This window comes from Zingiber officinale, chromosome 11B (assembly GCF_018446385.1).
Source record: "Zingiber officinale cultivar Zhangliang chromosome 11B, Zo_v1.1, whole genome shotgun sequence".
NCBI classification, from domain to species: Eukaryota; Viridiplantae; Streptophyta; class Magnoliopsida; order Zingiberales; family Zingiberaceae; genus Zingiber; species Zingiber officinale.
This window is the reverse complement of record NC_056007.1, coordinates 72,192,640-72,258,838: the sequence shown is the minus strand read 5'-3', so window position 1 is coordinate 72,258,838 and position 66,199 is coordinate 72,192,640. Positions and strand designations below refer to the sequence as shown.

The following is a 66,199-nucleotide window of genomic DNA, read 5'->3' as shown; positions in this document are numbered from 1 at the left end:
ATGTCATCAATGAAAGCGATAACAAACTGATCCAGATACTCCAGAAAAATGTGGTTCATCAAGTCCATAAACACCGCTGGAGCATTGGTAAGCCCAAATGGCATTACCAAAAACTCATAATGACCGTATCTCGTACGGAAAGCTGTCTTCTGGATATCTGAGTCTCTGACCCTCAACTGATGATATCCGGATCGCAGATCAATTTTAGAATACACTGATGTACATCTGAGCTGATCAAACTGTTAGGACCAAAAGTAGCTAGAGGGGGGGTGAATAGCTCGTCGTGTGCCCGTTGTTCGGCGTTGCTTGTTTCTTCGAAGATGTGCAGCGGAAAATACAGAAACAAATCACACAACGCTAACATGGTTGATTTACTTGGTATCCACCTCACAAGAGGTGACTAGTCCAAGGATCCACACCAACACACACACCCTCCACTAAATAAACTCTCCTTTATGGTAACTACCAAGGGCGGAGAAGCCCTACAAGACTCAATACAAGAAGAAGAAAGGGTAGTAAAGAAATACAAGCTTACAAGCTTACAATGAGTGCACAAACCCTAACCCTAGTTTCTTCTTCTTGCTTTGATCCGCCTCTTGACTTGGAAGAGCCTCCAAGAACCTTCAAGAACTGGCGATCTCGAGCTTGAGAAGAGCTGTGGAGGAGCTGGTGAAGATCTGAAATGAATCGGTGAAGAAGTGCCGAAGACAACGCTCGCCTGCGGCTCAAATCTGACGCGTCGGATCCCGATCGATTCGATTATTCCCATCGATCGGGGAGGCTTTGGATCGATCACGGATCGATCCAGGCGCCTCTGCTCGGAAAGCGTGGATCGATCCACGGATCGATCCAGAGCGCTTCTGTGCAGGACCGTCCCAATCGATCCAGCGATCGATTGGGACCTCGATCGATCGCGATCGATCCGGTTTCTGTTCGCTGGGAAAGGTCTGGATCGATCCACTGATCGATCCAGAGCCTGGATCGATCCACGGATCGATCCAGCACTTGGTTTTTGCCCAAAACCAAGTCCCAAACCTCCCAATCCAACATCTGGTCAACCTTAACCTGTTGGTCCGTCATGCCTAGCATCTAGTCACTCCCTTGACCTGCTAGGACTCCCTCACCAAGTATCCGGTCAATCCCTTTGACCCACTTGGACTTTTCTTTCATGCCAAGTATCCGGTCACTCTCTTGACCTACTTGGACTTTCACCTAGCTTTACTCACTAGGGTTTTCAATCTGCTTAGCTTCACTCACTAGAACTTCACATGGCTTCACTCACCAGGATTTCCATCTGCCTAGCTTCACTCACTAGGACTTTCACCTGGCTTCACTCACCAGGGTTTCCATCTGCTTCAATTTGCCTAGCTTCACTCACTAGGACTTTCACCTGGCTTCACTCACCAGGATTTCCATCTGCCTAGCTTCACTCACTAGGACTTTCACCTGGCTTCACTCACCAGGGTTTCCATCTGCCTAGCTTCACTCACTAGGACTTTCACCTGACTTCACTCACCAGGATTTCCTTCCAGTCAAGTATACCCACTTGACTCTTCTTCATTCACACTGATCAGTCCCTGATCAACATCTCCCCATATGAACAACTGCACCTGCATTGTCCATGTGTCTACATGTATTGTCAAACATCGAAACTATGACCAAGACTCAAGCTTGGTCAAACCAGTCAACCTTGACCTAAGGGATATTGCACCAACACAAACAAATCCTCGATCCGTGGTAAAGGATATTTATTTCTGACGGTCACTGCATTCAGCTGTCTGTAGTCAATACATAACCTCATAGTGCCGTCCTTTTTCTTGACAAATAATACCGGTGAACCCCATGGAGAAACACTAGGGCGAATGAATCCCCTGTCTAAAAGCTCCTGGAGTTGAACCTTCAGCTCGTTCAACTCTTTTGGTGCCATACGATAAGGAGCTTTCGATGCCGGTGCGGTTCCCGGAATCAACTCAATAGCGAACTCCACTTGCCTTCTGGGAGGCAAACCTGGCAGCTCCTATGAAAATACATCTAGGTACTCCCGGACTACAGGAACGTCGGAGAGCTGCGAACTACTGTTGTCCTTAGTACTAATCAGAGATAATAGAAAACTGTGATAGCCGTGAGATAGCATCTTCTGAGCCTGAATCGCCGAGATAATCGAGATGCCGTCATCTCTGATGCCAGTGAAACTCCACGAGGGTTGGTTCGGAGGCCGGAAGGTGACCACCCTCGTCTGGCAATCAACGGTAGCATGATATACTGACAGCCAATCCATGCCAAGTATGATATCAAACTCGACCATCTCCAATTCTAGTAGATCTACCGTAAGTATCATGTTGCCAAAGTCTAACGGGCAACCTCTGATCTCCTGGGGTAACGTCTAAAGTATCATCGGACGGTAGGGAGACAGTCAATCGCTGCAGTCTGACAGTAGGTAATCTACCAATCTCCCACATAAAGGTACGGGATATAAAAGAGTGCGAGCTACCAGTATCAATCAATATATCAGCGGAAAATGCATAAATGGAAATCATACCGCGGAAAACGGATCCGTCGGCTCGCTGCGCATCCTCTCTGGTAATCGCATGAACACGTCCAGTCTCTGGCGGAGGAGGAGGTGGTAACGCTGCCAGCGGCTGCTGCGGCTGAGCAGACTGGGACTGAGTCTGGTACTAGCCTAGAGGCTGAGGCTGCATCTGATACTGCCCCTGGGTCGGATAATAAGGTCCTGGAATAGAACTCTGGGGTGCTATGGAAGCACTGGAGTACTCCTGTCCAAGCATGCCAAATGCCGCTGCTGCAGGTGAAACTGTCCCCTGTTGACGATGTGAAGACTGGGTTTTCTGCCCTCCTCGATATGCCCCTGACTGACTAGACTGTCCCCTCTGACCTGACCATCCGGAACCCGTGTGCTGAGCCTTCAGCTGACAATCTCGGCTCTGGTGCCCAGGCAGTTTGCAATAAAAGCAAACTGGCTATCCCAGAGAGCAAGCTGGGGTAAGGTGATCTCTGGACCCACATCTGAAATAGTGACTATCGCTGGAAGATGGTTGCCGGTTCTGCTGAGAAAACCGGGAACGTCCTGAAGAAGACCGCCCTGACTTCTGAGGCCTACGTGATACCCTAGAAGTACTCTGACCTGACCGACTGCGACTACTCTGCTGCTGTCCTGTCGCTGGTGTCTGCTGGATCTGTCCGGATGCCTGACCCGTATGCTTCCTCTTCCTATCCGGATATGCTCTCTGCTGAGCTAACTCTATCATCAAAGCTCGATCCAGTGCATCTGAGTAAGATACGATCCCTAAATCGGCAAGTCATACTTGCAGATAGCCATCTAGTCCCTGTATGAACTGCATCATGCGAGATCTGTCCTCCGCAACTAACTCTGGACAGAACTTAGCCAACCGATTGAATTCAGTATTATATTCTGTCACTGAGCGATTGTTCTGCCGCAGACTCATGAAATCCTGTCGGCGAGCCATCTGATATGATAGTGGAAATAAACGACTCTCAAAAGCCTCTCTGAACCTGGCCTAAGTAACGTTCCGCTCGCCGATGATAGAACACTGAGTAATCCACCAGGCGTTAGCCTCATCCCGTAAGTGGAAAGCAGCCAGCTCTGCTTTCTCCCACTCTGAGCAAGCCATGTAGAAGAAAGTCTGCTCCATAGTCTCTATCCATGATAGGGCCATACCCGGATCGAGGTCTCCTCGGAAAAGAGTGAATCGATTCTTCATCGACTCAGCCAATGCTGGAATCCTAGCTCGTGCTGCGACAATATCAGTGTGCTGTGTCGGGACGGCTGCAGGAACTGGCGGAACCACTGGAACTGGTGCTACAAGTGGTATCGCGGAATAAACCGGAGGAGGTACTCCCGGTGCTGCTGAATAAACTGGAGCATAAGCCGTCGGTGGTACTGCCGGGTGAACAAAAGTGGCCGCAGCTGAAGGTACGGTAGGAAACGGTACTGGATGTGGAGCAGCTGCTGCTACTGTAGGCACTGGAAGCACATGTGCTACTGGTGTCGGGTACACTGTAGGTCCAGGTGGCGGTGGTAATGAATACGCCATAGGCTGCTCTGGAGCAGATGTCAGGTACGCCAATGGTACCCCTGATGGTACCGGAACTACGGTAGGGATAGGTACACTCGGCACAACTGAGGTAGGTACCTCTATAGGAGCCATCGGGGTCTGAGAGCCCGACGCGCCCGCAATATGCTGAGTCTGTCCCTGACTGACAGGCTCATCAACAGTAGGCATCTCTGGCATATCCAGAGATCCCGTGATCCTCGCACGTGGTCGTCCAGCACCACGTCTCTCCGCAATACGCGTAGATCTCCTCATATCTGTTAAGTTATATTACAGATATTACTACCAGTATAACAAACATAAAATAACATCATACCTATTTACTGTCTGGAGATGTTCCGTCGCTGTCCAGTCCCCAATTTGACCTCAAAATTCCGAACGAGAAAATCGCCGGAAATCCATATAAATCCGAAACGGAAATCCGAAACATAACTACAACAGAAATCCGTATAAATCCAAAATAAATGCCCAATTTGACTCGCAAACTTGGCTCTGATACCAAATAAATTGTCACGCCCCGGAGGAGTCCCTGTCCGAAGAAATTTCGGCAGCATCTCCCCTGTACAGCGGACAATCTGAAACTTTCTACATATCCATATACCTTAGCCACATGCGGCTGGAATAATAACAGTAAATAAAACACAACCACACAAACATCCACGCAGTCATATATAATCAAACAAAGCAGTAATACTCTGACTCGAAAACCACCCTACTCAACTACACTCGTAAAACACAAATCCGACAAACTTACCTCTTCTGCCATCCAGGCAGGCATGTAGTAGAACAAATCTAAACCATACGAAAATCCATTGATCATAAGAGTCCATACAATATCCAAATCCTCAAACAGAATAAGTTTAACACAGTCTAAATAACAAACCAAAAGATAAAAACAGCTTGTGGTCTGCAAGGGACTAGCAACTAGAACTCTCTCCCGACAGCATCAACCTGAAAAATAACAACAATGGAGGCGGGGTGAGTCCAAAACTCAGTAGGTACAACTGATATACAAAGTAAGAAAATAACACCTAGCACTAATCATGCGTACAGTCTCCTGATGTAATAAAGGAAAATGCAAACTGAAGTAAACAGGAGAATACTGTACTAACCAGGACCTGGGTATAAGGACAAACAGTCTGAGTGATATGGAAATCTTGTATGCATGTCAAACATAGGTATCCAAACAATATGCAGTATATAAATACAGCAACCACAAACACAAGCAATAAATGCATCATGCATATGATGCTAATGATGCGTCCTGGTCACTCCTGACGCCAGTCGATCATCTCACACAATAGTGAGGCCGAGTGGGTAGAGCTGTGACAACCGTGCACTCTGTCGTCACTACTCCTGATGAGTGACCGAGTGGACGGGATGCTGTCGGAGTACACCTATCCTCCTACCCCAAATCATAAATGGGGGAGCGCAATGTTCTCAACTCCCGGTACACGATGACGGGGAGGAATCCCTGCCGGATAACACGTTGTGTCACACTACCCATGAGCGGACCAACGGTGCCTAACAGAGTCCCTGCTGCAACACACTCTGCCTGAATCGACCACTAACCCATGAGTGGTGGTGTGTGCAGATCCATGTAACTGGCGATGTGCTCAACAATAATGGAGCGCACTATCGCACAACATGCAATCATGCAAATGGTGCATGACACTAACCACAAGATATCCTGACCTAATCCATATATATATATAAGTGCATCATAGGTCAATGAATCAAATCAAATCAAAGGTACACAAGGTATAAAACCTAGGTCCTGAACATGGTGAAACATGGTATATCACTACCACTACAAGCATGTATAAACAGGTAATGTATACATGAGATGCAAACCAATCAATCAATCAAGCATGTATCAAGTTTTGGGTAGTGATTAACCGAAACAGAATTAGAAACATAATTAATGCAATTTGTTATATTCACTACAATGTATATCAAATGACATAAGTTAAAAGTACCCGACTCCAATAGGAAAGGTCGTATCCAAAATAGATCCCTTGTCGAGACACCGTCTCGAGTCAAAGTCCTGTGATATCAAACAGATATTGTATTTAGCTATATAGCTAAATAAAAATCTCCAAACCTATTTAATAACCTTATCCTTCCTTAGAAATGGAATTGATCCCATGTAACAAAACAAGCAATGGATTAAATTCAATACTAATCCAATTCTATACATAAACCTAATTCATCATGTATCAAAATTTACACGATACCTCAATTCATAGCCCCTCTTGATGCTGGAACAAAGGGAACTGCTCACTGGAGTGCTGCTAGAACCAAACAAAGTCCCCACGAAACCAAATCCCCCTGTTGAAATCCTTCCCACTGATGAGATCATGTTGAGTTCAATAAATGGGATCACACATCAAACCACAACCCACCTGACCACCTAATCTTTTACCTTGCTGTTAACAATCGGACCAAGTAGGAAGAACTAAGACTTGACCCTCCTTGCTCCTGGCCGGAAACCACCCGAGCAGAGACGTGCCGGTGAAAGACCTAGGGCACGGGGAGAGATCGGCACTGCAGAGATGCGGCGCCAGCACTGTCAGCACTGCTCCCTTCAGCCTCAAGTGGTGGCGTCGTCCGGTGCGGCTCGGGAAGGAAGAGGAGAGACCGACCGGCAGAGGGGAGAAGGGATCGAGCGGCAGCAGTGGCGTCGCTGTGGTGGCGGGAGAGGATGCTAGGGCGCAGCCTCGGCAGGAGGAAGCTCGGCTAGGGCACAGGCGATTGAGGGCGGCAGAGAGGAAGAAGATGAGAAGAGGAAGACAAAAGGCTCAACTTTTGTTCACGGAAGAAGAAGGAAACCGCTGCAGTCGGCGGTTAGGGCTCGGAGGAGTCGGCCGCGTGGCGAGGGCTCGGCACGCGGGTGAGAGCACAGCACGAGTAAGGAGAGAAAATAAAGAAAAATAAAAAGAAAATAAAAAGAAAAGAAAAAGGAAAAGAAAATAAAACTTTTCCTCATTAAAACAGGATAACCTAAACAGACTTTTCCGGGCCCCGTTTTTATCCCCGCTAACTCGTCCGTACGAGCTCCGGAAAATTTCCGAAAAATATCCAAAAATCATGGAAAATTTCCTTATTAATATTTGCCTATTTCTGATATTTTACATTCCAGATTTCATCAGAATTACTGAACTACGACAGCTTGTCAGAACTTTGAAAGGATACAAATTACACATATGTAAATTCTACCAATTGTTAACAGGAACAAAAAAAAAGAAAATTCTACCAATTGTTAACAGGAACAAAAAAGAAAGATATTTGGTCCAGTAAGTGAAAATATCAGTCCAATATACTGACTAATACTAGAGAAAATGACATTGAATTTTTCAGGTCAGACCAGCATTATACCATGACGGAAACAAATTGGATCGTTGTTACAAATACATCTAACATGAGAAACATAGTAGTCACGTCTACATATGCTATACAATACATTTTCTATACAATACGTTTTCTGACTTGATGCATGCATGAGCTGCTAAATTCCCTGCAAAATATCAGAATCATATACATGATTCTACGCCATCTTTTCAAAATCTATAGCAGCATGTCCAGCAATACCATACCATGTTTTGGAAGCTCCACAATGATGGTAACTAACACTAGAAGAATAAACCAGAGCGCAGGATAAGTCAATGAACTATTTGATTTAACAAGAAACAACAAAACTAGCAAGGATAGCATAATTCTGCTACCTATACAAATAATGAATTCCAAGAATGAACACATATATATTTTTTAAACAAGATCAAATTAAATCAAACTAAATTTAATCATAGGAACAAAACCAAACTAAACTAAATCAAATCAAATTTTAATAAATCGAACAAAATTAACCACCATGTTTGCATTAAAAACAAAGTTTAACCACCAAATTCTCAAGGAAATTACAAGTTTAACTTGTCCAAAGATATGACAACAAAACCTACAAGTCTATGCCTCAAATATCTCCATTCAATAATGCTTTCACAAAAACTTCTTTCTCATCATCTGATATGGTAAAGAAAATATCTGTAGTCTCACGATCACAACCAATTTTTCTTGTCGCTTTGTGTCGCTCCAACATGCTAAGCCCAGGTAACTTTATTAAAACCTCATTGATTTTCATTTTTTTTTCAGTGACTTCATCATATTCCAATGCTTTACTTAATCGGTTACTTGCATTGTTAAGTTCTTCCCCAAGAATAGCTGTCGCCTCTCTAATAACTTGAGACAAATCTTTAGTGCTCTCGGTCTTTCTCCTTTTTGGCTTAGAATTCTCTTCGTTTGATCCAAAATTGAAATCTTGGCCATATGAAGCATAATCCCCATCAATGCCTATACTTTCATCATTATCAACTGCAACTTTGTCTATTTCTTCCACAATATCAGTAGGAACTTGAGCATCTTTCCCAGATGCACGGTCTCCACCAAAGATGACAGAAAGTTCCTCATAGTAAGTCAATGACTTGTATCTAAATTGTTCTGCATCTCCATGAGTCTATAAAATAAAATTTATGTTACTAACTAAACAAAGTAAAATAAAAATAAACCATTTTAATAATAAAATAAATTACCTTAATATATTCATCCCACATGGAATTCTCAGCCGTAACAAGTTTTTTTTCTGAGTCCCAACCAAAACCGCTGCTACCAACTCCATACAACATGTCATGCACAACATTGTGTAGCTTCTGGAAAGTTCTTAACCTTGATTCAATATGTGGTTTTGCCTTAATTCCATGTTCAGGCAAGCTAACCTCAAGCATTTGTTGTAGCTTTAATCCATGTCCTGGCCTAAAACCTTTCTCATTCTTGTTTCTAAGATCTCCAGCATTATTTAATTGCATCAATGCTTCAATAAGTGCAACATCTTCTATAGCAGACCATTGATGTTTGTTTTTTCCTAGTCTTTTTGGGTTGTAAGATTCTCCTGAAGGATTAGAAGCCATGTTCACCTATAGCACAAAAAATTACAGAAAAGACCTAAGAAAAAAAAGAAATGATTGATAAGGAACCCAAAAAGAATATGCTCCTACTAATTACAGAAATCATTTCTGCAAGGATCCTTCTATTGGTTACTATTGTGTTTCTTAATGGGATGATCAGGAAATGCAAGCTTGAAACATTGTAATTCAACATACTCAAAATAAGTTAAACGCATAATTAAAAATTGTAAGACATGTCACATGTAAATTACAAAGAAACAGAATAAGGACTATGGTCTTTGTCCATTTATAAAAATTTAATAATCCATAATAATTACACAAATGATCTCATCTAGATCTTTTCCATTCATTAAACATGTCATTGGCCAAATTATCTCGCCAATCGCTAAATTCACTCGAAGTCTCAATGGTTAACACCATGTTTTCACCAATGTCATCTACTTCATCTGGTTGACTATCCAACCTTCTCTCCAACCTTCTTTGTGCAAGATCCCCAGCCATTTCTCTCCTTATAAAATTGTGAAGAAGGCAACATGTCATAATAATTCGATTGTGAGTTTGGATCGGATAATAAGCTGGACTTCTAAGTATTACCCAACGTATTTTCAGTAGGCCAAAGCATCTCTCTATCACGTTTCTAGCAGCCGAATGCTTCATATTGAAAAACTCTCGCGGGCTTCTAGGTACGCGACCTTCTTTCCACTCATTTAAATGATATCTTTGGCCCCTATATGGTGCTAAAAAACCTTCACAGTTTGTGTAACCGGCATCGACAAGGTAATAATATCCTATAAATTGAATAAATGTATTAAAATATATCACAAACTCAAAACACAGTAAAGTATTTAGGATATTTTGAAAAATTAATTAGCAAACCATGTGGGACTTTTAATCCATTTTTCCTTGTGATTGCATCTCGTAGTACTCTACTATCTGCTGCTGAACCTTCCCATCCAGACAACACATATGTAAATTGCATATATTGGGAACAAGCAGCAAACACATTAGTAGCAATTTCACCCTTTCTTGTCCGATATCTAGGTCTATCCTCTGTTGATACTCTAACTTTAATATGTGTCCCATCTAAAGCTCACAAACAATTCTAAAAGGAACAACAAGAAGAAAATGAGAAAAAAAATCATAAATCATTACTTTAAAAACAAATATAATAATTACCTTAAACCATTTCCATCTCCAATCTATTGAGTCTGCTGCAATTGACTCTGGATTTTCGAAAAGTACATTTTGTAGACTAATAACAACATTCAAAAATAAGGAAAAATGCCTACTTATTGTTTCACCAGACCTTTTAAATTGAAATTGTATAGTTCTATTCTTGACATGATGAGCTAGCAAATGTAATGATATTGCTACTTGCTCATCTACCTCCATAAATCTTGTTCCTTTCAGGCCCCCTTCACTTTCGAGCATACAACACAACTTTGTAAAACTACTCCTATTCATTCTTAGTTGTGCTATACAAGTAGCGTCACTTTCATATGCTAAATTATATATCATCCCTCTCCTAGCAAAAACATCATTCAAATATCGCCTTTTCAAGCAATACGATCTATTACGCCTTTCCACTAAAATACAACACAATTGAAAAAAAAAATCAATTCACTATATTTAAGATCTCCAACCAATGCATTAACACAACAACTAGTTTCCTTTTTTTCATTATATTCCTGGTCTTTAAACTAAGACGAGTCATGGCTGCAAAAGAAAAAGATAAGCCATTTTAGAGGGTAAATAAAAGACCCACTCGATATAGATTATATACAAAGCAGTAACCTAAAAACAGTGGGAGTAATGGTTGTAACTATTATTATATCTCTTGCACTAACAGAGTCCATTTTGGAGTATGATATATATAGAAAATTACGAGAAAAGGATACGACATTTTATTTATACCTTGTAATGTTACATATACCTGGATGGAGGTGGCGTCAGCGTCGATTCTTATGGAGGCGCTGCGATGAGTGCGCAAGGCGTGGGAGAGGAGGTGTTTATGTTGTCGCTGGAGGCGCTAGGATGAGTGCGCGAGATGAGGGATGTGCGAGGCAAGGTAGAGGTTATGTCGACACTGTTGCGAGCCGAGAGAGGGGTTCTACCGAGTCGAGGGAGAGGTCTGTCGGCACCGTTGCGAGGCGAGGGAGAGGTTCTGCCGAGATGAAGGAGAGGTTCTGTCGGCGCCGTTGCGAGGAGAGGGAGAGGTTCTACCGAGCGCGAGGGAGAGTTGTGTCGGCGTCGTTGCGAGGCAAGGGAGAGGAGGGAGGGTCGTGTCGCGAGGCAAGGGAGAGGAGGGAGGGTTGTGTCGGCGTGAGGCGAGGGAGAGGAGGGAGGGTTGTGTCGCGAGGCGAGGGGAGAGGAGTTGTGTCGGCGATTTTGGGGAGGAATTGGTGAGATGAGATTAGGGCTAGATTTGATATTAAAATATTTTGGGTTGTAATGTAATCAGATTACGTGCTTTTTGGTTTGTAATCCATATTACATTACATTACGAGTTTAGAATTATACCAAACAAATTAATCCACCTTGTAATGTAATCTCGATTACATTACAAGGCAGATTATGGCATACCAAACGTAGCCTAGAGTTTTAAGCGTTGACCGCTGATTGGACCCTGTCAATTGTGCAATGTAAGACCATCCACATCAGTATCCTCATCCAAAATCTAAAATTTAGGGTAAAAGAACTACTTTATTAAATTTAGATATCTATTTTCCACTACATGATACATCAGCTTCCCTATAATTTGCCATATGTTTATTTATTTTTATTTTTCTCTTTCCTTCATATTTTTTATTATTAGATGGAGGAAAGAGATAGAGGAGAGAGAAATTTTTTATTATTAGAGGGAGGAGAGAGAAATAGTATTTTAATGTTTAGGGAATGGAATCCATTCCCTAAATTTAAAGAACTACTATTCATAAAATGTATATTTAGGGAATGAGTAGGATACCTGATGCGGATGTTTTTTTAATATAAAATGTAAAATTTAAGGTAAAAGTTTAGTTTAAGGTAATTGATGTGGATGCTCTAAGGGAGGGCGCAGGGGAGCAACCCTTGGATTTGTAATTTGTTGCCTTGCGCGACACCATGCACAATTGAGGGCACAATACAGAGTTGACCACTGACTGGATTGTGGAGCCCCTAGGCGTCGTGCAAGGGTGGCGCACAGGAGAACACCCCCTTGCATATAGGCATTTGTTCCCCTTCGTGTAATTCTTCCCTTATGTATTAGTTATTATTTCAAAGATTAGTAGCCGTCCGTGATTTACTTTCTCCGTGTTAGCCCTGGGACGGATTGACAGGGGCGCTGAGGGCGTATACCTTTTTATCATCTTTGTTCCCCTTCGTGTGCCCAACGTTGATCGCTGACTATATTGTGGTCCCCCTCAGTTGCACACGACGTCACGTGAAGGGGTATAGGAAACCAATCCCTTATATATAGGGATTTGTTCCTTGCTCCTCTTGTGACCGAAAGGGGGGGTCACAATATAACTTTGACTATTTATTATGTTGTGGGCCCCTTCAGTCGTGCATGGCGTTGTGCAAGATGCACGCATAAGGGAATCATTCTTTGCATAAAAGAATTTGCTCTCCTACACCGTTTGCATAATGTTGTACGCAACTGTGGGAGCTCATAATGCAACGTTGTCCGTTGACTGCATTGTGGGGGTCCCTCAGTTACGTAGGGGAACAACCCAATTATATATAGTGATTTATTCTCCATGTCACTAAGTGGGACCCACAATGTAACGTTGACCGCTGATTGCATTGTGGGTCAACGTTGCATTGTGGGCCCTCTAATACGCAGGACATTGTAAGGAGAATAACCCTCTTACATATACACGCCCTCCCTATACTACGCCGCATAAGGGTTCATAATGAAGCATTGATTGTTGGGCCTCCCTCAGTCCAAAGTGGTATATGTAGGGAAACAACCTCTATATATATTATATACACATATTGATCGTCAATGATGGGTGCACCTAGCATATCTTTAATTTTTTTGTAGCTCTTGATTATAACAATCAGATTATGCTTTTAGAATTTAGGAGTTGAGTTATAGTATTAAATATAAAAAAAATTAAAATGATTTTTTTAAATACTCACGGGTATACGATGTAAGGGGTGTGACATATATATAACCCAACCTTAAATCCTTTTTTTTTTTTATTTTTTTTTTATTTTTATTTATTTTTTACCCTTCGTACTATTATTCAACTCTTAAATTCTAAAGATAAAATTTGACTGGCATAACCAAGAGTTAAAAAATAAATAATTTTTTTAAAAAATAAAAGATGTGCATGCTGTCGCACCCGGAGGGGGGCATAGGGAAATAGCCCCTTTATATATAGGGATTTGTTCTTTGCTCCCCTTGCGCGATTGAGGGGAGGGGCCACAATGCAACTTTGACTGCTTATTGTATTGTGGGGCCACAACGCAGCATTGCCTATCGACTGCATTGTGGGGGTCCCTTAGTTATGTAGGGGAACCCCCCCATTACAAATAATGATTTATTTCTCATGCCAGTGAGTGGGACCCATAATGTAGCGTTGACCGCTAATTGCATTGTGGGTTAATGCTGCATTGTGAGCCCCCTAGTTATGCACAGGGAAATAATCCCATTACATATACACACCCCCTACGCGACACCACACATGATTGAGAGGGGGGGGGGGGGTCCACAATGAACCATTGATTGTGGGGCCCCCCTCAATCCAAAGGGGTACACACACTGGTCACCGACATCGGGAATGGCCAACGTATCTTTAATTTTTTTTTTTTTGTTTTTTTAGCTCTTAATTATGACAATTAGATTATGTCTTTAGAGTTTAGAAATTTGATTATAGTATTAAAAATAAAAAAAATCAAAATATTTTTTTAATACTCACAGAGTATAGGGTGTAAGGGGTGTGACATATATATATATACCCGTAAATCCTATTTTTTTCCTTGTTTTGAAATTTTTTATCCTTAATACTATTGTAGTATCCGAAATCGCTTATGTAATTAAGAGGATTTGTTTGATTATTTTAAATTTAATTAAGAATTTATTAATTTAAGTAGATAGGGTTACTTAGATTTAATTAATTAAGTTAGCTTATATTTATTGAATTGATCAACTAAGTAGATGAATATAATTACGTATAAATTATTCATCTAATATATATATATATATATATAATTTAATGGAATGAGTGTATTTAGAAACTATAATATGTAATTATACATTTGTATTATTATGTCTACATAATATATATTGGGAAATATATAATTTGATTAAATATCAAATTAATGATTAATATAAATAATATATTATATATGTAATGCAAATATATAATTTGATTCAATATCAAATTAATGACCTAGTATTAAAAAACTAAAAATTTTTAGTTTTAGTTTTTTTTAACGTTTACACTATAACCTAACCCCCTAAACCCTAAGAATATGTTTGGTTCAAATTATCATGTATAATTTTGATTATGTGATTACTGTTGGGACTGAAAAGTAGCTAGAGGGGGGGGGGGGGGGGGGGGAAAAGCTCGTCGCGTGCTAGATGCTCGTCGTTGCTTGTTTCTTCAAAGATGTGCAGCGGAAATACAAGAAACAAACCACACAACGCTAACAAGGTTGGTTTACTTGGTATCCACCTCACAAGAGGTGACTAGTCCAAGGATCCACACCTACTCACGCACCCTCCACTAATAAAAACCTCCTTTTCGGTAACTACCGAAGGCGGAGAAGCCCTACAAGACTCTCAGTACAAAAGAAAGGGAAGGGATACAAGAATACAAGCACAAGCTTACAATAAGCGTAGAAAATACTAACCCTAACTTTTCTCCTTGCCTTTGATCCGCCTCTTGACTTGGAAAGCTTCCAAGATCCTTCAAGAACTGGCGATCTGAGCTTGTTGAGAGAGTTGTGGAGGAGCTGGTGAAGATCTGAAATTTGTCGTGGAAGCGATGCCGAAGGAAATGAACGCCTGCTGCTTAAATCGATGCCAACGGTCTGATCCCGATCGATTGGATTGCTCCCAATCGATCGGGGAGGCTTTGGATCGATCCACGGATCGATCTAGAGTGCCTCTGTGCTCTGGAAAAATGCCTGGATCGATCCACGGTTCGATCCAGCGCTTATCGCGCGAAGCAGCAGCGTCCCAATCGATCCACTGATCGATTGGGACCCCTGGATCGATCCACTGATCGATCCAGAGGCTCTCTGTTCGTTGGGAAAGGCCTGGATCCAGAGGCTTTCTGTTCGCTAGGAAAAGCCTGGATCGATCCACTGATCGATCCAGCTCTTGGTTTTTGCCCAAAACCAAGTCCCGAGCCTCTCAAACCAACATCCGGTCAACCTTGACCTGTTGGTACATCATGCCTAGCATCTGGTCACTCCCTTGACCTGCCAGGACTCCCCACCAAGTGTTCGGTCAATCCCTTTGACCCACTTGGACTTTTCTTCATCTTGCCAAGTATCCGGTCACTCCTTTGACCTACTTGGACTTTCACCAGATGTCTGGTCAACCTTGACCCATCTGGATTTCCCCGTGCCTGACTTCACTCACCAGGACTTCCAATCTGCTTAGCTTTACTCACTAGGACTTCTTTTCTGCCTGGCTTCACTCACCAGGACTTCTCTTCTGCATGGCTTCACCCACCAGGACTTTCACCTAGCTTCACTCACTAGGATTTCTCTTCTGCCTAGCTTCACCCACCAGGACTTTCACCTAGCTTCACTCACTAGGATTTCTCCGCTGCCTGGCTTCACTCACCAGGACTTTCACTTCGCCTAACATCCCAGTTAGGACTTCCCAGTCAAGTATCCGGTCAATCCTTGACCTACTTGACTCTTCTTCAATCAACCTTGTATTGTCAAACATCGAAACCCAAACCAAGACTCAAGCTTGGTCAACCAGGTCAACCTTGACCTGAGAGATGTTGCACTAACAATCTCCCCCTTTTTGATGTTTGACAATACCACAATAACACTTACAATACCACATGTAAGTTAGGCTAATCCCATAGCCTAAACCTTCTTCATGCCACTAGGTAATGGAAGCATAAGTTAAGCTCTTCATTCTCCCCCTAAGAGGGCAAACTCCCTCTTAGATAATGAGAGCCTAACTTACCCCCTTTCATAAGTCCTTTCATTCTCCCCCTATTGGCACACATCAAACCATGCCCCATTTTTTGGCACACATCAACAAATCCATTGTTGAAAACTCTCCCCCTGAAGAGTTGCTCATCGTTGATCACAACTTCACTCGTTGTGATCAACACGATAATGAAGGTCTCATTCCCTTCATTTTCAACCAAAGCTCGCCCTGGAGCATTAACAAGGTCTAATGACCCAAATGAAGGTCTCATACCCTTCATTTGTCCTTAATGCTACATTCTCCTTCAATGTAGTTAAACACCCATCCTTGAGCATTATCCACTTGAACAACTTGAACAATGAGGATATCCACTCCCCATTAAAGTTCAAACGCTCAACTTTGAGCATGTTCTTAAAGGAAAGTTAACCACCTTCCAAGGTTCATGAAAATAATTTTCATGTCTTTAAGGAGTCCCTCCCCCTAAAGACATGGTGATAACTTCTGTCATTGCACCAACAATGACTTGGAATCCCTAAACCTTTAGGAAACCCAAATTTTGAAGTTGTGAGGTTCAAATATTCAAAACGTTGAAACAAACCTCAACCTAACTTCAATATAGTCTTCCTTAACCAATCCATCCTTGTTTTCAACATGAAAACTCCCTTTTTATGTATACAAATGTATTTTGAGGGGTTTGGAATGGTTACCTAGACTAAACATAGGTTCAAAATGCTGAAATCAGGTCTTCCTAGCCAAAATCAGCAACTTGGATCGATTGGAGTTGGGTTCCAATCGATTGAACCTTGTTGAATCGATCCACTGATCGATTCAGGATGTGTAGATCGATCGGCTGATCGATCCAGCGAGCTTCTGCTCGTGAGAATTGCCTTCTGAATCGATCCACTGATCGATTCAGGCACTCCAATCGATCCATGGATCGATCGGAGCTCTGATAGTTGTTGAATTTCAAATTTAGCCAACTTCAGAAACCCTTAGAAAATTCTACAAAAATCCAAAAATCATGAAATTTTGTGTAGACATTATTTAGGGCATACTTTATCATGGAAAAATAGTTTTCTATGAAAATACATCATATTTTCAAAGATTGACACAAGCTTGAAAACTTGCTAAAACTTTAGCGTTTTCTTCAAGTTTGTGTCTAACTATTCAATGGTGATTACTATCAAAAGATAGCCTTCACCAAGGTTTTCCAAAAACATTTTAAAATAATTTTCAAAACCAATATCCCATCACATTCCTTGGGCTTAATGCACATGACTTGTACATTAGCTTTCCCAATGATGGGAAAACACATAACTATGTGTTTTGATGAACCTAAAACTCAAAAAAATGCACTAAATCAACATCTTGAGTTTTGTTCATCTACCTAACATTTCACTTGTATCTAATGTGCACTAAAACACATACAAGTCACCTTATAGTCCTTGTGAGATGTAAAGTTTGGTTTTGCCCTAATCTAGGGATCATGCATATCTATCTAGGCATTTTGAGTGGAAAACATCCAACAAGGATGTTACTTGTTGAGTCCACTTGTTTAAAAATGCCATTTGTTTATACCACTTGTTGGTAAAAACATTTGTCCTTAATTTTGAGGAAATAAACATAATGCATGATAATGTTATGACATACATCAAAAGGAAATAATTTTCAAAAGAATATATCCTATAACTACATGATGTATGAATGTCATGACATGATATTTTTGTATTTTTTATAATAAGTCATGAATGAAAAAATAATCATGATGTCATGGCATATGATGGGCAAACAATCATGGCAAGGTTTAGCATAAATAAAATATACCTAGATTACTTATTTAAGTATCCTTAACCACATAGCTAACTTAAACCACTTGTTTTAACTTAAAACGTTAAACCTAGATTGCCCTAAATGCTTCAAAGAAATGCCAAAACCTAAATTGATATTTCTATTTCTCTTGATTTGTTTATGGCACTTAGAATTAAGCATATCCTCAAATGTTGGCATATTCCATTTTTCCTCAAGAGTAATCACATAAATCAAGGCCCAGATTGCCTTAAATTTTTAAGAGAATACCAAAATCCCAACTTGGTATTTCTCTAGGTTTTCCCAATTTATGCCATTTTAAGATAAAGTCAATTTTTCCATCATTTGGCACATTTTACTCTTTCAAGGAGTAAATAATAATTCCATTTCATTTTCAAAGGTTACCAAAAATCTTGAAAATGCTCCTTGAGTGTCAATTTCCTCAAAGTTGGGTTAACGACCCTTCTAATAGGAGTTGACACTCTCTAACCCATCTATGGGGTAGAGAAGATGCTCCTAGGAATCCAACACCTATTGGTGCTCCTTGGATGCTCTAGGTACTCACTAGGGATAACTTCCCTAGATACCTTCCTAGTGACCTTGTTGGGCTTCTTTGAAGCCTTGGTCACATTTTCTAGGTCAACTCTAGGGATAGCCTCCCTTGTGACCTTGTTAGTGACTTTCTTAGACTTCTTAGAAGTCTTAGTCACTTTGGTTGCAAAGATACTTCTAGGGATATCTTCCCTTGTATCCTTGACTTGACCTCTAGACTCAGGATTTGTTCCATAACTATATGGAACCCTATGATAACTAGGCACATCCTTTTTAGCTTTGGATTTGTATCCCAAACCTCTATGGCCATTGGATGACTTTTGTACCCCTAACCCTAGGTTATGCTTATTTTGCCCTAATAGGATATTTTCCAATCTTTTTAGGGTCTTTTCTAATTTATCAAGTCTTGACCTCAAGACTTGATTTTCCCTCACTGGATCCTTAGTATTTGATTTTTCATTTGATCCATGAGCATTTTTATTCTTGGGCTTGTATCTATTATCCTTAGTGTTCTTGCCCAAATGTCTATCTACCTTCCTCACCTTAGGTTGGGTAGTCTTGGCATGTAGGGCCACATGCTTTTCCTTAATGCCCTCATGCTTTCTATTCTCATGGTAAATTGCATTAAAATGATAAAAATTAGAACTATCATGCTTTTTACCATAACGTAAAGGGGTAGGCTCAATAAATGTTACCTTCTTCTTTACCTTGGAGGCTCCCTCTTGACTAGTGCCTCCTTGAGCCTTGACCATCTTCTTCCCCTTGGGGCATTGACTTCGGTAATGCCCTTTTTGTTGACACAAGAAGCACACAATGTGCTCCTTGCTCTTCTTTGTCCCGGGGGTGGTCTCCTTGGGCTTCTCCTTGCCATTTTGTGTCACTTGACCCTTCTTCTTGGCCAAGTTGGGACACTTGCTCTTGTAGTGCCCACTTTCCCTACACTCAAAACATATTATATGATTTTTATTTTTAATTGAAACATTTATACCTTCTTGTGTAGGGATGACACTTGCTCCTCCATTTGATATTTCTTGAATTTTGGAGGTGGCACCATCTTCTTCTTCTTCACTTGACCCGGATGTGGAGGCCTCTTCTTGCTCCGGGTTCATTGATCTACACTCCCCCTCAATCCTAGAGGTGGAGGCTTCATCATCTTGTACATGGAACAAGGAGTATGCTCCCTCCTTGTTCTCTTCATTGCACTCCCTTGAAGATGAAGCTTCTTCTTGGACTTCTTCTTCTTCGGAGGTTGAGCATCTCTCAACCTTGGAGTCCTCCTCTTGGTCTTGCTCTAAAGAGTCACCCTCTCTGGATTCTTCTTGCTCTCGTACAGTGGAGGGGATCTCTTCATGAAGCTTGGCGAATTTACTCCATAATTCCTTTGCATCTTCAAATTCTCCAATTTTGCAAAGGATGGTGCTTGGCAATAAATTGACCAAAAGCTTGGTCACTTTGTCATTGGCCTCGCACCTTTGGACTTGCTCTTGGCTACACTTGCTCCTCTTGAGAACTTTGCCCTTTGAGTTTGTTGGAGTCTTGAAGCCTTCCATAAGAGCAAACCATTGCTCTATCTCCATCATAAGAAAATTTTCGATTCTTGATTTCCAAGAATCGAAGCTCGTGGAAGTGTATGGTGGAGCCACCCTCGTGTCGAATCCGAGCCCATCTCGGAATTCCATTGTAGAAGTTGAGCTTTTGAATTTCTTTGACTTTGTCAATTTTGCTTCAACTTCTTCACCCTCTAGCTTTTCTTGTTATGCTTGACCCTTCCGGCGATGATTACGGTGAAGAGCAACCATGCTCTGATACCACTTGTTGGGACCGAAAAGTAGCTAGAGGGGGGGGGGGGGGGTTAATAGCTCGTCGCGTGCTAGATGCTCGTCGTTGCTTGTTTCTTCAAAGATGTGCAGCGGAAATACAAGAAACAAACCACACAACGCTAACAAGGTTGGTTTACTTGGTATCCACCTCACAAGAGGTGACTAGTCCAAGGATCCACACCTACTCACGCACCCTCCACTAATAAAAACCTCCTTTTCGGTAACTACCGAAGGCGGAGAAGCCCTACAAGACTCTCAGTACAAAAGAAAGGGAAGGGATATAAGAATACAAGCACAAGCTTACAATAAGCGTAGAAAATCCTAACCCTAACTTTTCTCCTTGCCTTTGATCCGCCTCTTGACTTGGAAAACTTCCAAGATCCTTCAAGAACTGGCGATCTGAGCTTGTTGAGAGAGTTGTGGAGGAGCTGGTGAAGATCTGAAATTTGTCGTGGAAGCGATGCCGAAGGAAATGAACGCCTGCGGCTTAAATCGACGCCAACGGTCTGATCCCGATCGATTGGATTGCTCCAAATCGATCGGGGAGGCTTTGGATCGATCCACAGATCGATCCAGAGCGCCTCTGTGCTCTGGAAAAATGCCTGGATCGATCCACGGTTCGATCTAGCGCTTATCGCGTGAAGCAGCAACGTCCCAATCGATCCACTGATCGATTGGGACCCCTGGATCGATCCACTGATCGATCCAGAGGCTCTCTGTTCGCTGGGAAAGGCCTGGATCGATCCACTGATCGATCCAGAGTCTGGATCGATCCACTGATCGATCCAGAGTCTGGATCGATCCACTGATCGATCCAGCTCTTGGTTTTTGCCCAAAACCAAGTCCCGAGCCTCTCAAACCAACATCCGGTCAACCTTGACCTGTTGGTACATCATGCCTAGCATCTGGTCACTCCCTTGACCTGCCAGGACTCCCCACCAAGTGTTCGGTCAATCCCTTTGACCCACTTGGACTTTTCTTCATCTTGCCAAGTATCCGGTCACTCCTTTGACCTACTTAGACTTTCACCAGATGTCTGGTCAACCTTGACCCATCTGGATTTCCCCGTGCCTGGCTTCACTCACCAGGACTTCCAATCTGCCTAGTTTCACTCACTAGGACTTCTTTTCTGCCTGGCTTCATTCACCAGAACTTCTCTTCTGCCTGGCTTCACCCACCAGGACTTTCACCTAGCTTCACTCACTAGGATTTCTCTTCTACCTGGCTTCACCCACCAGGACTTTTACCTAGCTTCACTCACTAGGATTTCTCCGCTGCCTGACTTCACTCACCAGGACTTTCACTTCGCCTAACATCCCAGTTAGGACTTCCCAGTCAAGTATCCGGTCAATCCTTGACCTACTTGACTCTTCTTCAATCAACCTTGTATTGTCAAACATCGAAACCCAAACCAAGACTCAAGCTTGGTCAACCAGGTCAACCTTGACCTAAGAGATGTTGCACCAACAATTACTTGATAATCACATAGTCAAGATTATGGGGAATAAAACATAATCAAATGTTATTTGATTCAACGTAGATAATGCAACAAAAACTTATTTGTTAAAGGTTTTAATAAATAACGTAATTTAATATTTTACTATATTACCCTTAATACAAAACCAACCATATTATTATTATTATTTAAACTCTACGTTTTTTTAAATTTTTTTTCATGATTTCCTTTATTTTTATGTATTTTTTTTATTTCTTTTCATTTTGTAAATTTTTTTATTTTTTTTTTACTTTTTAAATTGTTTATGTTTTTTATTTTTTCTATTTTATGGTTTTTATTTTTTTTTATATATATTTTTATATTTTTGTCTATTTTTTATTTTTTTAATTTTTTTTACGTTTTTTAATTATTTTTTATGGTTTTTAAATTTTTTTTCTATTTTTTATGTTTTTTTAATCTTTTTCCTATTTTTTATTTTTTTTAATGTTTTCCTATTTTTTATGTTTTTTTATATTTTTTAAAAGTTTTTTAATTTATTTTTAATATTTTTTTATTTACATTTTTCTTTTTTATCACATTTTTGTCTTATTCGAGGGTATTTTGGGTAAAAAATTTTTGTTAACTCCGGAATTAAGAAAAACTTCAGTTTTTCGATTGTGAGTTGCATGCCCCTTTTGCTGACGTGTTGGGCATGAAACATTACTCGGGAATCATCGATTACCTAAACCAAACAAAGTTTTCGTTGATAACCTTGGATGGATAACCAAGATTATCAAAAATAATCCCAAACCAAATACACCCTAAAAGTAAAATCTAATTGGCTTAACCCGAGAGCTAAAAAAAATAAACATAAAAAACAAAAAATGCTAATAGGCGTCCTAAATATATACCCCGTGTGCATCTACATTTTTTTTTTAGCTTAGACACTATAACCCAACCTCTAAACCCTAAAGACAAAATTTAATTGGCTTAACATATATATATATATATATATAGATCCGGGGATAAGGATAAGGGGGCCCATATCGGTAGTGGTCAACGACACGTGGGCCGGGAAGTCAAAGTCCAAGGGGTCTGCCAATGGTTCCCGCCGATATGAGACAAGACTTGGCCTAGCAGCCGAATCAACACGCAGCCGAACCGAACCACAGGTCAGGTTGCCGACGCTCAGAAGGGGAGCTGGTTGGCCGAGCGGTCTGTCCGCCCGGTTGAACGGCAAGCCAAACAGTGCGGCTCGTCTGAGTGTGTGGCCGAGCGGGCTTCCCACTCGGCTCGGCACGCCCCTTGATCGGATGTTGGGAGGCTTAAGCGGCCGTCTTGCTCGGCCCGGTAACAGACAAACAATATAGAAGAGGACAAAAGGGGCAGTGGGTGACATCGACCTCGAGACAACTGCCGCCGACGGGCAGCATGGTCGGCGGCCGGGCCGTACAGAGAATCGTACGGTGGAAGTTTTCACTGTCCTGTCAGGAATATGCTCGGACAGTTGTGGTATGGCGTCCGACACACTTTTCTGACACGACCACTTCAGGTATGCTTTGAGGAGCGTGCACGCTTTAGGATGCGTGCACGCATCCTCCCGGGAGCCCTATATAAGGACCCCCAGACTCCGATGGAGGTATGCATTCTACATCACTGTAGCTACAGTTCTCATTCTCATCATTCTCTCTTTCCCCCGGAGTTGACTTGAACGTCGGAGGGCCGTTGCCGGGAACCCCTTCCCGGCTCTGTTTTGTGCTTGCAGGTTCTCGCCGGAGGTTCGCAGCAGTCGAAGGTCTACACATCATCACCGAGAGCACCACGTACCCAACGTTCATCGACTCAGCACTCGGACAGGATCAAATTGGCGCCGTCTGTGGGAACAAACCTAAATCCGAGCCGATAAGATGGAAGAAGCTGGACGCCAACTCATGGTGACAACTCTCCCGAAGAGCTCGACACACTCATCCAAGCGCGAGCTGCGAAGATGGTCAAGCAACAGCAGAAAGCCCAAGCCGAGCGGATAGCGTAGCAGGCCACCTTGGTTTCTGGTGGCCGAGCGGCGATGGAGGACCGACTGGAGCAATACTCTACTTGGGCACAGAACAAGGGGCAGACCGACACACCAGAAGACGCGCCGCCCGCCTCTATTCCGTTTCATCGGGCACTGTTCCAGACTCCGTCAGAGCTGGCCCTAGCCAACTAGGGATAGTCCGATGAAGCGCCCGTACGGGACGCCAGGTGTTGGTTAGTCCTAGGAAAACGTACCGGTTCCACTGTTCCAGACTCCGTAGGAGCTGGCCCTAGCCAACCAGGGATAGTCCGATGAAGCGCCCGTACGGTACGCCAGATGTTAGTTAGTCCTAGGAAAACGTATCGGTTCCACTGTACAAAATTTTTTGTACAAGTGTTGAACCTTTCCTTAAATAACCTATTGTGTTCTTTAGAAGTTAAATTAGGAATTGCAGACAGAATTTAACATCATTGATTCCAAATTTAACTTATCTGTTCTTAATGGTTTAGATTTGAATCGCAAGCGGAACTTAACACTATTGATGCAAATCCACCTATGTTATTAATTCCATTAAATATTAATTTCCAAAATTGGCTTCCAGGACTGCATGGCGAGGCACATGGCCATCTTGGATATGGGAGCAACCACCACCGCCTAGACAAAGCCTTTTAAGGAAAGCTAATATTTAATTTACTTAAATAACTCTAGGTTAACCAAAAAGAACAATCGAATCACAAATTCGAAAAACAAAGAAAACACAAACTCAAAAAATAAATTCGAAAAACTAGATCTAATGCCTCTTGTGTTTGGAATTCATACAAAGAAAAATAAACTAGCATGATATTTTTGTATTTTTTTATAATAAGTCATGAATGCAAAAATAATCATGATGTCATGGCATATGATGGGCAAACAATCATGGCAAGGTTTAACATAAATAAAATATACCTAGATTACTTATTTAAGTATCCTTAACCACATAGCTAACTTAAACCACTTGTTTTAACTTAAAACGTTAAACCTAGATTGCCCTAAATGCTTCAAAGAAATGCCAAAACCTAAATTGATATTTCTATTTCTCTTGATTTGTTTATGGCACTTAGAATTAAGCATATCCTCAAATGTTGGCATATTCCATTTTTCCTCAAGAGTAATCACATAAATCAAGGCCCAGATTGCCTTAAATTTTTAAGAGAATACCAAAATCCCAACTTGGTATTTCTCTAGGTTTTCCCAATTTATGCCATTTTAAGATAAAGTCAATTTTTCCATCATTTGGCACATTTTACTCTTTCAAGGAGTAAATAATAATTCCATTTCATTTTCAAAGGTTACCAAAAATCTTGAAAATGCTCCTTGAGTGTCAATTTCCTCAAAGTTGGGTTAACTACCATTCTAATCGGAGTTGACACTCTCTAACCCATCTATGGGGTAGAGAAGATGCTCCTAGGAATCCAACACCTATTGGTGCTCCTTGGATGCTCTAGGTACTCACTAGGGATAACTTCCCTAGATACCTTCCTAGTGACCTTGTTGGGCTTCTTTGAAGCCTTGGTCACATTTTCTAGGTCAACTCTAGGGATAGCCTCCCTTGTGACCTTGTTAGTGACTTTCTTAGACTTCTTAGAAGTCTTAGTCACTTTGGTTGCAAAGATACTTCTAGGGATATCTTCCCTTGTATCCTTGACTTGACCTCTAGACTCAGGGTTTGTTCCATAACTATATGGAACCCTATGATAACTAGGCACATCCTTTTTAGCTTTGGGTTTGTATCCCAAACCTCTATGGCCATTGGATGACTTTTGTACCCCTAACCCTAGGTTATGCTCATTTTGCCCTAATAGGATATTTTCCAATCTTTTTAGGGTCTTTTCTAATTTATCAAGTCTTGACCTCAAGACTTGATTTTCCCTCACTGGATCCTTAGTATTTGATTTTTCATTTGATCCATGAGCATTTTTATTCTTGGGCTTGTATCTATTATCCTTAGTGTTCTTGCCCAAATGTCTATCTACCTTCCTCACCTTAGGTTGGGTAGTCTTGGCATGTAGGGCCACATGCTTTTCCTTAATGCCCTCATGCTTTCTATTCTCATGGTAAATTGCATTAAAATGATAAAAATTAGAACTATCATGCTTTTTACCATAATGCAAAATGGTAGGCTCAATAAATGTTACCTTCTTCTTTACCTTGGAGGCTCCCTCTTGACTAGTGCCTCCTTGAGCCTTGACCATCTTCTTCCCCTTGGGGCATTGACTTCAGTAATGCCCTTTTTGTTGACACAAGAAGCACACAATGTGCTCCTTGCTCTTCTTTGTCCCGGGGGTGGTCTCCTTGGGCTTCTCCTTGCCATTTTGTGTCACTTAACCCTTCTTCTTGGCCAAGTTGGGACACTTGCTCTTGTAGTGCCCACTTTCCCTACACTCAAAACATATTATATGATTTTTATTTTTAATTGAAACATTTATACCTTCTTGTGTAGGGATGACACTTGCTCCTCCATTTGATATTTCTTGAATTTTGGAGGTGGCACCATCTTCTTCTTCTTCACTTGACCCGGATGTGGAGGCCTCTTCTTGCTCCGGGTTCATTGATCTACACTCCCCCTCAATCCTAGAGGTGGAGGCTTCATCATCTTGTACATGGAACAAGGAGTATGCTCCCTCCTTGTTCTCTTCATTGCACTCCCTTGAAGATGAAGCTTCTTCTTCTTCGGAGGTTGAGCATCTCTCAACCTTGGAGACCTCCGCTTGGTCTTGCTCTAAAGAGTCACCCTCTCTGGATTCTTCTTGCTCTTGTACAGTGGAGGGGATCTCTTCATGAAGCTTGGCTAATTCCTTTGCATCTTCAAATTCTCCAATTTTGCAAAGGATGGTGCTTGGCAATAAATTGACCAAAAGCTTGGTCACTTTGTCATTGGCCTCGCACCTTTGGACTTGCTCTTGGCTATACTTGCTCCTCTTGAGAACTTTGCCCTTTGAGTTTGTTGGAGTCTTGAAGCCTTCCATAAGAGCAAACCATTGCTCTATCTCCATCATAAGAAAATTTTCGATTCTTGATTTCCAAGAATCGAAGCTCGTGGAAGTGTATGGTGGAGCCACCCTCGTGTCGAATCCGAGCCCATCTCGGAATTCCATTGTAGAAGTTGAGCTTTTGAATTTCTTTGACTTTGTCAATTTTTCTTCAACTTCTTCACCCTCTAGCTTTTCTTGTTATGCTTGACCCTTTCGGCGATGATTCCGGTGAAGAGCAACCATGCTCTGATACCACTTGTTGGGACCGAAAAGTTGCTAGAGGGGGGGGGGTTAATAGCTCGTCGCGTGCTAGATGCTCGTCGTTGCTTGTTTCTTCAAAGATGTGCAGCGGAAATACAAGAAACAAACCACACAACGCTAACAAGGTTGGTTTACTTGGTATCCACCTCACAAGAGGTGACTAGTCCAAGGATCCACACCTACTCACGCACCCTCCACTAATAAAAACCTCCTTTTCGGTAACTACCGAAGGCGGAGAAGCCCTACAAGACTCTCAGTACAAAAGAAAGGGAAGGGATACAAGAATACAAGCACAAGCTTACAATAAGCGTAGAAAATACTAACCCTAACTTTTCTCCTTGCCTTTGATCCGCCTCTTGACTTGGAAAACTTCCAAGATCCTTCAAGAACTGGCGATCTGAGCTTGTTGAGAGAGTTGTGGAGGAGCTGGTGAAGATCTGAAATTTGTCGTGGAAGCGATGCCGAAGGAAATGAACGCCTGCGGCTTAAATCGACGCCAACGGTCTGATCCCGATCGATTGGATTGCTCCCAATCGATCGGGGAGGTTTTGGATCGATCCACGGATCGATCCAGAGCGCCTCTGTGCTCTGGAAAAATGCCTGGATCGATCCACGGTTCGATCCAGCGCTTATCGCGCGAAGCAGCAGCGTCCCAATCGATCCACTGATCGATTGGGACCCTTGGATCGATCCACTGATCGATCCAGAGGCTCTCTGTTCGCTGGGAAAGGCCTGGATCGATCCACTGATCGATCCAGAGGCTTTCTGTTTACTGGGAAAAGCCTAGATCGATCCACTGATCGATCCAGCTCTTGGTTTTTTCCCAAAACCAAGTCCCGAGCCTCTCAAACCACCATCCGGTCAACCTTGACCTGTTGGTACATCATGCCTAGCATCTGGTCACTCCCTTGACCTGCCAGGACTCCCCACCAAGTGTTCGGTCAATCCCTTTGACCCACTTGGACTTTTCTTCATCTTGCCAAGTATCCGGTCACTCCTTTGACCTACTTGGACTTTCACCAGATGTCTGGTCAACCTTGACCCATCTGGATTTCCCCGTGCCTGGCTTCACTCACCAGGACTTCCAATCTGCCTAGCTTCACTCACTAGGACTTCTTTTCTACCTAGCTTCACTCACCAGAACTTCTCTTCTGCCTGGCTTCACCCACCAGGACTTTCACCTAGCTTCACTCACTAGGATTTCTCTTCTGCCTGGCTTCACCCACCAGGACTTTCACCTAGCTTCACTCACTAGGATTTCTCCGCTGCCTGGCTTCACTCACCAGGACTTTCACTTCGCCTAACATCCCAGTTAGGACTTCCCAGTCAAGTATCCGGTCAATCCTTGACCTACTTGACTCTTCTTCAATCAACCTTGTATTGTCAAACATCGAAACCCAAACCAAGACTCAAGCTTGGTCAACCAGGTCAACCTTGACCTGAGAGATGTTGCACCAACAATTACTTGATAATCACATAGTCAAGATTATGGGGAATAAAACATAATCAAATGTTATTTGATTCAACGTAGATAATGCAACAAAAACTTATTTGTTAAAGGTTTTAATAAATAACGTAGTTTAATATTTTACTATATTACCCTTAATACAAAACCAACCATATTATTATTATTATTATTATTATTATTATTATTTAAACTCTACGTTTTTTAATTTTTTTTTCATGATTTCCTTTATTTTTATGTATTTTTTTTATTTCTTTTCATTTTGTAAATTTTTTTATTTTTTTTTTACTTTTTAAATTGTTTATGTTTTTTATTTTTTCTATTTTTATGGTTTTTATTTTTTTATATATATATTTTTATATTTTTGTCTATTTTTTATTTTTTTATTTTTTTTTACGTTTTTTAATTATTTTTTATGGTTTTTAAATTTTTTTTTCTATTTTTTATGTTTTTTAAATCTTTTTCCTATTTTTTATTTTTTTAATGTTTTCCTATTTTTTATGTTTTTTTATATTTTTTAAAAGTTTTTTAATTTATTTTTAATATTTTTTATTTACATTTTTCTTTTTTATCACATTTTTCTCTTATTCGAGGGTATTTTGGGTAAAATTTTTTTGTTAACTCCGGAATTAAGAAAAACTTCAGTTTTCTGATTGTGAGTTGCATGCCCCTTTTGCTGACGTGTCGGGCATGAAACATTACTCGGGAATCATCGATTACCTAAACCAAACAAAGTTTTCGTTGATAACCTTGGATGGATAACCAAGATTATCAAAAATAATCCCAAACCAAATACACCCTAAAAGTAAAATCTAATTGGCTTAACCCGAGAGCTAAAGAAAATAAACATAAAAAACAAAAAATGCTAATAGGCGTCCTAAATATATACCCCGTGTGCATCTACATTTTTTTTTTAGCTTAGACACTATAACCCAACCTCTAAACCCTAAAGACAAAATTTAATTGGCTTAACATATATATATATATATATATATATATAGATCCGGGGATAAGGATAAGGGGGCCCATATCGGTAGTGGTCAACGACACGTGGGCCGGGAAGTCAAAGTCCAAGGGGTCTGCCAATGGTTCCCGCCGATATGAGACAAGACTTGGCCTAGCAGCCGAATCAACACGCAGCCGAACCGAACCACAGGTCAGGTTGCCGATGCTCAGAAGGGGAGCTGGTTGGCCGAGCGGTCTGTCCGCCCGGTTGAACGGCAAGCCAAACAGTGCGGCTCGTCTGAGTGTGTGGCCGAGCGGGCTTCCCACTCGGCTCGGCACGCCCCTTGATCGGATGCTGGGAGGCTTAAGCGGCCGTCTTGCTCAGCTCGGTAACAGACAAACAATATAGAAGAGGACAAAAGGGGCAGTGGGTGACATCGACCTCGAGACAACTGCCGCCGACGGGCAGCATGGTCGGCGGCTGGGCCGTACAGAGAATCGTACGGTGGAAGTTTTCACTGTCCTGTCAGGAATATGCTCGGACAGTTGTGGTATGGCGTCCGACACACTTTTCTGACACGACCACTTCAGGTATGCTTTGAGGAGCGTGCACGCTTTAGGATGCGTGCACACATCCTCCCGGGAGCCCTATATAAGGACCCCCAGACTCCGACGGAGGTATGCATTCTACATCACTGTAGCTACAGTTCTCATTCTCATCATTCTCTCTTTCCCCCGGAGTTGACTTGAACGTCGGAGGGCCGTTGCCGGGAACCCCTTCCCGGCTCTGTTTTGTGCTTGCAGGTTCTCGCCGGAGGTTCGCAGCAGTCGAAGGTCTACACGTCATCACCGAGAGCACCACGTACCCAACGTTCATCGACTCAGCACTCGGACAGGATCAAATTGGCGTCGTCTGTGGGAACACACCTAAATCCGAGCCGATAAGATGGAAGAAGCTTAACGCCAACTCATGGTGATGCTCTCTCCCGAAGAGCTCGACACACTCATCCAAGCGTGAGCTGTGAAGATGGTCGAGCAACAGCAGAAAGCCCAAGCCGAGCGGATAGCGTAGCAGGCCACCTTGGTTTCTGGTGGCCGAGCGGCGATGGAGGACCGACTGGAGCAATACTCTACTTGGGCACAGAACAAGGGGCAGACCGACACACCAGAAGACGCGCCGCCCGCCTCTATTCCGTTTCATCGGGCACTGTTCCAGACTCCGTCGGAGCTGGCCCTAGCCAACCAGGGATAGTCCGATGAAGCGCCCGTACGGGACGCCAGGTGTTGGTTAGTCCTAGGAAAACGTACCGGTTCCACTGTTCCAGACTCCGTCGGAGCTGGCCCTAGCCAACCAGGGATAGTCCGATGAAGCGCCCGTACGGGACGCCAGATGTTGGTTAGTCCTAGGAAAACGTATTGGTTCCACTGTACAAAATTTTTTGTACAAGTGTTGAACCTTTCCTTAAATAACTTATTGTGTTCTTTAGAAGTTAAATTAGGAATTGCAGACAGAATTTAACATCATTGATTCCAAATTTAACTTATCTGTTCTTAATGGTTTAGATTTGAATCGCAAGCGGAACTTAACACTATTGATGCAAATCCACCTATGTTATTAATTCCATTAAATATTAATTTCCAAAATTGGCTTCCAGGACTGCATGGCGAGGCACATGACCATCTTGGATATGGGAGCAACCACCACCGCCTAGACAAAGCCTTTTAAGGAAAGCTAATATTTAATTTACTTAAATAACTCTAGGTTAACCAAAAAGAACAATCGAATCACAAATTCGAAAAAAAAAGAAAACACAAACTCAAAAAATAAATTCGAAAAACTAGATCTAATGCCTCTTGTGTTTGGAATTCATACAAAGAAAAATAAACTAGCATGATGCGGAAAATAAATACTAGTAATAGCTTTCTTTATGAACTTTAATTGTAACGACCCGCCTTCTACTGACTAGGCTGTGAGGCCGATCGCTACATTATGCTGTGCTAAATTACTATTGCGGAAATCTGGATTGATTAAAATTTTACTAAACTGATTACTGTAAAATCTGAACTTAATATTCTAGGTGTACCTAGGAGTTGTACACATGCTAGGGAAGATAATCTATGCCTCTCGGATGTCTGCTAGCTGTAATCAGGCATTCCAATCGATCCACAACTTCTAGGTACACATAGAATATTAAGTTCAGATTTTACAGTAATCAGTTTAGTAAAATTTTAATCAATCCAGATTTCTGCAATAGTAATTTAGCACAGCATAATGTAGCGATCGACCTCACAACCTAGTCAGTAGAAGGCGGGTCGTTACATTAATGACCTCTTGATCTTCTACCGTATTTCTCTTCTAACCTCGGACGTTGTGTGGCCAACGATCTTCCGAGATGAGAACCACCATGCACCTTCTTCTTCCTTCTAGGTTTCGGCCACCAAGAGTCCTTCTTGATGGATAGGTTCTGTAACGACCACCCTTCTTACTACTACTATTCTCTAAGGATGACCGTTACTTAACTACTAACTCTACTTAACCGGTATGATTAAAAATCATATGGAAACCCTACCGAAAAATTTCGGCAAAGTCTCCCCTGTACCGGTGACCTTAAACTGACATACATAACATAATATACACAGCCACAGGCGGCTGGAACACATATCAAACACACAAAAGGAATAACATCACCACGCAGTTTAATGAAATCAAATCATGCAAGTAATGAATAGCGGAAACAAAATAAAAACATACAATTAACTAACAGCGGAAGACTAAATGACTCATCTAATACATTCTTAATAAATGACAATCTTAATAAATTCTTAAACTAAGTCCCAAGGCTTCCATAGTCCTGGCATCACACACCATCCGCGCCACCTTGTCACCTTCCTTCCTATATCTTTTCCTTTCCTGTATCTGTAGTAAGAGGAAGTGTAGTCTATAAGCAAAATTTGCTTAGTAAGCGCTATCTAACTCACAAAATCACGAATGTGCATGTATGCGAAAAGAACTAAAAACTATATGCTCTAAAAAGAAATAAAACATAAATATAACTGCTCATGTCAAACTAATAGCAAAGAAAAGCTAAGAAATCTACTCATGTAATTCTACTCGCTAATCATGCTACTCATCTAATACGTAAACATGTAACTACTCATCCACTAGATAAACATGGTAGAATAAAGAACTAAACTTACTGAATTCTAAACACCTTCTGAATCTTATTCCACTTGTTTAAAGACTTATTCTTTAATAGTTTATGTAAAATTCGTTTTACTTGTTCAAAAACTTATACTTATAGTACTTCAAAATAATAATCAACTTCTCTTGGGCCCGGCAACTGTGCTTTTACTTTTGTAACGACCCGACCCATTCGGCGGCCCATTTGGCGGCCCATTTGGCGGCCCATTTGGCGACCCTATGGTCGTCGACCGTCGACCGTCGGCCGAGCCGTTACTACTAGGTTATCTAAACCTAGGGACGACTATGGGAGCCCAGCCCAAGGACAGAGAGTCCAACACAGTGCCACTGATAAAAGTAAAATACTTGTTATCTTTTAATACTTCTATATAATGCCTCGGCATTTTCTTTAGCACCTTGTGTGCCAAAACCCCTAAAGTCTTGACTTTGGGATTTACTTAAGGCCTTGGCCTTTTTCTTTCTTTTCTTAATCTTTCTTATACTTTTCTTATAAAAGAATGCTTCTTACAAAACTGAAATGTTTAAACAAATTCTAACATTGCAATGCTTAAACAAAATCTGCATACAAGTTTAAACAGAAATCTGCATATTAAGCTTCACTAAAATCTGCATATTAAGCTTATCAAAAATCTGCATACTAAGCTTAACAAAATCTGCATACTAAGCTTATCTAAGGTCTGCATACTAAGCTTATCAAAAATCTGCATCTTAAGCTTAACTCATAGCAAACAAAACTGGAAAATAAATCTGCATATTCAAGAACAATAACTCAATAAATCTACACATCCTAAATTATTTCCAACTAAGCAAAGCAATAAGAAAGATTACTGCTGCTAATAAAAGAGAATAATCCTTATACAAATTAGATATGAAGAACAAACCTAATAACCTTCTCTAACAAAGTACTCGAACAGAAAAGATACAGGAAATAGAATCACTTGCTCATTATCCTTAAGTTACCATTCCAAACTCGGAGAACAAGGAAAATTCAAACAACTACTAACCTTTTCGATACAAAGGAATAGACAATCATGCAAAGATAGGGCTACATAGCTCCAACATTCTAACTTCCAAAAAGAATTAGAAATCAAGCGATAACCTATAGAACACTCACGGCAGAAATCTTCAAAGACAAAACTCCTTACAGCATGCTTCAACAATCAAGAAGAACAAGCATAATCTTTACAGCATGATTCGAAATCAAGAAGAACAAGTCCGAAAACTACTCCAACTACATGCTTCAGAAATCTAACTCACGCCAATAAGCATAAAACCAAAATCCTTAAACCACGGCAGCAAGGAAAGAAAATCTCGGAGCAATCCTACTGCAGGTGAGTAGCAACTTACCTTGCTTCTTGGACTCACAACCGAACAAAAAGGGCTTCTAGGACCTTGGTCGTCCGTCGGAAATGATGCCCTAACTCCCTTTCGTTTTCTGCCTGTATGCAGAAGAGAAGGAGAGAATGGTTTAAGTCACCGGAAAACAGAGCATCAACTTATCCCTTTTTATAACTTAATATTTCTGTTAACTCCTTAAATAAATTCGCTATCTTTTCTAAACAGACAAATCCAACATCAACTTATCCCTTTTATAATCCAATATTCTGTTAATTATTTTAAATAAATTCGCTACTTTTTCTAAACAAACAAATCCAACTTAACTTATCCCTTTTATAATATTCTGTTAACTATCTTAAATAAATTCGCTATCTTTTCTAAACAAACAAATCCAAGATCAACTTATCCCTTTTATAATATTCTGTTAACTATCTTAAATAAATTCGCTACCTTTTCTAAACAGAAAAATCTATTTGCCCACCTGGTCAGCTGGGTTTTGACCGAGTCAAAGGTTGTGGGTTCAATTCTCGGCTTGGACATTTTTTTGTCGAAACTTCCTTCGTTTAGTAAAAATACCAAACGACCTCCAAAAATTACATAAAAATACTCTAAAAATTTCTAAAAATCCCTAGAATATTTCTATAGCATTTTTAAATATTTTAAAATTACTTTTAGCACTCTAATTGAGGAAATTTGGGGTGTTACAAGTTCGGCCATCACCAATGCTCCAAGGGATGCTAGAGACTAGGCTTCCTTTCTCTCCTTCTTCTCCTTGCTTGATCTGGACACCAAGAGAACTCCACCAATGAAGAAGTTTCGGCCACAATAAAGAGAGGAGAGAAAAAGAGAGGACGACCACACCCAAGGAGAAAAAGAGAGGAGAAAAATAGAATAGAGGTTATCACTTTTTGAAGGCACGTCTACCCCTCTTTTATAATCATTGGCCTTAGCAAATAAGGAAATTTAAATAAAAACTTCCTTAATTCCTTTTCCATGAAAAGGAAAATTTAATTAATTAAAATTAAAAACCTTTTCTTAAATCATATGGCCGACCACTATTCTAATCCCAATCAAGGAAAATTTAATTCACACAAGAATTAAAACTTCCTAATTTGTTTCCGGAAATTTATAAAAAAATTTCTCCAATAATTTTCCCTTCATGGTGGTTTGTAAAAAGGAAATTTTATAAATTAAAATCTTTCTTTTAAACATGTGAATGATTTCCAAAAAGGAAAGTTATCTCTAAAAATTAAAATCTCCTTTTAATCTACAAATAAGGAAAGATATCAAATCTTTTCTTAATCTTTTGTAGAAACTAATAAAAGAGAATATTTAATTTTTAAACTCTCTTTTAAATCATAAACATGGTTAAAAAAGGAAAGTTTTCTCAAAATTAAAATTTACCTTTCAATCTACAAATAAGGAAAGATTTCAAATCTTTTCTTAATCTTTTGTAGAAAGCTATAAAAGGAAAGATTTAAATTTTAAATTCTCTTTTAAAACCATGGAATCCACATAAGAAAAATAAAAAATAAAATAAAATTACTTTTTATTTTAATAGGGCCGACCACCTAAGCTTGGGTTCAAGCTAGGGCCGGCCACCTCATGAACCCATGAACCATGCCTTTGGCCGGCCCTAGCTTGGACTCCAAGCTAGCTTGGCCGACCCCTATAGGATGGGTAAGAAGGTGGGTATAGGTGGGTATAGTACTCTATAATTAAGAGGCTACGATAGGGACCGAGAGGAGGAATTGGTTTTGGTCTCTCGATGAAATTAAGCATCCCGTGTTCGCCCCGAACACATAACTTAATTTCATCAATAATAATTCATTCCACTAAAGAACTATTATTGAACTACCGCACCAATCCCAAATTACATTTTGGGCTCCTTCTTATTATGAGTGTGTTAGTCTCCCTGTGTTTAAGATGTCGAATGTCCACTAATTAAATGAGTTACTGACAACTCACTTAATTAATATCTTAGTCCAAGAGTAGTACCACTCAACCTTATCGTCATGTCGGACTAAGTCCACCTGCAGGGTTTAACATGACAATCATTATGAGCTCCTCTTGGGGTCATTCTCAACCTAGATTACTAGGACACAGTTTCCTTCTATAATCAATAACACTCACTATAAGTAATATCATTTCCCAACTTATCGGGCTTATTAATTTATCGAGCTAAATCTCACCCATTGATAAGTCAAAGAAATAAATACTAAATATATGTGTTTGTTATTATATTAGGATTAAGAGCACACACTTCCATAATAACTAAGGTCTAGTTCTTTTATAAAGTTAGTACAAAAAGAACTTACCTAAAATGGTCCTACTTAATATACTTGGAGTGTATCAGTGTAATTTATTAGTTAAGATAAACTAATACTTAATTACACTACGACTACTTCAACGGTTTGTTCCTTTCCATTTTAGTCGCGAGCAACTGTTTATAATTTATAAAGAACCAACAACATGATCTTCTGTGTGTGACACCACACACCATATTGTCTACTATATAAATTAATTGAACAAATTACATTTAACAAATAAATGTAGATATTTGACCATTGTGATTCTTTATTTCTTAATAAATGTTTATACAAAAGTTAGGCTTTTAGTATACACTCTAACAATCTCCCACTTATACTAAAAAACTATGCTGCCATAAATGCTACCATACATCTGATTCCCAACCCTTCAACATGCCTATCAAAAGCTCTTGCCTTAAGGACCTTAGTGAAAGGATCTATAGGTCATCACCTGATGCAATCTAGGCGGCAACAACTTCTCCTCGTTTATACGATTTCTCGTATTGGGTGGTACTTGCGCTCTATTGTGTTTACTTGCCTTATGGACTCATGGTTTCTTCGAGTTTGTTACTGCACCACTATTATTACAATAAATTGTAATAATCTTTGGACAAATCAGAAATCATATCTAAGTCCATCTTGAGGTTACTGAGTCATTCAGCTTCTATGGCTGCCTCTGAGGCTGCCATATACTTAACTTCCATAGTAGAGTCTGAAAAGCACCTATGCTTAACACTCCTCCATAGTTATGACTTTACCTCCTAAAGTAAACACAAAACCTCGAGGTCAACTTACTATTGTCCCTATCTGATTGGAGGTCAAAATCCGTGCAACCCACAGGGAGCAAATTATCTGCCTTGTAAGCTAGCATATAATCTCTAATGCCTCTAAGGTACTTCTATATATGCTTTACCGCAGTCCAATGTCCTTGTCCAGAGTTACTTTGATATTTTCTAACCATGCCCACGACAAATCAGATATTCGGTCTCGTTCACAGCATTGCATACATTAGGCTTCCCACAGCCGAAGCATAAGGAATTGCCTTCATGTCCTCTATCTCCTTTGATGTCTTCGGAGACATCTCTTTAGATAAAGCTACTTCATGCCTAAAAGGTAAGAAGCCTTTCTTGGAGTTCTACATACTAAAACGAGCAAGGATTATATGAAGCTCGGGATAAGTACAACATTCTTTTCTTGCAATCCCTTTGATCCCAAGAATACGTGCGCACTCTCCCAAGTCCTTTATATTGAATTGCTTGGACAACCATACCCTTACTTCCGACAACACTTTGATATTGTGTCCAACTACCAAAAATTCCATCTACGTATAGTACAAGAAATACCACCATATTTCCATCACATTTCTTGTATACACAAGACTCATCCGGACACTGAATAAATCCATATAACTGGATTACTTCATTAAACCAGATGTTTCAAGATCTTGAAGCTTTGCTTCAGTCCACAGACTGATTGAGCTTTACACAAGATGCTCTTTGCTCTTTGCAATGAACCCTTCTAGTTGCTTTATATGGATGTTTTCTTTAAGACTTCCATTAAGGAAAGCTGTCTTGACATCCACTTGCTAAATCTCATAGATAAAAGAAATCGGATAGACTTAAGCATGACTACCGATAAAAAAGTTTCCTTTTTCAATAAGCCTTGCTTTGAATGTTTCTACCTTCCTGTCTATCCCTCTTTTCCTATTGTAGACTTATTTTCACCCAATGACTTTTACACCATTTGGTGATTTTATAAGCTCCCAGACTATATTAGAATACATATATTCTAATTCTGTATTCTTTGCAAAGATGCTGCATCTTTATCTTGGAGTGCTTCGTCATATGTCCGGAGATTAGGTTCATGTCCACCAGGGATCGAGTCCAAAGACTCTCCCAAAACATGAATCTTTTAGGTTGCCTAACAACCCTCCCACTACGATGAAGCATTTTCTGTAATTGTGTATCATTTGTGATACGTGTTGCAGTTTCTTGTGATATTTCATCTTGTACAGTTGGTACTAGGTTAGACGTTTCCTTTAATTTCCTTAAGAACAATTTTTACTCATGGGCTTGTGGTTCATAGTATAGTTCTTTTCTAAAATCGAGCACTGGTGCCAACAATGACCTTCCAATTTTAAGGACTATAAACCTCTTTTCGTTTTTCTAGGATAACTCACAAACAAGTGAACTCATGCCCAACTTATCAGTGTCTCTCATATGCTAGACCACCCAAATCCGAATATGCTTCAGACTAGGCTTACGCTCATTCTACAATTCTATGGGAGTAGAGAGTTCTGACTTAGAAGGTACTATGTTCACTTCCGTTTCTAGTGTATATCCTTAAAACGAATTTGGTAATTTTCTAAATAACTCATCATCGATCTAATTATTCCATAAGAGCCTTATACCTTCTTTCTACTACACCATTCTGTTGGGGTGTACCAGGTGCGGTTAGTTGGGATTAAATCCCGACTTTTGATAAGTGACTCCTAAACTCTCCTAAGAGGTACTTGTTGTTGGGACCGAAAAGTAGCTAGAGGGGGGGGGGGGGGGTGAATAGCTCGTCGCATGCTAGGTGCTCGTCGTTGCTTGTTTCTTCAGAGATATGCAGCGGAAATACAAGAAACAAAAACACGCAACGCTAACAAGGATGGTTTACTTGGTATCCACCTCACAAGAGGTGACTAGTCCAAGAATCCACACCTACTCACGCACCCTCCACTATGAAATACTCCTTTATGGTAACTACCAAAGGCGGAGAAGCCCTACAAGACTCTCAATACAAGAAGAAAGGGAAAGGTAATGAAATACAAGCACAAGCTTACAATGAGTACAAAATCCCTAACCCTAGCTTCTTCTTTTTGCTTTTGATCCGCCTCTTGACTTGGAAGAACCTCCAAGAACCTTCAAGAACTGGCGATCTGGAGCTTAGTGAGAGCTGTGAAGTTGCTGGTGAAGATCGTGATTGAACAGTAGAAGTTGAACCGAAGAAAACGCACGCCAACGGCCTTTATCTGCGCCAACGGTCGGATCCCGATCGATTGGATTGCTCCCAATCGATCGGGGAGGCTTTGGATCGATCCACGGATAGATCCAGAGCGCCTCTGAGCTCTGGAAATTCGCCTGGATCGATCGGCTGATCGATCCAGGGCTTATCGCGACATACAACACCTTCCCAATCGATCCACTGATCGATTGGGACCTCTGGATCGATCAGCTGATCGATCCAGGGGCATTCTGTGCGCTCGCGACTTCCTCCCAATCAATCCACTGATCGATTGGGAAGAAGACTTCTCGCAGGGACACCCCAATCGATCGACCGATCGATTGGGCTCCAGCCAATCGATCGGCTGATCGATTCGGCTTCTGGTTTTTGCCCAAAACCAAGTCCCAAGCCTCCCAAACCAACATCCGGTCAACCTTGACCTGTTGGTTCATCATGCCTAGCATCCAGTCACCCTTGACCTGCTAGGACTCCCTCACCAAGTGTCCGGTCACTCCCTTTGACCCACTTGGATTTTTCTTCATCTTGCCAAGTATCCGGTCACTCCCTTGACCTACTTGGACTTTCACCAGATGTCTGGTCAACCTTGACCCATCTGGATCTCTCCGTGCCAAGTATCCAGTCAATTCTTTGACCTACTTGGACTTTCACCAGATGTCTGGTCAACCTTGACCTATCTGGATTTCCCCGTGCCTGACTTCACTCACCAGGACTTCCAATCTTCCTAGCTTCACTCACTAGGACTTTCACCTGGCTTCACTTACCAGGTTTTTCTCTCTGCCTAGCTTCACTCACTAGGTCTTTCACCTGGCTTCACTCACCAGGATTTTCCTTCTGCCTAGCTTCACTCACTAGGACTTTCCGATGCCTAGCTTCACTCACTAGGACTTTCACCTGGCTTCACTCACCAGGATTTTCCTTCTGCCTAACATCCCAGTTAGGACTTCCCAGCCAAGTATCTGGTCAACCTTGACCTACTTGACTCTTCTTCAACAAACCTGATCAAACCCTGATCAGAAGGGAATTGCACCAACAATCTCCCCACACGAACAACTGCACCTGCATTGTACATGTATTGTCAAACATCGAAACTCAAACCAAGACTCAAGCTTGGTCAACCAGGTCAACCTTGACCTGAGGGATATTGCACCAACAATCTCCCCCTTTTTGATATTTGATAATACCACATTTAAGTTAGGCTAATCCCATAGCCTCAACCCTCTTCATGCCACTAGGTAATGAAGACATAAGTTAAACCCTTCATTCTCCTCCTAAGAGGGCAAACTCCCTCTCGGTAATGAAGTCCTAACTTAAATCCTTCATTCTCCCCCTATTGACACACATCAACACATGCCCTATCTTTGGGCACACATCAAAAAATTCAATTGTTGAATAATCTCCCCTTTGAGACTCTCCCCCTGAAGAGTTGCTCATCGTTGTTCACAACTTCACTCGTTGTGAATAACACGATAATGAAAGTCCCATACCCTTCATTATCCTTAACCCTACATTCTCCCATTAATGTAGTCAAATGCCCATCCTTGAGCATTTTTAACTTAAACCATTTGAGGAATGAGGATATCCACTCCCCATTAATTTCAATGCCCAACCTTGAGCATTATCTCTAAAAGAAGGTTAACCACCTTCCAAGGTTCATGAAAAAAATAGTTTTCATATCTTTAAAGAGTCCCTCCCCCTAAAGACATGGTGGTAACTTCTGTCATTGCACCAACAATGACTTGGAATCCCTAAACCTTTAGGAAACACAAATTTACGAAGTTTTGAGGTTCAAATGTTCAAAAATGTGAAGCAAACCTCAACCTAAACTTCAACTTAGTCTCCCTTAACTAATCCATCCTTGTTTTCAACATGAAAATACCCTTTTTATGCATACAAATGTATTTTGAGGGGTTAGGAATGATTACCTAGACTAAAATAGGTTCAAAGATGCTGAAATCAGGCCTTCCCAGCCAAAATCAGCAACTTGGATCGATTGGAGTTGGGTTCCAATCGATTGAACCTTGCTGAATCGATCCACTGATCGATTCAGGAGGGCTGGATTGATCGGTGGATCGATCCAGGAAGCTTCTGTTCGTGAGAATCTTGCTCTCAATCGATCACCCGATCGATTGAGACCCTTCAATCGATCGGGTGATCGATTGAGGTCTGATAGTTGCTGAAATTCACTTTCTGTGAATTTTAGAAGCCCCTAGAAAAATTTACAAAATTCCAAAAATCGTAAAAATTTGTGTAGACATTATTTAGGGTATATACTATCAAGGAAAAATAGTTTTCTAAGAAAATACTTCATATTTTCAAAGATTGACACAAACTTGAAACCTTGCAAAAACTTTAGTGTTTTCTTCAAGTTTGTGTCTAACTATTCAATGGTGATTACTCCTAAAAGATAGCCTTCACCAAGGTTTTCCAAAATTATTTTAAAAACATTTTCAAAACCAATATCCCACCATGTTCCTTGGGCTTAATGCACATGACTTGTACATTAGCTTTCCCAATGATGGGAAAACACATAACTATGTGTTTTGATGAACTCAAAACTCAAAAGAATGCACTAAATCAACATCTTGAGTTTTGTTCCTCATCCTAACATCTCACTTGTATCTAAAGTGCACAAAACACATACACGTCATCTTATAGGTCTTTGTGAGATGTAAAGTTTGGTTTTACCCTAATCTAGGGATCATGCATATTTATCTAGACATTTTGTAGATATTGGACATCCACCTAGGATGTCACTTGTTGCTACACTTGTATCACTTGTTGGTAGCACTTGTTGGTACTTGTTGATAAATGCCATTTGTCCTTAATTTTAAGGAATTAAAAATAATGCATGATAATGTTATGGCATACATCAAAAAGAAATAATTTTCAAAAGAAAGATTCCTATAACTACATGATGTATGTATGCCATGACATGATATTTTTGTGTTTTTACAATAAGACATGAGTGCAACAATAATCATGATGTCATGGCATATAATGGGCAAACAATCATGGCAAGGTTAAGTATAAATAACATATACCTAGATTATTTATCTAAGTATTCTTAACCTTAGTTAATCCTAAAACTTAAACCCTAGATTGCCCAAAGTGCTTCAAGAAGGTGCCAAAAACTAAATTGGCATTTCTAATTTTCTTGATTAATTTATGCCACTTGAAATTAAGCATATCCCTCAAGTGTTGGCATATTTCATTTTTTCACAACAGTAGCACTTTAGATTAAGGCTTAGATTTGCCTTGAATTACTAAGAAAATACCAAAGTCCCAACTTGGTATTTCCTTATGTTTTCCCAATATGTGCCATTTTAAAATAAAATCAATACTTCTCAAATTTTGGCACATTTTACTTTTTCAAAGAGTAAATCATAAATCTATTTCATTTTCAAAGGTTAATAATAACCTTGAAAATGCTCCTTGAGTGTCAATTTCTTCAAAGTTGGGTTAACTACCCTTCTTCTTAGAGTTGACACTCTCTAACCCATCTATGGGGTAGAGAAAATGCTCCTAGGAACCCAAAACCTATTGGTGCTCCTTGGATGCTCTAGGTATTCACTAGGGATAACTTCCCTAGATACCTTCCTAGTGACCTTGTTTGGCTTCTTAGAAGCCTTGGTCACTTTTTCTAGGTCAACTCTAGGGATAGCCTCCCTTGTGACCTTGTTAGTGACTTTCTTAGACTTCTTAGAAGTCTTAGTCACATTCATTTGTTGTTGCAAAGATACTTCTAGGGATGACTTCCCTTGTATCCTTGACATGACTTCTAGACTTAGGGTTGGTTCCATAGCTCTATGGAACCCTATGGTAAGTAGGTACATCCCTTTTTATTTTAGGTTTGTATCCCAAACCTCTATGGCCCTTGGATGACCCTTGTTGTCCTAAACTTAGATTTTGCTCATTTTGCCCTTTAAGGATATTTTCCATCCTTTTTAGGGTCTTTTCTAGTTTGTCAAGTCTTGACCTCAGGACTTGATTTTCCATCACTAAGTCCTTAGTTTTTGGTTTTCTATTAAATCCATGAGCATTTTTGTTTCTAGGCTTGTAGCTAAAATCCTTAGACTTCTTGCCTAGACTTTTACCTACATTCCTAGCCCTAGGTGTAGTGGTTTTAGCATGAAAAGCTATATGTTTTTCCTTAACGCTATCATGCTTCCTATTTTCATGGTAAACATCTCCCACTGCAGCAGCTGCTACTTTTGTAGTAGTGCCCATGTAGACGGTGTTTTCCTTTTCATATAGCTGTCGGGTTTCCTGTAACCCTGCAATGAATTACAGACATGATTAGTGGCATCTGCATCTACACTCCAGGTTGTAATGCCCCGCCTTCTACTGACTAAACTGTAAGGCCGAGGGTTACGATTGCTAAACTATTCTGTGGCTACCACTGATGTATGATGTACGAAAGGCTGAACTAAATTAAAAATTCTGCTAATTGCTATTAAAACGGGAAGTTATGTTCAAAATACACTTTCATTGTTGTACATATGCTAAAGGAGGGAATCTAAACTTTCCATGCTGTATCATACAATAGAACACCATTCTAAGCGACCATTCTAAGCTATTTAGTATATGTTTCTATCAAATTTAGCATACTTGGGCAATTACTAAGCATATGAGTGGAACCATGAGTTTTGTATCAATACTCATACTAAAACTAAGCATTTATACAAACTAAACATGCCGCTAGCAGCACCCAAACATCCCATTTGATCAAGGAGCTGAAATCAGACATTTCCAACTGAAATCAGACTTCCCAATCGATTGAAGCTGAGACTCGATTGATTGAAAGGGCTTCAATCGATCCACTGATCGATCCAACGTGCTTCTGTACACGAAAATCATTTCTGAATCGATCGGCTGATCGATCCAGCCTGGGCCAATCGATCAGTTGATCGATTCAGCAGCTCTCTGTTCGCGAAAATTACTTTCATGATCGATAGGCTGATCAATCCATGGCCAATCGATCCGCTGATCGATTCATCAGCTCTCTGTACGTGGAAAATCACTTCCCAATCGATCGACTGATCGATTGAGGACCCTCCAATCGATCGGCTGATCGATTGGAGTTCTGATTTCTGCTGCATTTTACCACTAATCCATATACAATGCACATGTATCAACTTAAAAGCCTCATAAGATTCCTAGGCATGTCATTACTGTCATTGTTCATAGTTTATTAGCTAACATCAAAATAACTAGTAGTCTAGGCATAGCATGGTGCATACTTTCACAATTCGTGACATTTAACATTCTAAAGGTGCGGAATAATAAGAAGATAAGAAATTCTAATTCTTTAAACTTGCTAGTCCCCAAGAGTCTTTATTCCATGTTCCTTCTCACACACATCTTGACACATTACCCTCCATCCTCCGCTAATCCATCTTCCCTTTACCTTTATCTGCAGTATAAGGAAAAGGAAACTATAAGCTTGGGAGCTTAGTAAGAACCATCTACCTTACAAAACATGCATTCGATGAAATCATGCTTTTTAAAGATGCTATTTGAAACACATGCTGATATCCATGCTGAAAATGCTAAAACATGACATACTGATATATGAGTCATGGCAATTAAATACTGATCATGGAACTATCTTGTTGTATTAATAAGAAAAGCTGAACTGATACATAAGCTGAACTAAACTGATGCTAGGCTAAAGCTAAATCTGAACTGTATTCACATAACTGAATTATGAAGTTTTGAAAACTATTTTTCATTATAGATAAAAATAATAATCATGCTGTTGATGGGCCCGGCAATAGTACTTGCTATGCGCGCATCCCTAACTAGACCCGAGGTAGCTAGTCCCGAGACTAGTAGGGTTTACTAGGTTATCTAAACCTATGGACGACTATGAGAGCCCAACCCAAGGACAACTAAGAGTCCAGCACAGTGCCACTGATAAAAGTAAAATACTGATTCATAAGCTAATTTATCTTATCTTGCTCTTACTAGGTTATCTGAGCCTAGAGATAGGCTGTCTGAACCAAGGGGCAACTGTGGGAGCCCACCCACTGGACCGTAGTCCCATATAAACTGATGCAAGATTAAGCATGCTATTTAAAATGCTTCTATGACATTTAACTGAGCTATTAAAATGCCTACTGTAGCATTTAGCGGTACTAGTCATTTTATCGAACACTTGGTGTGCTCTATCTCTCCTCTCTATTGGGGGACCACCTCTAGGCACCCGACAGCGTCTAAAAACTCCAAAACTGGAGAGGGAAACATGTCTGGCCCATCTAGAGGTGCTCAAATAAACCCTAAACTTGTGAGGAGGGTCAAATACACTCTACGTGCCGAAAAATCTGCATATAGCTGAACTAAAAACATAATGACATACGATTAACTACTTATACTACAGGTGAGGGGTTACTTACTTCCTGCGCTAGGTTTCTTACAGTTCTGATCGCTAGGTTTTCGAAGAAGAAGATCTCCTCGACGATCTTCTTATGTCTACGCGTTCTTCTCGCGGAGATGAGCGTCCTCGTGCTAGAGTCGTTGCCGGAAGGTGCTCCTACGACCATAGGGATGGAACCCTATGTCCCTTGGGGCTTGGTGTGCCGAGAGGGTGAGGAAGAGGGAGAGGGCGGCGATTGAGGGTGAGGGTGAGGAAGAGTTGCCGATCAAAAAAATAATAAACCCTCACTTAAATTCCCTATTTATATTAAGTGATTAATACGACCCAACTAAATCATAAATATAATTTCTCTCCTCTTCTTTCAGCACACCCCTGCTGGGGCCACCTGGTTACTAAAGTCATGCTATAAGTTGTAGGGTCTAATAGGTCGCGGGTTCAATTCCCACTTAGGCTATTTTACGTTTTTATTTAATTTTGCTACTTCCGCTACTTCAAAAATTCCATAAAAATATTCTAAAATTCTAGAAAAATAATAGAATATTTCTAAAATTTATTTGAGGATTTTCGGGCATTACAATCCCCATACCTTATAAAAAGTTCATCCTCGAACTTAAAATAACTCTGGGTACTTCTGTCTCATACTAGCTTCTGTCTCCCAAGTTGCCTCTTCTGCGGTGTGATTTTGCCAAATGACTTTTACTAATGGTACCTCCTTGTTCCGTAATTTCTTAACTGTTCGGTCTATTATCTGAATAGGTCGACTGTCATAGCTGAGGTATTCGCGGACTTGTACCGACTGGGGCTCAATCACCTGGGTGGCATCTGGGATATGCTTCTTCAACATAGAGACATGAAATACGTTATGGATAGCTGACATCTCCTGGGGTAGCTCTAGCTCATATGCTACCTTGCCAATTCTTCTGGTGATAACGTATGGTCCCACATATCTGGGACTTAATTTGCCCTTCTTCCCAAAACACATTACTCCCCTCATGGGAGTCACTCGGAGGAATATTGTATCCCCCACTGAAAACTCTAAGGGTCGACGCCGTGTATCAGCATAGCTTTTCTGGCGGCTCTGAGCTGTCTCTATCCTCTGGCGGATCTGCTGTATAACTGCTGTGGTATCTGCTAGTAGATCTGTCTGAAGTTCTAGTTCTTTCTGTTCACCACTTTCATACCAGCAGATTGGAGATCTACACCTCCGCCCGTAGAGAGCCTCGTAGGGTGCCATACCGATAGTGGCCTGATAGCTATTGTTGTATGCAAATTCTACTAAACATAGATATTTACACCAACTTCCCTTGAAGTCTAGGGCACACGCTCGTAGCATATCTTCGAGTACCTGATTTACTCGCTCCGTCTGACCATCTGTCTGAGGATGGAAAGCTGTGCTAAACTTTAACCTGGTGCCCAATGTTGACTGTACACACTCCCAGAAGTGTGACGTGAATCTACTATCTTTATCTGAAATGATGGTCCGTGGAACTCCATGTAGTCTGAGAATCTCCTTGAGATACAACTGAGCTAGCTGCTCCATGGAGTAGGATATCCTGATAGCTAAGGAGTGGGCTGATTTAGTCAATCTGTCGACTATTACCCAGATGGCATCAAAACCATTCATGGTTCTGGGTAGTCCCACTATGAAATCCATGGAAATATCCTCCCACTTACATTTTGGAATCTAAATAGGCTGCAGAACTCCTCCTGGTCTCTGGTGTTCTACTTTGACCCTCTGGCAGGTCAGACAGGTACTGACATATCTAGCGATGTCTCTTTTCATCCCAGGCCACCAAAAACGTCTCTTTAGGTCTTGGTACATCTTGGTGGAACCAGGATGCATCGCATAAGGAGTCCTGTGAGCCTCGTCTAGGATCTTCCTCCGTAGTTCCTCCTGATCCGGAACACATAGTCTGTCACCAAAATACAATACCCCACTATCAGATACTCTGAACTCTCCACTTTCTGATTCTGCTATCCCTTGCTTGATTTTCAGAATCTCAGGGTCCTGATCCTGAGCTGTCTGGATGTCACCAAGTAGGGTAGATACTAATGTCATAGTAGAGAGTTGTCCAACTATAAGTTCAAGTCTGAAATCTGTAATCTCCTTTTGAAGGGGCGGTGACATGGCTGCTAGGGATAGTAAGGTGGCACTGGACTTCCTGCTAAGTACGTCTGCCACCTTATTGGTTTTTCCTGGGTGGTAGAGGATGTCTATGTCATAGTCTTTGACCATCTCGAGCCATCTGCGCTGTCGCATATTCAGATCCCTCTGGGTGAAGAAGTACTTCAGACTCTGATGATTTGTATACACTCTACACTGAGCTCCATACAATTGATGTTTCTAAATTTTGAGGGTGAAGACAACTGCTGCAAGCTCAAGGTCATGAGTAGGGTAGTTCCTCTCATAGTCCTTGAGTTGTCTGGAGGCATAGGCGATCACCCTGCCATTTTGCATCAGTACTGCTCCTAGTCCCAATTTAGAGGCATCACTGTAAATATCAAAGCTGTCTGTGTTTTCTGGCAGAGTCAGAATGGGAGCACTGGTCAATCTTCTTTTTAGCTCAATGAAGCTGTTCTCACAATCCTCTGTCCACTGAAATTTTCTATTTCTCCTGGTGAGAGCTGTCAGTGGGGAGGCTATCCTGGAGAAATCCTTTACAATTTTTCTGTAATAGCCTGCCAGTCCCAGAAAGCTTCTGATTTCATTGGCGTTCTTAGGTCTTTTCTAGTTACTCACAACCTCTATCTTACTGGGGTCTACCATGACACCATCCTTGGAGATCATGTGACCCAGGAAGGATACTTGATCGAGCCAGAATTCACATTTCGTGAACTTGGCGTACAGCTGGTTCTGCTGAAGGGTCTGCAGTAATATCTTCAGGTGCTCTGCGTGTTCTTCCTGAGTCACGGAATAGATAAGAATGTCATCAATGAACACGATAACAAACTTATCTAAGTATTCTCTGAATACTCTGTTCATGAGATCCATGAAAGTAGCTGGAGCATTTGTCACACCAAAGGGCATGACTACGAACTCATAATGTCCGTATCTGGTCCTGAAAGCTATCTTGGGTATATCACCTTCTTTAACTCTCACCTGGTGATATCCCGATCTGAGGTCTATTTTAGAGAACACTGCTGCTCCCTTTAGCTGATCAAACATGTCATCTATCCTGGGAAGAGGATACCTGTTCTTAATCGTGACTTGGTTTAGTGCTCGGTAGTCTATACACAGGCGCATGCTCCCGTCCTTCTTCTTCACGAACAATACAGGAGCTCCCCATGGTGAGTGACTAGGGCGTACAAAACCCTTGTCGAGTAGCTCCTGTAGTTGCTCCTGAAGTTCCTTCAGTTCTGCTGGAGCCATGCGGTAGGGTGCTTTGGAGATGGGATTTGTACCGGGGACGAGTTCTATCTCAAATTCAATCTCTCTGTCTTGTGCTAGGCCCGGTAACTCCTCAAGGAAGACTGCTGGGTAGTCACATACAACTTGGACCTCTTCTAACTTTTGGTTCTTGTCCTGACTAGTACTGACTACATGTGCTAGGAATCCCGTACATCCTGAATACAGTAGTTTCTGTGCTTTTAGAGCTGAGAGAAACTTCTTGGCCTTTCTCTTTGGTTCTCCGATATACCCAAACTGCACTCTTGCTTCAGGTTGGAATACAACTTTCTGTTTATAACACTCTATGGAGGCACCGTACTTGATCAGGAAGTCCATTCCCAAGATGACATCATAGTCAGCCATATCGAGCACTATAAGATCACCAAAGAGTTCTCTGTCCGCTATAATGACTGGCACTGCTCGGAGCCAGTGCGTGGATGCCATGATTTCTTCGGAAGGTAGTGTTGTTAAAAACTGACCACTGAGTACATCTGGAGATATTGCTAACTTTTCGGCAAATGTCCTGGATATATAAGAATGGGTTGTCCCAATATCGAATAAGACAATTGCACTTTGCTGTAAGATACTGATCTGACCTGTAACAACTGTCGAAGCATTCGCTACGTCCTCTCTGGTTAGTGAGTAGATTCTCACGTTCGTCGTGGCTGAGGGGGCTTCTAGTCTGCCCTGGCTGATGCGTGGACCATCTAAAGCATCCTGCATCTGGTGCAACTGTGCTAGTTTACCTCCGTATTGAATCGGCTGTGGTGGGGGAAGGCTGGTCTTGTTCGGGCATTGTTTAGCCATATGCCCTTCCTGGCCACATTCGAAGCATCCTCGTGTGCCCTTGTCACAAACTCCTGGGTGGAATTTCTCACAAGTGGAACACTTGGGATAGCTAGGCTGTTTACTGGCTGGTCCTCCTTTTGGGTAACTCCCTAGTTTACGTTTGTTACTGGAGTTCCCTTTCCAGTTAGAGCTGTGGCCACGGTATTTCTGAGTACCTGAGCCTCCTTAGCCTTTGGACTCTAAGAAGGCTTGCTTCTGCTGCTTGATGATGTTCTAGTAATGCTCAGTGATCAGAGAACTACTTACCAGTTCTTCAGTGGTTTGCGGCCTATGGACGCCGCTGGCCACGTTCATTGCTATTTCCAGCCTTAGCATTCTAAGCATCAGCTAAACTCGTTCTCTTTCGGTGCTGATGAGTTCGGGGCACAGACGAGCCAACCTGTTGAATTTCTTCACGGCTTCCTCAACTGAAAGGTTGCCCTGATGAAATTTAGTGAACTCGTCGTAGTGGCGATTTGTGACCCGCATGTGAAAGAACTCCTCAAAGAATTCCCTTTCAAACTTGACCCAAGTCATCTGGTTCACTGGGCGCTTCACTTTAATCCTCTCCCACCACATACGTGCGTCTCCTGCCAGGCAGAAGGAGGCACATTTCACCTTTTCATGCTCTGGCCAGTCCAGAAGCTCCATCGTACTTTCCAGTGTTTTGAACCAGGCTTGGGCATCCCATGGTTCATTGGTGCCTGAGAAGTTCTCTGGCTTGATTTTCTGCCACTGGATCAGATAGGCTTCTCTCCTTGCCCCCGTTGCTGGGGCTACTGGTGCTGTAGGTTGGACTGGTAGAACCTCTGCAACTACTGGGGTTACTATGTTAGGTTCCGGGGTGGCAGTGGGAGTGTTCTGCTGATTAGCCCTTAGGGTGGCTATCTCCTGCTGCTGTTCATCTAGTTGCTTCTGTAACTGAGCCACTACCTCTGTAAGGTTTGGGGGAGGCACTAAGCTGTCCGCCTCATGCTGGGGCTCAGTAGCTAGTGCCCTTCTAGCTGGGCGTCCTCGTACCATTTCCTAGAGAAGTAGAGGACATACATAACTACTACAATCATGTTCACATAACTACTACTATCATGTTAGATGCTATCATATATAAACATGCTTTAGTTATATATAAACATGGAGTTATCTATAACCATGGAAGCAAGAAACATAAATAAGTTGAGGTATTCTTACTTGGAAGCTGCAGGTTCAATGCTGATGTGTGTGTGGAGGAAGTATGGAACTTGCTCTGATACCACTCTGTAACGCCCCGCCTTCGACTGACTAAACTGTAAGGCCGGGGGTTACGGTTGCTAAACTATTATGTGGCTACCACTGATGTATGATGTACGAAAGGCTGAACTAAATTAAAAACTCTGCTAATTGCTATTAAAACTGGAAGTTATGTTCAAAATACACTTTCATTGTTGTACATATGCTAAAGGAGGGAATCTAAACTTTCCATGCTGTATCATACAATAGAACACCATTCTAAGCTACCATTCTAAGCTATTTAATATATGTTTCTATCAAATTTAGCATGCTTGGGAAATTACTAAGCATATGAGTGGAACCATGAGTTTTGTATCAATACTCATACTAAAACTAAGCATTTATACAAACTAAACATGCCGCTAGCAGCACCCAAACATCCCATTTGATCAAGGAGCTGTGTTTTCAGCTGAAATCAGACTTCCCAATCGATTGAAGCTGAGACTCGATCGATTGAAAGGGATTCAATCGATCCACTGATCAATCCAACGTCCTTCTGTGCGCAAAAATCATTTCTGAATCGATCGGCTGATCGATCCAGCCTGGGTCAATCGATCAGCTGATCGATTCAGCAGCTCTCTGTTCGCGGAAATTACTTTTCGATCGATCGGCTGATCGATCCATGGCCAATCGATCCGCTGATCGATTCATCAGCTCTCTATACACGGAAAATCACTTCCCAATCGATCGGCTGATCGATTGGAGTTTTGATTTCTTCTTCATTTCACCACTAATCCATATACAATGCACATATATCAACTTAAAAGCCTCATAAGATTCCTAGGCATGTCATTATTGTCATTGTTTATAGTTTATTAGCTAACATCAATATAACTGGTAGTCTAGGCATAGCATGGTGCATACTTTCACAATTCGTGACATTTAACATTCTAAAGGTGCGGAATAATAAGAAGATAAGAAATTCTAATTCTTTAAACTTGCTAGTCCCCAAGAGTCTTTATTCCATGTTCCTTCTCACACACATTTTGACACATTGCCCTCCAGCCTCCGCTAATCCATCTTCCCTTTACCTTTATCTGTAGTATAAGGAAAAGAAAACTATAAGCTTGGGAGCTTAGAAAGAACCATCTACCTCACAAAACATGCATTCGATGAAATCATGCTTTTTAGAGATGCTATTTGAAACACATGCTGATATCCATGCTGAAAATGCTAAAACATGGCATACTGATATATGAGTCATGGCAATTAAATACTGATCATGGAACTATCTTGTTGTATTAATAAGAAAAGCTGAACTGATACATAAGCTGAACTAAACTGATGCTAGGCTAAAGCTAAATCTGAACTGTATTCACATAACTTAATTGTGAAGTTTTGAAAACTATTTTTCATTATAGATAAAAATAATAATCATGCTGCTGATGGGCCCGGTAACTGTACTTGCTATGCGCGCATCCCTAACTAGACCCGAGGTAGCTAGTCCCGAGATTAGTAGGGTTTACTAGGTTATCTAAACCTAGGGACGACTATGGGAGCCCAACCTAAGGACAACTAAGAGTCCAACACAGTGCCACTGATAAAAGTAAAATACTGATTCATAAGCTAATTTATCTTATCTTGCTCTTACTAGGTTATCTGAACCTAGGGGCAACTGTGGGAGCCCACCCACTGGACCGTAGTCCCATATAAACTGAAGCAAGACTAAGCATGCTATTTAAAATGCTTCTATGACATTTAACTGAGCTATTAAAATGCCTACTGTAGCATTTAGCTGTACTAGTCATTTTATCAAATACTTGGTGTGCTCTATCTCTCCTCTCTATTGGGGGACCACCTCTAGGCACCCGACAGCGTCTAAAAACTCCAAAACTAGAGAGGGAAACATGTCTAGCCCATCTAGAGGTGCTCAAATAAACTCTAAACTTGCGAGGAGGGTCAAATACACTCTACGTGTCGAAAAATCTGCATATGGATGAACCAAAAACATAAAGACATACGATTAACTACTTATACTGCAGGTGAGGGGTTACTTACTTCCTGCGCTAGGTTTCTTACAGTTCTGATCGCTAGGTTTTCGAAGAAGAAGATCTCCTTGATGATCTTCTTATGTCTACGCGTTCTTCTCGCGGAGATGAGCGTCCTCGTACTAGAGTCATCGCCGGAAGGTGCTCCTACGACCCTAAGGATGGAACCCTAGGTCCCTTGGGGCTTGGTGTGCCGAGAGGGTGAGGAAGAGGGAGAGGGCGGTGATTGAGGGTGAGGGTGAGGAAGAGTTGCCGATCAAAAAAATAATAAACCCTCACTTAAATTCCCTATTTATATTAAGTGATTAATACGACCCAACTAAATCATAAATATAATTTCTCTCCTCTTCTTTTAGCACACCCCTGTTGGGGCCACCTGGTTACTAAAGTCATGCTATAAGTTGTAGGGTCTAATAGGTCGCGGGTTCAATTCCCGCTTAGGCTATTTTATGTTTTTATTTAATTTTGCTACTTCCGCTACTTCAAAAATTCCATAAAAATATTCTAAAATTTCAAAAAAATAATAGAATATTTCTAAAATTTATTTGAGGATTTTCGGGCGTTACACAAGTACTGGTAGATAACACCACTGAACATATTTCAACAACTAATGAATTAAATACACCTATATTGTTCTCAGTTCTAAGAGGACAGTCTACCTTAATGTTCAAGTTCTATTTCCAATTATAATTGGGACTACTAAGTCTTTTCTATAGTATAACAACTAGAGGATTGACAAACATTTAAAATCCTAAGAATCACAAAAATATTTGGTCAATACCAACACTTTAAAATCCCCGTGAATTTTGTATGTCACGATAGTGTGGACGTATACAAATTCAAAAAGGAGATTTTGTCCATTTTATTATCTCGTCATCCTAACTTCATGACAAATAAAATTAATAGTTGGTCTATCTTTGATCAAATATTTTGGTCAAAACTTTGAATTTAAAATAACATTGATTTCCTCAAACAATATTATTTAAATTCACCAACACCTTAAACACTGGAATTTAACATGCCACGATAGTGTGGACGTATACAAATTCAAACATTTGTAAGAGGAGGGTTTTACCCATTAATTATCTTGTCAATAAATCTTTATGACAAATAAAATTACCTCAAACACCGTGAATTTTGTATGTCACGATAGTGTGGATGTATACAAAACCAAACATTTGTAAGAGGAGTTTTTCCCATTAATTTTATTTTCTTGTCATCCTGACAAATAAAATTACCTCATACACCATGAATTTTGTATGCCACGATAGTGTAGACGTATACAAAAACTCGACATTTGTAAGAGGGGGTTTTAATTTTATTATCTTATCATCTTATCTTTTTGAAAAATTAATAGTTGGTTTTCCTTTGGTCACACAAATAATAGCAGTGACTCCGATGGGGAGGATACTATTAGACGTGCCTAAGTGTATACCATTACTTGACACTAAGTCTATTAATAAGATTGTGCCCCTTCTGATGGGGAAGATCACACGCTCTTAATTAATTTCCTATAGTTATCCTAAATGGAAGTTTGATATAGTGATCCGCAAACAAACTCATCCGATATGGAGGAAGGCACTCAGAGCCAACGCGCAAGTTTGTTTGCATCACTTACAAACCGGTAATGGAGACCGTGGAATTTATTAAAATAAATCTCTCTCCCACTTAGTTATTTAAAGTGAGGAATTTTAAACTATCCTAGCATACATCACATGCATACATACACATCATAGTAAATAAAAGCAATAAATATGGAAATTATTTTTTCAACTATTATGACCTTTTCCATCACTGTCCTCCGTGTGCTCCAACCCTAGCTGCTGCCATCTTTAGCCACCACTATTGGGTCGAATCATTGCATCCATCTTGCTTCTTATTCCGCTGCGCCTCTGGTGCTTCAAAAGTACCACGCCTCGCAAGCATCCGATCCGCGACAAAAATAGAATTTTACATATATCGATCCTATATTCCTCGAGGGAATGTACATGTAATCTAGATCGAAAATAAAATTCTAAAATCCTAGGGCTAATACAACTCCTGTTGTATTAGTTACATACAATCATGTACACACAAAATAATGCCCTTGACATGTCCAAGGGTCCAATCACACACAACATCTATAAGCCATAATAGTTGGAGCCTACAACCAAAGAGTTAGCACATCCTACTATTATCCTGCCTAAATTATGTATGACATGTGCATAACCTATTTGAATTCTAAACACATAGAGGCAAACCCTAGCTCTGATACCAATTGTTGGTTAGTCCTAGGAAAACATACCGGTTCCATTGTACAAAATTTTTTATACAAGTGTCGAGCCTTTCCTTAAATAACCTATTATGTTCTTTAGAAGTTAAATTAGGAATCACAGACAGAACTTAACATCATTGATTCCAAATTTAACTTATCTGTTCTTAATGGTTTAGATTTGAATCACAAGCGGAACTTAACACTATTGATTCAAATCCACCTATGTTATTAATTTCATTAAATATTAATTTCCAAAATTGCCTTCCAGGACTGCATGGCGAGGCACATGACCTTCTTGGATATGGGAGCAACCACCACCGCCTAGACAAAGCCTTTTAAGGAAAGCTAATATTTAATTTCCTTAAATAACTCTAGGTTAACCAAAAAGAACAATCGAATCACAAATTCGAAAAACAAAGAAAACACAAACTTGAAAAATAAATTCGAAAAACTAGATCTAATGCCTCTTGTGTTTGGAATTCATACAAAGAAAAATAAACTAGCATGATGCGGAAAATAAATACTAGTAATACCTTTCTTTATGAACTTTAATGACCTCTTGATCTTCTACCGTATTTCTCTTCTAACCTCGGACGTTGTGTGGGCAACGATCTTCCGAGATGAGAACCACCATGCACCTTCTTCTTCCTTCTAGGTTTCGACCACCAAGAGTCCTTCTTGATGGATAGGTTCGGCCACCACCAATGCTCTAAGGGATGCTAGAGACTAGGCTTCCTTTATCTCCTTCTTCTCCTTGCTTGATCCGGCCACCAAGAGAACTCCACCAATGAAGAAGTTTCGGCCACAATAAGGAGAGGAGAGAAAAAGAGAGGACGACCACACCCAAGGAGAAAAAGAGAGGAGAAAAATAGAATAGAGGTTATCACTTTTTGAAGGCACCTCTACCCCCTCTTTTATAATCCTTGGCCTTGACAAATAAGGAAATTTAAATAAAAACTTTCTTATTTCCTTTTTCATGAAAAGGAAAATTTAATTAATTAAAATTAAAAACCTTTTCTTAAATCATATGACCGACCACTATTCTAATCCCAATCAAGGAAAATTTAATTCACACAAGAATTAAAACTTCCTAATTTGTTTCCGAAAATTTATAAAAAAATTTCTCCAATAATTTTCCCTTCATGGTGGTTTGTAAAAAGGAAATTTTATAAATTAAAATCTTTCTTTTAAACATGTGAATGATTTCCAAAAAGGGAAGTTATCTCTAAAAATTAAAATCTCCTTTTAATCTACAAATAAGGAAATATATCAAATCTTTTCTTAATCTTTTGTAGAAACTAATAAAAGAGAATATTTAATTTTTAAACTCTCTTTTAGATCATGAACATGATTAAAAAAGAAAAGTTTTCTCAAAATTAAAATCTACCTTTCAATCTACAAATAAGGAAAGATTTCAAATCTTTTCTTAATCTTTTGTAGAAAGTTATAAAAGGAAAGATTTAAATTTTAAACTCTCTTTTAAAACCATGGAATTCACATAAGAAAAATTTAAAAAAAAATAAAATTACCTTTTATTTTAATAGGGTCAGCCACCTCATGAACCCATGAACCATGCCTTTGGCCGGCCCTAGCTTGGACTCCAAGCGCCGACCCCTATAGGATGGGTAAGAAAGTGGGTATAGGTGAGTATAGTACTCTATAATTAAGAGGCTACGATAGGGACCGAGAGGAGGAATTGGTTTTGGTCTCTCAATGAAATTAAGCATCCCGTGTTCGCCCCGAACACAACTTAATTTCATCAATAATAATTCATTCCACTAAAGAACTATTATTGAACTACCGCACCAATCCCAAATTACATTTTGGGCTCCTTCTTATTATGAGTGTGTTAGTCTCCCTGTGTTTAAGATGTCGAATGTCCACTAATTAAATGAGTTACTGACAACTCACTTAATTAATATCTTAGTCCAAGAGTAGTACCACTCAACCTTATCGTCATGTCGGACTAAGTCCACCTGCAAGGTTTAACATGACAATCCTTATGAGCTCCTCTTGGGGTCATTCTCAACCTAGATTACTAGGACACAGTTTCCTTCTATAATCAACAACACACACTATAAGTAATATCATTTCCCAACTTATCGGGCTTATTGATTTATCGAGCTAAATCTCACCCATTGATAAGTCAAAGAAATAAATACTAAATATATGTGTTTGTTATTATATTAGGATTAAGAGCACACACTTCCATAATAACTAAGGTCTAGGTCTTTTATAAAGTCAGTACAAAAAGAACTTACCTAAAATGATCCTACTCAATACACTTGGAGTGTATCAGTGTAATTTATTAGTTAAGATAAACTAATACTTAATTACACTACGACTACTTCAACGGTTTGTTCCTTTCCATTTTAGTCACGAGCAACTGTTTATAATTTATAAAGAACCGACAACATGATCTTCTGTGTGTGACACCACACACCATGTTGTCTACTATATAAATTAATTGAACAAATTATATTTAACAAATAAATGTAGATATTTGACCATTGTGATTCTTTATTTCTTAATAAATGTTTATACAAAAGTTAGGCTTTTAGTATACACTCTAACACCAGGAAGGAGAAGGCGTCGCGGGCTGAGTTATCCCCCGAGTGGGTCAATTGCCAGTTCTCCGAGGTGATCTTACAAGACCCTCTCCCAAAGCATTACGCTCCCATATCGATCGGAGAGTATAACAGTACAACCGATCCGGACGACCACCTCAGTAAGTTCGATAATGCTGCTACTCTCCATCAATACACCAACGAAGTCAAATGCAGAGTCTTCCTCACTACATTGTCCTGTTCGGCACAACGCTGGTTCCAGAGATTGCCGAAAGGATCAATTAAGAGCTTCAGAGACTTCCGAACGACATTCCTTCATCACTTTGCCAGCAGCCGACGCTACCAGAAGACCAACGTTAGCCTCTTTTCCATGAAGCAAGGGCCAAGAGAAACTCTCCGAGCCTACATCCAACGCTTCAACCAAGCAGCTATGGACATCCCCGCGATCTCGTCCGAGACAATGATGCATGCTTTCACACAAGGCTTAGTCGACGGGGACTTCTTTCGCTCACTCATCAGGAAGCCGCCTCGCGACTACGACCACATGCTGAAAAAAGCAAGTTAGTATATTAACATGGAGGAAGCGCAGGCGGCCCGAAAGAAGGAAGCATCAAGCGAGCCTTCGGCCCCGATCGAACGTAGACCACACGCCAGCCAGCAACCGCCGAGAGGACCACGTGCTGAGGGGATGAGGCCACATCAAGATTCCAGGTCGCCCGCCGTTCAACACATTGCGGCCGAACGACCTAGATAAAAAGGCAAGGTATGGACGCCCATGTTTTGCAGAATCCATCAATCAGCCACTTATAACACTCGAGACTGCCGGAGTCTCCCCCTGGTCAGCCAACCTGAACCAAGGAACTATCGCCGCCGATCACCTTCACTAGACAGGCGAGCTTATTATCAGAACACCGAGCGACGAATAGCTAGGCGTTCACCCGAGCAGCATCACCATCAGCAGCAGCATCACCAGCCAAGGGCCAACCCTCGAGTCTCCCATGAGCGAGCCAGACCGTTTGCTCGGGAGGAAGAAAACCAACCCTCGAGTCTCCCATGAGCGAGCCAGACCATTTGCTCGGGAGGAAGAAAATAGAAGTAACACCGCTCGGGGGGAAATCAATATCATCGCTGGTGGACCAACAAGTGGTGACTCCAACCGAGCTCGCAAGTCGTACGCCCGACGACTGGAAATACATGCTATGGGATGCAACCAAGAGAAGGCGAACGGGCCGGCGATCAGCTTTGGTCTTGGCGACCTCGAGGGAGTCGAAGTGCCGCACGATGACGCCCTCATCATCCGGGAGGTAATAGCCAACTACACTATTCATCGCATCTTTATTGACACAGGGAGTTCGGTCAACATCATCTTCAAGAAGGCGTTCGACCAGCTCCAGATCGACAGGGCGGAGCTACTACCAATGACCACGCCCTTGTTCGGATTCACTGGTAACAAGGTCCAACCAGTCTGCCAGATGAAGTTGGCCATTTCGCTTGGGGAAGAACCGCTCAGAAGGATGCGGATCGCTAACTTCATCATTGTGGACGCCCCCTTGGCGTACAACGTCATTTTGGGCCGACCGGCCCTCAACGAGTTCCGGGCTATCGTCTCAACTTTCCATCAGAAGATCAAGTTCCCCATGGAAAACCAAGTGGGAGAAGTTAGAGGTGATCAGTTGGCGGCACGACGTTGCTATGTGGAGATGGTGCGAGCCGAGTCGAGGTCCGCTCGGAAGGCCCCCTGTATCGAGGTACATGCTATAATTGAAAAGCCTCCCACCTTAGTTTATGAAGAAAAGGAGGAAGTACAGATTCGGAAGGGCCGACTGGATGCCACCACCTTCATTGCGTCCGATTTGGATGAAGAACGGAAGGAAAAGTTGGTCAGATGCCTCCAGCAGAATCACGACGTCTTCGCATGGTCAACGCACGAGTTGCAAGGGATCTCGCTGAATGTTGTGCAACACGAGCTTCACGTCCAGCCAGATGCTCAGCCCGTCAAGCAAAGGAAGCGATACTTCAGTGCCGAGCAGAACGTCATAATACGTGAGGAGGTCGAGAATCTCCTAGAGGCCGGCCATATACGTGAGGTATAGTTCCCGAGCTGGTTAGCAAACGTGGTATTGGTCTCCAAGCCCGGCAACAAATGGCGGGTCTGCATCGATTTTCATGATCTAAACAAGGCGTGCCCAAAGGACTTCTACCCTCTGCCCCGAATTGACCAGATGATGGACTCGACCACTGGATGTGAACTGATATACATGCTGGATGCTTATCAGGGTTACCACCAAGTGCCACTCGCTCGGGAAGACCAGGAGAAAGTGAGCTTCATTACGGTGGACGACACCTACTACTACAACGTAATGCCGTTCGAACTGAAGAACGCAGGGGCTACGTACCAGCGACTCATGAACAAGGTGTTCCGGAAGCAGATCGGGCGAAACCTAGAGGTATATGTTGATGATATACTCGTTAAATCACTCCGAGCGACCGACCTCTGTGCAGATATAGAAGAAACCTTCCGGACATTACGGGCGTACAGGGTCAAGTTGAACCCGCAAAAGTGTCTGTTCGGAGCAAAAAGTGATCGTTTCCTAGGCTACATAGTCACCGAGCGGGGCATTGAAGCCAACCCTAGCAAGGTCAAAGCGCTATAGGATATGCCGCTGCCCAGAAACTTGAAGGAAGTCCAACACCTTATGGGTCGCATAACAACACTATCCCGGTTCATCTCCAGGACAGCCGATCGGAGCATGCCCTTCTTCAGGATCCTACGGCGGGCAACCAAATTCCAATGGGATGAGGAATGTGACCGAGCATTCGAAGAATTGAAGGTCTACCTAAACTCATTACTTGTATTAGCTAAGCCATTTGTCGGCGAGCCTCTCCACATTTATTTGTCTTCAACCGAGCACGCGGTTGGTTCAGCGCTAGTCCGAGAGAACGGCGAAGAACAACCAGTGTATTTCCTTAGCCACATTCTAAAGGATGCTGAGTCTCGCTACGCTGGTCTTGAGAAGCTTGCCTTCGCACTTGTTCTCGCCGCTCGAAGGCTCCGGCCCTATTTCCTGGGGCATACGATCATTGTCATGACAAATAGCCCCTTAGGCCAAGTTCTACTAAACCCTGAGGCGTCCGGGCGACTGATCAAATGGACCATGGAGCTTAGCGAGTTCTACATACAGTATCAACACCGGACGACTATCAAGGTGCAGTCGTTGGCGGACTTCGTCACTGAGGTACAAAATCCCGAGCCCGAAGCCACCTGGAAGGTGTACGTAGATGGATCGTCCACTCGGCAGGGAAGTGGGGTTGGCGTGCTGCTGGTTTCCCCCCACGGAGAACGGATGCATCTATTCGTACGGTTGGACTATTGAGCAACCAACAATGAAGCAGAGTATGAGGCGTTTATAGCAGGTTTGCAGGGCGCTCGGCATGTGGGAGCTATCAATGTTTTGATTCATTCAGATTCACAGTTGGCTGCTCAACAACTTTCAGGAGCATTTGAGATAAGCAACGTCCGAATCAAGCTTTATACGGAAGTCTTTGCAAAACTGAAAGTCAGTTTCCGAGAGGTGCTGATACAGAAGATCCCCCGGACGGAGAATCAGGCTGCAGATGAGCTGGCTAAGCTAGCCAGCTCGATATCACCGATCATCATCGAGCAGCCAGTCGAGTAGGTGTCTCTGGTCGCCCACATCGATCAGATGGAGGGACTCATATTTCCAAATGACTGGCGGACGACTATAATAGAGTTTTTGAAGTTAGGAGCAACGCCGTCCGATCGGTCGGAAGCACATCTGCTCAGAAGGAGAGCTAGTCAGTTCATTCTCATTGGCGACCAACTCTACAAAAAAGCGTTCTCCAGGCCTCTGCTTAAATGCATTAGCCCGGAGGATGTGGACTATATTCTGCAAGAGGTACACCAAGGCTCATGCGGCGGACATCCGGGCGGTCGCTCGTTGGCGAGGAAGATTCTTTTGGCTGGCTACTTTTGGCCCACTTTATAGGAGGACGCTGCCCCAACAGTCGCCATGTGCCTATCCTGCCAAAGGTACCACAATTTCTCACATCGTCCCGCGGAAGAATTAAAGACATCTACAGTGTCCTACCCGTTCGATCAATGGGGCATGGACATTGTGGGGCCATTTCCAATGGCGACCGGACAGCCAAAGTTCTTACTAGTGGCGGTCGACTATTTCTCTAAGTGGATCGAGGCCGAACCAATGGCTAAAATAACCGAGCAGATGGTTAAAAAATTCATCTGGCAGCACATCATTTGTTAGTTCGGCATCCCGCGACGACTCATATTAGACAACGGGAGACAATTCTCGGGCCAACAACTCAAGGAGTGGTGTGAGGGGTATGACATCCAGCAGGCTTTTACCTCCGTTGCGTATCCCCAAAGCAATGGGCAAGCTGAAGTCACAAATCGGGAGATCTTGCGAGTTCTGCGGGCTCGGCTCGACCATGAAGGTGGGAGTTGGGTAGACATGCTAACTGGGGTATTATGGGCACTCCAAATGACGCCCAAGGAAGGAACAGGAGCGACCCCCTTCCACCTGGTGTATGGAGGAGAGGCCATCATCCCAGTAGAAGTCGGGGTAGAATCCGATTGGAACCGAGTCTACGACGAGAACAATGCTGAGCGGAGGTATTTGGAACTGGACCTGGTGGACAAGACGCGAGCCAAGGCCGCCGTCCGGTTGATGGCGTACCGGTAGAGGATGAAGCAAAACTACAACAGACGGGTAATTCCCAGATCTTTTCAGATCGGCGACCTCGTCTGGAAGAAAGTCAAGCCGGTCGGCGATGTAACCAAGCTGGGAGCTCCCTGGGCTAGACCGTCCAAGATTGTAGAAAGCTCCGTTCGGGAGCCTATTACCTTGAGGATGAGGACGGACGTAAGCTAGAGCGACCCTGGAGTGCGAGCCACCTCCAGCCGTACCGAGCTGGATAAAAGGTGCGCCAATGTAATACATGACATATATTTGTCACCCTTTGTTTCTCTCAACCGCAGGAAGTAAAAAAGAGAAGGGTTTTTCCAAAATCACGTCCGAGCGGCTAGTCTTCCTAGACCGTCGAGCGACGACGTTAAATCCCAGAGTCGGACCGGTGACTATAAACCCTCCGGCCCGAAGACCGTCGAGTGGCGACGTTAAATCCCAGAGTTGGACCGGCGACTATAAACCCCCCGGCCCGAAGACCGTCGAGCGGCGACGTTAAATCCCAGAGTCGGACCGATGACTATAAACCCCCCGGTCAGAAGACCGTCGAGCGGCGACGTTAAATCCCAGAGTCGAACAGGCGACTATAAACCCTCCGTCCCGAAGACCGTTGAGCGGCGACGTTAAATCCCAGAGTCGGACCGACAACTATAAACCCCCCCGCCCGAAGATCATCGAGCGACAACGTTAAATCCCAGAGTCAGACCGGCGACTATAAACCCTTTGGCCCGAAGACCGTCGAGCGGCGACGTTAAATCCCAGAGTCGGACCGGCGACTATAAATTCCCCAGCCCAAAGACCGCCGAGTGTCGCTTGGAAAGAATGTGTTCGGAGAAGTAAACAAGAACAAATTGAAAGGTTATATTGACTCATCGCATGGCCAGTACATAGACAAAAGTTGGATAAAAGTCAGATAAATTCGGATAATATTAACTCGCTGAACGGCGAGTATACAGATGAAACTCCAAAATTTAAAGACGCTCCTCACTCCAGAACATCGAAGATTGGCTCAGGGATGGTTTCCAGCAGTCCGGCCAAGTCTTCGTGGGGGTGGGGGGATAGACGCCATCTCCGGAAGATGACCCTTCCCCTTCAGATAAGCAGTTGTAGCTTGGATGACTTCCTCAAAGGCCAGGACTAGCCGATCACTGAACTTCTCGCCAAACTCGTCCGAGCGGAAATAGTTCTGCATCATCACCGCGAAGCGACCTGAATCGTCGTCTTGGTACTCCTTGAAGGCAGCTCGGGCGGCTTCGAGGGCGTCTTGGAGATCCTTCTTATCTCCTTGAAATTTAGCTTCGTCAGGCGATCGTCTTTCCCGCTCAATGGATAGCAGGCCAGTCAATTCTTGGACGCATTGCTCCAGTGCTCGGGTCTGCACATTCTTTGCCTCTAGATTAGAAATGACCCTATTCTTCCTGTTAGTCGCCAGCTTGATCTCCTGGTCGTGAGACTTAACTTGGGCTTCGAGCCCAACTACCCTGGTTTCCAGGCCAGAAGACTTGTGCCGCTCGGCCTCCAGCAGTTTCACTGTTTTATTTAGCTCAGTCCGAAGCATGGCGTACGAGGGCCCCTGAGCTGGTGCCCCTCTAGAAATATGAAGTTTCTTCAACTCTTCCTCCAGCGCCGCCAGGCGGTTGCTGACCGCGATGTTCTCCACCCAGTTCTGCGCTCAGACAAAATAATATCAAGAACCAAGCAAAATAGTCATATAGGAGTTTGAGGGGCATACCCCGGTAGCCTGCTGCAGGTGGCTGTCACCGAGCTGACTGGGAGCCATTAAGGCAACAAGGGCCCTCGCATCCTCCCATATTTTGGCAAGTGGTCCGCGGATGGTGATCTGATGTTCGGGGGCAGTCGACCGATTAGCCGCTAGAAGGAATTCTTCTGTTGGGAGATGTCACTACAAGAATTATTGGCTTTCCTGACACTTTCTTCATGACATTTATTTAAAAATGTAGTTGTTTTATATATATCATGACATTGACTAAAAATAAAAAAATTAATAAAATTAAAATCTAATTAGGTATATTATTGTGACACTTTTAATGAATGTCATGTAAGTTTTCTTACCGCGCGCCAATTTTTTTCCTCACTCCCTTCGATAAAATTTACACCCGCCCGAATCGTATTAATTATATCCCTAATTCCCGTCACTTTTCTCCAATTCCCGTGGCTCTTCTCTACGCGATCCTCCCCCAGCGCTAGGCGTCTCTACGCAATCCACCCCCAACCCTCGCCGTCTCTACCCGATCCTCCCCCAACCCTCGACATCCTTGTGCGCCATCTACCTTGCCGTCTTCCCCGCCATCCGCTCTGTCGTTTGCCACACCGAGGCCTTCTTCTTTCCTCTTCTAGCGTCTCGTGATCAGAAGCCCTAGGTTGAGCCCTAGGTTGCAAGTGACTGTGCGTCGTCTGCCCTGCCATCTTCCCCATCGTTTGTGACGCCAAGGTCCGATTTTTTCCTCTTTTCATGATCCGAAGCCCTAGGTTGCAAGCTCTGTTTCTTTTGAAGAATTTGCTGTTTCTTTTAAAGATTTTCTTGTTTCTTACTATGTGTTTTGGTGGTAAAGAGGCTATTTTGTTGTTGATTTCAAGTGATTTCTATCAATCACTTTTAAAGAGGTTGTTTAAAAGTAAAGAGTTGTTTCAAGATTTTGTGAAGAGAGGTGATTTCAAGATTTTCTTGTTTCTGTTTTTATTTTTTATGAAGTTATTCTTGTTTCTTTTGAAGATTTTCTTGTTTCTTATTATGATTTTTGGTGGTAAAGAGTTGTTTTGTTGTTGATTTCAGGTGATTTCTATTAATTTCTGTAAAACCACATCTTGCTTTGATACATTCAGTTTGAAGGAAGTTTTTAGGTTGATTTCAGCCTATCTACCTCTCTTCTCTTCTTTCGTTAACTTGATTTCTTTGTTATTTCTGTTGTATTGTTGAGCTGAGAAGGATTAGTGATATTTATAAGAAGACATTAGTTAGTAAAATATCTAGGCTACAAAATTCATGGGATGAATCATTTCAACATCTGAAATTGCTTTTCCAGGAGAGTGAAGCTGATAATCAATTGAAGGAGTGGAGTTTACTTAAATGTTTATTGGCACAAAAGGTCACTAGCAGCAATACAATAGCAGTTTCCCAAGTGAGCTTCTAAAGTTTTTTCTTATGTTGTGTCTACTTTTTGAAGCAAGTATGGTAATCACTATATGTAATTGTTATTTATTATTTGATGTTATTTGTAATTTTTAATTGTGATATGTGTATGCTGGCACGTACGAGTAAAAAATGTACTGCATGTTTTTTTAGTGCTTATCCTATCTCATCTATGTGTAGCACAACTTTCCTGAATGTACCAGTACATGCACCAACCATATTATGATGAACACATAAACTATAATTCCCCTAGACCCATCATTCTAACTACATAGAAAACCTTGTCTTTTTGGTACATTTTGTTTCTATCTTTTATTCACATCTGCTTAA

The 66,199-nt window shown here is 41.6% G+C and overlaps 1 protein-coding gene across 1 annotated transcript; it reads right to left on the bottom strand.

Annotated features, from left to right (window-relative positions):
• Window positions 1-8,061: 8,061 nt before the first annotated feature.
• Window positions 8,062-59,561, bottom strand: LOC122034014. Its single transcript, XM_042593152.1, has 4 exons — window positions 59,380-59,561; window positions 9,147-9,219; window positions 8,678-9,058; window positions 8,062-8,601 (listed from the first exon to the last, which is right to left on the bottom strand). Exons 1-4 carry the CDS (start codon window positions 59,559-59,561, stop codon window positions 8,062-8,064), a joined length of 1,176 nt encoding a protein of 391 aa, XP_042449086.1.
• Window positions 59,562-66,199: the final 6,638 nt, after the last annotated feature.

Bases quoted from the DNA above. Each gene is read 5' to 3' on its own strand.
- LOC122034014 (XM_042593152.1), bottom strand. From the start codon at position 59,561: ATGACGTTGTACGCCAAGGGGGCGTCCACAATGATGAAGTTAGCGATC. The intron at 9,220-59,379 runs GTCGAACGCCTT...CAATGTTTCAAG, and splicing joins GCCCTGTCGATCTGGAGCTG to CTTGCATTTCCTGATCATCC. The intron at 9,059-9,146 runs GTAATTAGTAGG...TTTGTGCTATAG, and splicing joins TCCTTGCAGAAATGATTTCT to GTGAACATGGCTTCTAATCC.